Below are 72,089 nucleotides of genomic sequence, written 5' to 3'. Positions count from 1 at the left end.
ATTTGGGGAATATTCTGAGGCTGTAATAAAGCTATTTCTCTGTGCCCATTTACTTTATGGCCAATATCTCAAAAGATTTTGTTTCTAAATATAAGAAAAATAACTCTGGAGGATTATTTTCATTTTTAAATAAAAAGAATTTCAAAGCAAAATAATGACAAAATTGTGAATAATATACAGCTTAACAGTACTTATTATTTTATTAGGGGCAGTAATTAATTTTAAACACAGTGTAATTTTCAGAATATATTATAGTCATATATACATACATATATAATTGCATGAAATTTAAATTCTTAAAGTAATTAAACTGTGGATTGACCACACAGATGATATTCTTTAATATTTCCATTGTGACAGTAAAATCTGGTGAGTAGACAAGCATCGTGTTAGTAAACATAGCTAATTTATGTTTAAACTTTATTTTACCTATCATAGAATAATATAGATATATCTTTATTTTATTAATTTTAAATTCTCTCATCCTTTAGGATTTATTTGTTGCTAAACAGGTATTGATTTCGACAATGATAGTTAATTGCTTTTTGTTTGTTTGTTTGTTTTGTTTATTTGTTCTTGAGACAAATTTTCCCTAGGTAACGACTCTAGCTGTCCTGGAACGAGCTCTTGTACACCAGGCCTACCTCAGACTCATAGAGATCTGCCTGCTTCTGCCTCCCGAGTGAGGATTAAAGGCATGCACCACTACTGCCTGGCTGATACCTATGTTTTTATGAAATAAAATTTTATAATCTCAGGACATATGAACCATCTACATATTATATTACACAGGCTGCCTTCTAGTGGGCTGCAACTTTACATACAACATTCAAAGCCTAAGTATATAACATGTATGAACTGCATCTTAAGGAATTTTCCATATAATATAAACATGCTACATATATGTAAACATAAACAATGACAAAAGTAAATTAGCACCTACATTGTAAGAACAAATAAATTTTCATTTGTTTAAGTATAATTACAAAAGATGCATTTTTTATTTCAATGGTGAATTAAACAATTTAATATGAATGAAATGACTCCGGAAATCCCAGTGGGTTTTGTTTTGGTGTTTTTTTTTTCTCACTGTAGAGGGGTGAGGGTGGAGTAGGCATATACTTTTCCACATCTTCTCAGGCTGCAGTGTTCTTTCAAACGTGAAGAACACACACAACACACAAATCAGTCACATTATTAGCCAAGGAATTTCCTAATGCTTGAACTGCCCTAGAAATTAACCTATTGCCAATGTATACACATCAGCACAATCTAACTGAAATTTCCACCTCAGTAAGCTGATTAGTGCTCGTTAAATGAGACCATCCATTTCATTTGTGTTGGCAGGCATATCGTTCTGTATGCCTTGTGATTGACAGACTTGTTTGGTGCCACACGCATCAGTTAGTGCTCCTAGCATCTCTTTAACCAGAAGCATCTTGATCTTTCCTCTCCAAACAGTTTGTTTTTTTGTGGAGGGTTATGCCACTTTTCCAGAATGTCCCTCATGTTCACTGCAGTGCTGAACATGTTTAGAATCTTTCATGCACATTGAAGGAGATCACTAATGACTTATACACATTTTACTTTCAAGCACTGAATGGATTTTTTTTTTGTACTAAATTGTCATTAGTAAGGTAGCTCCACCTTTTCAGTTCCTGAAAAGGGCAGACATTGAAGTACTCTCAAGCATCACAGGACAGGGCCTAACAGCTAGCAAACAATTAGGAAATATGGTTAGAAATTGCAGGTCAATCAGGATAAAATTTAAAGTTTTGATATATTGAAGAATCCTAAGGGATAGGTTTCTTAAACACTAATGCTGCTTAAAAGTGACCCAGTACTAGATGATTCCAGCAGAAGACCAGAGTTTACACACAGTGCAAGGAGCAAAGCTGCAACAAGCAGCAGGCTTCCAAATCCCCATTAAGCTTGTGTGCCTGACTTGCCTTGTGATTGAGAGTTTGGAAACCTTGGTAGAGAAAGAAAAATGGTTCATGTAATTTCCATTGGCCTTACAATAACCACATAGGCTGCCATCTAAATCAACGTGTGGTTGGCAGTAGCTTAGACCAGCAACGGATTGCTTATATTCATACCCATGTGTCACACTATGGCAATGAAATTAAGGAACAATACAGGCCAGAAATCATAATAGGTTCTTACCCTCAAGTTAAAAAAAACAACAACAAACAACAACAACAAAACAAACCTCTGTTACATCCATGACACTATTTACAAATGATGTGAATTGGAGCAGATCATCCTTTGCACAGAATGCAACGCATGGTATTTCATCATGTCCTGTGGAATTTTACAGCCTTCAAAAGAGTTAATACCCTTTGGTTGATTGATTTTATGGTTTTGTTGGCCACCTCACATTTTTTTTAAGTCTAATAATTTTTAGGGGCAGTGGCTGAGATTTTCAAGCATTAAGTATTTTAAGATAGGAACAGAAAGATAAAGATCAGAAAAAACACTTTGCCAAAGACCATATATTGTGTGCGTGACAAGAGAAATAAAACAGGTGTGACACAGAGGGAAAATGTCCACGTGAGTGCTTTGTTCGGGACTTATATAATAATAATGTCGAATCCAACTCCCCTTTCCCTGATCTTGACATGCTTGTGACATTCCAGTCAATAAGTTATTGAAAGGCCATTTCATCACCTGGAAGTTGCCTCAAGTAGCAGACGACACTACCCTCTATTGAGAGAGGAACATGAGATAGATCCAAGGACATTAATTTGATGGTGAAACAGTCACCAAAGTTCTTCCAACAAAGTAAATAACACACTCTGTCATTACCTGTTGCCTCGGAAAGAGATAAAATGTCTTCAAAACGACCCTTCTTCTGCTTCAACATCCTAAGTCCCAACAAATTACACTGCTATAAAAGAGTGACTAATTATGCTTCCACTAGGAACTATAAAGTGTCCAATTATGGGTCTAATTAGAAGGGAAGGGCATAAAATAATGGGTCTTTATTTAGAAATGGTATTATTCTCAAGACAGCCTTTAAAATGGTTTCTGTGTATTGTTTTATGTATTACATCCATTCTACCTTTTTGCAACTTGCTCAGATTTATCTCAATAGGACAAACATCTGTCACATCTTGCATATTGCTTTAATTTGATTGTCCCTGACCCCTTAGGCAAATACAGACAGGTGGAAAACATACTGGCTATTTCACATAACATCTGTAGTCACTTTAGCCATTTTTTTTTTTTTACGACTTGTCACAGCATGGGAGAACTGCAAAACCAAACTGCTTCTCTCTCACTGTAGTGGGAGAGAAAACCAGGTGGAGTTCACCCTCTGTTTGCTTGAACAGCTCCATGCTGCTTAGCATTTACAAATGCAGGCTGGGGAGAACAGCTGTCAGGATACTGCTCTGGTGTTTGATATTTGGGGGAAAAGAGAGAATAAAAAGTCAACAATGGGCAGAGTTTAATTAAGTCATTGTCTCTGTTCTTTTACTCCAAAGGTGTTTCATAAATGACTACACACACACACACACACACACACACACACAAACACACCATCTACGTTCACATTGTCGTTAGCACCAATTTGATGTGATTAATGAGGATGCCCCAGCACATCTTGAGGGTAGCATATTAGTCACAGTTAATGACTCTTGCATAGCCTACTCAAAGAGCAATATATCCTTATTAAATATTTCTATCATCAAATTGGAAGAAAACAAAGTGACCATATTATCAACACTGGTTAAGTGATATGCTTAGATTTTTAAAAAGAAAATACTATTACTAATAACAACAAATGAAACACGTTTATAAACTCTCCAATTCTCTTATTGACAACTGTAACCTATAGTAATTTAATCCAATAATAAAAATACTTTATTAAAAATAAGTTTTTACACTACTTCAAGTCAGATTCTTTTGTGTATGTATTAGAAATGGAGAAACACTGCCTGGTTATACACTTACATACATAATAATTCACCTTCATAAATCATAAATAAAACTTAGTTTAAACTTACTATATTTTTCTAGTTGGTGTTAATATCCATCTTTTAAAGTGTTTTGCTGTTGTTGCTGCTTCTAATGCAAAAGGGGCTGACTCTATTACCCAAGACATTATTACTTAGACTTCCCTACAAGGTAAAAATTCTTGGGCACCTTCTACTCAGAATCACTTGAATTTGGGTCTTACATTGCATTTTAGCATAGGTGCCTACAAATTCTGTGCAGATAGATATTTAAGATATCCAGACATATCTTTGTTAAGCAGAGAATTTACATCCTTTCAGTATACTTTTCTCCCCCATGTATGTGTGCTTGTGTGCATATATGTGTGTGTGAGTGAACCTGGGTGTAGTTGTAAGCACAGTATGTTGATCAGAAGACTCACTGTGTGTTTTTCAAATGCCACACACCAGATTTTGGAGACAGATTCTTTCATTGGCTGGGATTTATGAAGTAGCTCTGCATCCCCCTGCTTCTACTACCCAAGCTCCGAGACGACAAGCATGAGTCTGCCACCACACAGACTTCCCTTTTTAATGTGGGTACTGAGGATTGAGTTCAGGTCCTCAGACTTGAATTCAATCACTTTACTCAATGAATTATGTCCCCAGCTCTCCACTCTACTTGTCTGTCTCATCATATAATCACACACATCTCAGTTTAACCAAAAATTTAAAATTTCCAATGTTATAAAGCCTCCAGCTTTTCCTCAACTGTCATCACATATTCTAAGTCTTCCATCCTTGTCTTAGCATATGCTATTAATTTGTTCATCAAGTGTCTCCTACTAGTCTCCCCTTTACACTAACCTGCAGAGAGCATGTTTTCAAATCTTCTGTTTTTCTCATTCTTTGCATTTTACCTTTACTGCTTCCAGTCATGCTTCTTCATTCCTCTCTACATCCTAGGTTCCTGTCCAGCCTCAGATCATATCCACTTTTACCATAAAGCCTTTTAAACTGGAATTTGATGATTGCTGAACTCATTGTCACATGGCCATTTTACTTCATATTTGTTTATATTTACTTGACAAAAAAGAAAATCAAACATTGACAGGATAGAACATGTTTTGATGGCAATATTACCTAATTTCTAAATTTATTTATTTATTTAATTATGAGCAAAGTTCCTACTTCTTTTGCATTTACCCAGTGGGTGACCTTTTCTTCAAACATTGTATCCTGGGTACATGTAAGAACACTCTGAGGAAATGTAAACCAAATTAGCCTCTGTTATTCATAGAGTAAAATTTTTATAATGCTGGTACAGAATATTTTGTTATAATTTTCAGTTTCTTTTTTATCATTTCCTGTTTGCTCAAGTACTTGGTGATTAAAACTGTTGCTATTTTCTTAAATATGCTTTAACCTAAAGCCCTAATGAGACATGATGTTGGATTCTCAATTATCGATCTTCATCTGTTCTCACCTTCTTTTTATTAATTGTTTCAGGTAATCAATGCCTCTTTAGAATGTTGGTTACCTGATTCATTCTTTACTCCTCCTTCTCCAACTTTCACACTTGCTAGTCTTCCTGCTTTCATCCTAGAATCTTCTGGGTTCATATAAAATTGAGTCCATTATTCCATTGTGTATCCTTTCTGTGTCATTTCCTTGTGGGACTTGATTTTTTTCTATTAATCCTATGAGAATTTGTTATTCAAATGATTTAAATGCTGTTTTAAGATTTTGGTCTTCCTTCAGTATTTCAGTCTTCCATTTTTTAAAACAGTAAATTCTATTATGTTTTTAAGAATTACACGAAGCCGGGCGGTGGTGGCACACGCCTTTAATCCCAGCACTCAGGAGGCAGAGACAGTTGGATCTCTGTGAGTTCGAGGCCAGCCTCGTCTACAAGAGCTAGTTCCAGGACAGGCTCCAAAAGCTACGGAGAAATCCTGTCTCGAAAAATCAAAAAAAAGGTCTGGTTTTATCCCATGCTTTTTCAGACCCAGGCCAGCTGGCCTTGATGGGTTCCCGATAGAACATCCCCATTGTCTCAGTGTGTGGGTGCAACCCTCCCGGTCCTGAGTTCCTTGCTTGTGCTCTCTCTCCTTCTGCTCCTGATTTGGACCTTGAGATTTCAGTCCGGTGCTCCAATGTGGGTCTCTGTCTCCTTTCATTGCCTGATGAAGGTTAATATTCAGGAGGATGCCTATATGTTTGTCTCTTGCTGAACATAGCGGACAATGAGGACTACTGAGAACTCAAGATCAATGGCAATGGGTTTTTGATCCTACCGCACGTACTGGCTTTGTGGGAGCCTAGGCAGTTTGGATGCTCACCTTACTAGACCTGGATGGAGGTGGGTGGTCCTTGGACTTCACACAGGTCAGGGAACCCTGATTGCTCTTCAGCTGATGAGGGAGGGGGACTTGATCGGGGGAGGGGGAGGGAAATGGGAGGCGGTGGTGGGGAGAAGGCAGAAATCTTTAATAAATAAATAAATTATAAAAAAAAAAGACTCACAGTTCCATCGCCAGCACCACGTCTGCCTCCAGGCCACCACATTGCACCGTGGTGATAATGGACTGAATCTCTGAAAATGTAAGCCACCTCAATTAAATGTGTTTCCTTTAAAAAAATAAAGGAATTACACGAGTACTGTATTTATATCTTTTCCCTCTCCAAATTTTCTGTGTCCCTCTTATTCAATTTTTAAAGTCATGACCTCTTTCTCATTATTATTGTTACATGTACACACACATACAAATACAATATATGAGTTCATTTAGTGTTACTCATATAAGGTATGTTGTTACATAAATTTTCTCTAGAGGCTTCCTAAAATTGACATTTTTAATGGATATCTCGCTTAAATATTTAAAGTATAGAAAATAAAATTATTCTTTATCACTCTATTTTCTTTAATTTCAGAAGTATAGTGAACAGAGATCATCAAGTTTTAGTTGCTCTACATATTTCAACAGAAGCACAGTCACACACACATACACTACACACACACACACATATATTGCAGCACTATAGTACTTTCCTGGCTTACCAAATAAGTTTAAACTTTTGAGGAAATTACAATAGATTTTTAAACACTTGATGATGAGCAATAAACCAGCATTTTATAGTTCAGTGACTTCTTTCTTGTTTGTTTGTTTATTGTTTGGATTGGCATCCTCGGTGGCAATAAATTCTATCTTACCTGCTAATGCATACACCTTTTCTTCTGCCTGATTTACTTTCTCAGAAACTGCTTTCTTCCTAATCATAGGACCTCAGCGATCTTCTTCAAATTTGCTTCTTCATCGGGATTTCTAGTGCAACTGGTCTCCTCCTTTCATTTTATCACTGAAACTTATATCTGACTCTTTTCTGCTCAAACACAGTTGTGTTCATTTCAACACCTGGTTTTTGTTTGCATTGCTTTCTCTGTTGGAATATCAACAAATATTTAAAGAGCAAATCATTAAGAATATGGCCTTTTGAATTCCAAAGGTAATAGGGTGAGCTCTCACCTTATTAGCTCAGAAAATTTTTGACCTTGCGTTGGTATCTCAATCACTGGAAAATTCCCTTTACTTAGAAATTTCTAAGAAATAATGTATTCTTCTCTGTGTACTTCTAGATAAAAGAATTAAGTGATGTGGTATATTTAAAAAAATTATTTACAGAATTTCTTTTAGAAATACGTTTAACTAGTTATTAGGTCTGTATTACTAGTAGGGACAATTTGATAGTAGTTATAGAGAAATCATAATATTGTTTATTGTAAAGCATTATGTTAGATGCAGGAAATATGATGGCAAAACACAGGAAAGACATATTTGCCACTCTGGGAATCTGCAATACAGAGAAAAATAAATTAACAGCCCTGAAGAAAATTAATTCAGTATTTAGAATAAAATTTGTGCTATACCATTACACAGGAAGGGAGTCTGAATGATATTAAATATCTTAAAAGGCTTTCATGACAGAATGACACAGATAAGGAAATATGATTAATAATCATGTTTATGTGGGGGGAAAAGAGAAATGGAGATACTTAGACAAAAGGCTGCATGTATGAGGGCCCAGAAGCAACTGAGAAATGGGGGAAAGTAACTGACTCTCGCCTCTGAAGTGTGACAAACTGTGAAACTGAAAGTTGCAAGAGATTAATTCTGAGTTAGGCAAGACTCGGCTTCCTTAGGCTTTCCAAAACAAAACAAGAAAAAATGAACTCAATTCTATGGAGATTATTAGAAAAGTATATTGAGTAGCTGAAGATCTTCAGTGAGATTTTTTTTTGCATGTTATGTCATATTCCTGGGAATACTCAACACCTAACTTAAAACTCAGAGGCCTAAAACAATGGGAATGTATTCTGACTGATTTGAGGGTAGAAGTATAAAATCAAGGTGTGATTGTCAATTTTGGAATTCTGTTGCTATTACAAATTCGTGGGATAAATACTTTAAAAGACTTATTTCAGAGGCTTAGAAAGTCCTATTCATAACTGGTAGAATGTTGTTTTTCGCGTCTGGTGGGCAATGATGGCTTGAATGATTGACATAGGAAAACAATTCTCCTTATGACTGGGAGTAAAGCAGGAAGAAAGGAGTTTGAGGTCTTATTATCCTCTTCAAGGATACGTTACAAATTATTAAAGAAAACCTCTTACTAGATGGCGACTTTCAATTGGACTACAGGATTGGAACAGACTTTTAAAACTTGAGCCTTATGGGACTCAAGATTCAAACACAACACTTTCTTCAAGCAGGTAGGTTTTATGATCTTGATGATGGCTCTATATGAGAACCAACCCTTTCTAGCTTCTTCTCTTGTGATGAGCAATCCTTCTCCATCATCTGTTTTGTAGATGTATCCCAACTCTGCCTACAACACATCAGTTTTACATTTGTCTTTACTCACTACTCACAGTGATGTGAGTCTTTGGGTTAGGACACACACTAAACCAATGTGGCTTCATATTAACCTCATTGTGTTCAAGTAAGCTCACATTCATGGATACTATGAATTGGCAACAGATGATATCATTTTTTGAGAGCTACAATTCAAAGCACAACTGTTAATCATGTGGTTCTAATTTGAAGAATTTATTCTAAGAGAATAGTGAGAAACAGAGGGAATAATTAGACTGATTTTGCAGTAGTACAAATGAATAATAACTCAGACCTGAACAAGCATTGTGATAATGTGGGAAAAGCACATAAGCTGACAAAATTGAATTCTGGAAATACATACAGCAGGGCTGTTTATCAATGACCATGCTGAGAAAGGTGGAAGGAGAGGAGTGGGACAGCAAATTGTAATTCCTTGCCAGGGACAAATGCCGTACTGAGAAGGGAAATAGTGAAGAGGTGTTGGTATAGATAGTTACAGGAACTTCTCTACTCTGTGTATAAAGTGCTCAGCTGAGCACACCACAGTGAGTGAGTCAGCCCCAGGTCAGCCCAGTGGAGCTTGTGGCCCCAGATGCTGATACAGAAGTTGCTCTTCCTTTAATAGAAACTTTATAAATATAAGATAAGATATCTTATAACTTTATAAGATAAAAACTAAATGCCTACTAGAATCATCACTATAAAATTCCTTCTGTTATTGTTATCTACTTTTATATCTTTTCAACCTATTGCTTTTCCTGAAAACCTTTTTTTAAAGAATAAGTAAAAGCATATGTATATACATTGATGTAGCAATTTCTATTTATAATTCGTTTGTTTATGAAATTACTTTTGTATTAATTTTTATTTATTTTTGTTTTTGAAATTATAATCTAATTATATCATTTCTTGCTTCACAACAATAGATGTGTAAATGAGGATTAAGGGAAGTCCACAAAGCCTCGACCCTACACCGAGAACTCCAGGGAACTAGGAAACACTGAGAGTGAAACCAACAGTCTCCCCACCAAAGCATATCAATCTGATATCCAATATCAAATTATCAGCCTTGAAAACACAAATACAAGTAACATTACACACACTGAGCAGGTTGTATTTATGTGTTCAGAAACACATACACAGCCAATGACAAAAGAGGCCATGAATTTGAGTGTGTATGTGGAAGGATTTTGAAAATCTGTTGAACTTCGTTATCCTTTGCAGCAACATTTTGTGTCTTTCCTCCCAATTAGCTGACTTGGGTAAACATCTCTTTGGCATGTGCATGTTGTCCAGTCTATTATTCACAACTACGTGATACTGTCCCTCCATTTGGTTTCTTGAGCATGTTTTAGTTTGTGTCATTATTCATTGTTTTAAAACACTAGATCGTGAGTTTGGGGATTTTTCACAGGTCTAATGTTTTTCTCAGCTTGTGTTTCCTCTCTCACTTGCCGGCCATTCTTCAGTATATATCAGTTCATTTGTTCATCCATTCAGTAAGCCGTGCACTGATTCTTTCATCAGACGTACACTAGGCTGCTGTTTCATTCCGATTATTCTGCAAGGTAACAGCTGACATAATGTAGTTCATGTTCTCAGTGGATTAGAATCAAAATACATGCAACTCTGTTGCATGCAAAAGAGCAGCAGGATTCTTAAAATTTAAAAGAATAAACAACAGAGAAGAGGCACATATTCTCAACTACTACATAGAAGAAGAAAGTCAGGAAAAGTTTACAATATCCAGAGATAAATAAGCTAAAGAATAAGGGACTCCAGAAAAATTTACCATTCAAATAGTGGGGCAGGTGACTGGAGGGTAAAGTAGGAAAGATAAATAATGATACCAGGGAAAGAAAGGGCACTATAGAGAAGATAGCAGGAAGAAATGGCAAGAGAAAGGACAAGCATGTTCATTATACAATTGCAGAAGTGTGTGCTCTGAAAAAGTAGTAGGAAGTCCAGGAGTGGTGCTTTGTGAATGCAATTACAGCAGTCAAGAAGTCAGGGCATGGAGATTGCCATGAACTGGAGACCAGAAGATAATAAATAGTAAATCTCTAGATCCTGACAAAAAAAACCAATAAACGAACAGGAAAAATTACACACAAAAGGAAAGGAAGAGAAGAAGAAGCAAATCCAGACAAATGCGTATCATCCAGATCAAGATTGTAATGTTTCAGAAAGAGAAATATCTTGCATGTTTTTCTTACATACAGAAAGTAAATTGAACACACACACATATGAATATCTGAGGTGAAACCAGAAGGAGAACTATATGTCAATAGGATGTGAGCAAAGTCACGAAACCAAGTCATAGAATTTCTATTCTCTCTTACTGTTCTATAACCCATGAATGTGGTTTCTTTCCTTGAAATGTCTAAAGATATCAACAATAGATCACAGGGATCTTAAATGTCATCTCTTATAGCAATGAGTCTGATTCTGTAGATGATTGTAACATAAGCTATGTTCTAAAGAAGTTTGAAAACTGTGACGACAGCTACAGAGTTAGCCATTAAATACATGCCACACTAAAATATTCACTAGTAAGTGATGTGGGATTTCCCTCTGTATGCTGTGATTACCATTGGTTAATAAAGAAACTGTCGTGGGCCTGCACAGGGAACAGAGCTAGGTGAGAAAAACCAAACTGAATGCTGGGAGGAAGAAAGTCTAAGAGAAGCCATGTAGCCCACCAGAGACAGACTTTGGGAACTTTAGCCGTTAGCCACAGCCATGTGGTGATACATAGATTGATAGAAAAGGGTTAAATTAATATGTAAAAGTTAGCCAATAAGAAGCTAAAGCTAATGGGCCAAGCAGTGATTTAATTAATACAGTTTCTGTGTGATTTTTTTTTCAAGGCTAAGCAGCCTGGAACAAACTAGCGGCCTCCTTTCTTCATGGAATGAAGTCAGAGCCCATAGTCCTGTGGAAAATCAGTGAGTGAAGGACTGGACGGTGGTGGAGCACAGTGAGCAATTGTTAAAACTTGGTCTGGAAACTCTCATCTCCCATGGCAACTTTTGAGGGCGGAGGCAGGGAGAGTCACCATGAGTTTCAAGAAGCTTGGGCTACAGAAAATGATCCTGTTTTAACAAAAACCTAACAAAATTTTCCCAAATCCATATGTTTTCATAGAGACCACTGGCACTTTGAGTGGTCTTTGTGTGTTTGAATTGATGACTTGGATAAATTACCTTGTTTGTCTGTTCTTAAAAATAGGAATTATAATTTCAAAGCATAATTATGTGAATACAATTAGTCAATGCAAGTAAAGATAATGATATTTTAATTATAATATTGATCAGTGGCAAAAGGTGAAGATCCTTGGTGGTAAAAGAATGATTCAGCAAAAGTGGATCCGATGATGTTGCTTCTACATAGTCAGAGTCCTTGTTATACTAACTGGCAAGTAAAATAACTGTTGGCCTTTCACATGTCTTACATCTATAGTGCTTCCACAATAAAGAACTCAAAACTTAGAGCACAGAGAAATGAATTATCACATTTCTGAAGGCTAGATGTTCAAAATAAAGATACCAACAGGTCACACTCTCTCTCTGGAAAAAAAAGAAAAGAAAAGCTTCATTGTTTTCCATGGTTCTGATACTTCCAGAGATGGCTCATTGCTCATAGCATAGAATCTAGTGCATATCTACATTTCTCCTTGTGGCTCATTATAGCCTGTGTCTTTGTCTATGTCAATGTATGTTACCACCTTCTTTTTTATGCTATCGTGCATGTGTGTGTGTGTGTGTGTGTGTATGAGAGAGAGAGAGAGACAGAGAGAGAGACAGAGAGTCAGAGAGAGAGAGACAGAGAGTCAGAGAGACAGAAAGAGAGAGAGATATGATGACAGATACAAAGACAGAGAAAGAATCACAGAGAGAAAGAGAAATGAAGACATATAGAGATAGGTGTTTGTACATGTATGTCTGTGCATGTGTCTGTGAGGAGGAGTGCAAGGAAAGAAGTCAGTTGCCTGGAGGCAGGCTCTTTTGCATATTTGCTATTATACTACATATGTGGGGCTAGCTGACTGATGAGCTCCTCTAGCTCTTCCTGTATTTGCCTCTCATCTTGTCTTAGGAATACTGGCATTGTGAACACATAATACATTGCGAAGTTTTATGTGGGTTCTTCGGATTTAAATTCAGGTTCTCATACTTGCAATGCAAGCTACTCTTTTCACTCAATCATTTCCCTGGCCCTAACTTTCCTTTTTTGTAAGGACATCCATCGTAAAAAGAAAGGATCTAAGATAATAATGACTCATTTTTATTTGATTCCAGTTTCAAAGATTCTGTTTTTAAGAAGGTCATCATTGCGTGAATTTGTTGAGATTTCAAATTTTATTACGGGGGATATAATTCAACCAAGAGGAAAATGTAAGAGATTTTTAAGTTATTAATAATTCTAAATTTTTTCCAATGAAGCTGAATTTTAGTGAATGATCAGTATCACCTAAACCCCAAATTAATAATATGCTTTCCGTTATGTTTTGAAAAGAATCTAAATTGCCAAACTCTTCCAAACAGTTTTGTGTCAGAAATTTAAAGAATTAATGATAATTGATGAACTCATTTTCTTTTATAAAGAAACTTAATCCACAGATCTGGAACTCAAATACAGGCCAAAACACAATTGTCTATAAAGTTTGTAAACATCAATTTGGTAAAAATTGAAAATAGCTTCTATTAAACTTTATGGTAGACCATAATAACTTGTGTTATGAGAGAATTAATATAATACCTGCTTTACCATGTAAAACATGTTTATAACAAAATACATTAGCAAAATTGAATAGGTCACTTTCATCATATTTCTTACACAAGAATAGTATAGTTTTATTTGAGCATCACCATCCAGCTCTGCTGATGAAAACTAGAGGAGGAAATCAGTGACTGGAGATTGAAAAAATGATTTAATAATACTATTTAAGACATTTTAATAATAAATTTAAAAAGTTTTTAATTTGGGAGAACAAGAAGAGAAGCAATTGCGCCTTAGATATTTATTTGGGAATTAAAATAATGAGTAATAGGGTTATTGAAAGACAATTTCAGAAATGGGAGTAGCAAGCACTGTAAGTTTAAATGAACTGAATGAATAGGATTTGGTTTCCCCCATATATTATAGTTATACTATATTGATTTTATTTTTACATATGGGACAAGGGTAGAAAAATTGAAAATATTAATGACAGTTTTATGAGATAAGAATCCAGTGTTAGTTCATATAAAATAACCAAAACAAGAAAGCAAGGAATGGTCAATAAGTAATCAGCAGAATGCATATAATCTGACAAGTTATTAAAACTCCTGTTGAGGATTATCTGAAGACTGATTGAGAAAAATATCCAAAAGTGTGATTTAAAGAATTGGTTATAAGACAGATGAAGAGAAGCTATTGGCCCTGCTCTTTCAAAAACAAAGTTTATGAGCAAAATATGCCATCATCATAACTTAAAGGAATTCTTTGATAACATCTTACATATTTGCTGCCAGCAAGCTGATTTGATACTATCAGAAAATAGTGTTGATAACAAATAAAAAGCAAAAAGTAGACAGTAACAAAAATGTCATAGTTATATAATAGTTATCTACTATATGAGGCATTGTATAACTTACCACACTGGCTCTTTATAAGAATTTTGAGAAGATAACATTATTCCCAATTAGTGCATAAGACAATGATGACAAAGAATCCACATACAGCTGACCTCAATCATATTATGAGTGATCAGGGAGCTGTAATCAAAATAATTTCTTAGTTTTCAAGCCTTTACAATAACATAAGGTATTATCATGGAATATTTTCTTTTCTAAAGCTTATAGTAATTTCACATTTTACATACAATTAAATTTATAAAACATTAGAGGATTTTTGACAACGATTCCCTAAGGCAACATTTATCTATCTATCTATCTATCTATCTATCTATCTATCTATCTATCTATCTATCTATCTATCTGTCTATCTGTCTATCTGTCTATCTGTCTATCTGTCTATCTGTCTATCTGTCTATCTGTCTATCTGTCTATCTGTCTATCTGTCTATCTGTCTATCTGTCTATCTATCTGTCTATCTGTCTATCTGTCTATCTGTCTATCTGTCTATCTGTCTATCTATCTATCTATCTATCTATCTATCTATCTATCTATCATCTATCTATCTATCTATCTATCTATCTATCTATCTATTTAAAAATGCTGTGGAATGCAATAGAGCAAATTAGCAGAAAAAAGGGGCATGGGATGTGACTCTTAGTAATGCTTTAAAAAAGTCAAACTGGGTCCTATCAGTATGGCGTCTTGACCATATATATCAGTGAAACATTTAAATACACAGACATCACCACAGCTTTCTAGACTGGACAAAAGGCATGACATCAATATTGATGATTGGTCCAGGAATGTTAGCAATACTTTAGAAAAAAATGCCCAGCATCAAAGTTGTGAAGAAGATTAGAATATATTAGATTTTCCTACTGCACTTAAGGCTAAGAATAACATGTGCAGTGCTGTTTCTGTGATTTTTATTGGCTAAAAATCTCTATAATTGTTTTGAGAAAAAACAATTTGCAAAATAGCTATTCTATCCTCATGAGGTTTACTTCTCTAAATACCACCATGGAAAAGCTCTTGTTCATTGATCTCAGCTGGTTAGGCTAAAACTAGAACCCACCTTTACTAGGAAAGGTAAAAGGACAATACTGTACAGCTTATACACATTGTGAGAAGCTGTGGGTATAGAGGGTTTGATTGGTCTGGTCCACCATGAAAATTAAATCTGTGTTCTTCAGATCTTCAAATTGTGCTCAGTTTCTAGAAGAGCTACAAAACAGAATGCTGAAAACATTCAAGTTCTGCAAACATCCTCCAGTTTCTCACTTTCTGAGGCTTCATCCACTCAACCCGCAAAATTTAGAATTTTCTCTAAGTTTCATTTCTGTATTTTTCCTCCCTCTTTTATCGTTGGATTTTCCATTTCAATCAGTAAAGTTAGTCAATGAACTTTGGCTAACACCAAAGCCTAAAGGAGATAATCTTCCAAGGGAAGTGACCTTTTTACATGAATGATTCTGACAACAAAAACATTCTATGGCTTCATTGTGTACGTATCAATATAAACTTGTTTGAATTAAATAAATGAGAGATGAAATGATACAAACTACAATTAGCACATTAACTCTGATTAAATTCATGATAATTAAATTCATATAATGAAACTGAATGTTCAAGAGATATCATTTAAGAAAATCTAACAAGAGCCTATGGACTATGGTGTCACTAATGTCAGATATAGCTCAAACAATTTAGTCACTTAGAAAATTGATTTGTACTGTCTGTAAGGTGTCTCCTTAAAAGCCCCTTTTTTCTGAGTGTTCATTTCTTGTTACTGCTTAAAGAAGTAAGAATTACAATGTTTCACTGTGTGCCTGTGAAATTGAGAGAAATTATTGTTCTGATTGTACTTTTGTAATCTGTTAGTTCCGTAGCTCACCTGCTCCACATGCATTTTTTATGAATAATCCATAATACCAAAAGCATTTCGGTGTGTTCGTGTATTGAGTAAAACAAAGTGACAGAATGTCCAGAGTTCCTTATCACTGGAAAAGTTTGCAGCATGTCCTTATTCTCTGGTTTGTAAATCTTTGACTGATGAAATGACTAATGACTAAATATTTCTGAAGCACAAAAATTATTTTAGAATTTTTAGTACTTAACAAGATCACATGAGAAATAAGTTTATTGCATCCTCTAATTTTTGCATCTATGTTTATTTGAGGGAAAACAATGTGAACTAGAAGCATTTGAAGGGTATTTAATTTTTGTAAAAGGATAATTGGATAAGCAACAATAGAGAATCCCTAGCATGGTTACTCCATGACATGTTTTTGAGGTGTTAGGTTCTTAATTGCATGAGGCAGATGCTCTATCTACAGCCAGGTAATGTATTTTACAAGAAATTTTTTTTTTCTTTACAGGTAAGTAATTCATATTTATCTTAAAAAATTATACATTGTTATTATAGATAACTTTTTTCTTTTATTTAATTATATATTTGAGCCAAATTTGAAGCAAGTTTTATTAAATACTAGCCAAAGATTGACAAGGACCAGGTTCACACTCAGGATTTCCTGAGAATGGCCACGGTGCTTACAAAGGCAAAATCCATTGTGCTATGTAATTCCTGCTTTAGTCTAATCGGGTATAAGCATACATAACTGGTGTACTTCCTGTATACCCCTGCAACGAGTTCCTATTCTCGTAGTCACTGTGTTCTGGTGTTACCATGTTGCTTTTTAGGTTGTTGGAGGAATTCTTGCATTGGCGCCTACCCATCTCTTCCTTCAAATGAGGCGGCAGTGTCTTTGTGTCTTGGTCCAATCCTTGCTGTGGCTGTCTGGGAGTTTGGGAGTTTTTCTTGGTCTGCTCTGTACTGTCAATGTCTGTCTCAGAAAGCCTCTGAGGTCTCTATTTGCCTGCTCTTTTGGTCTTCTCTCCTGGTTTGCTCTCTTGGTGCTCTCTCTTAATCCTCTCAGTGTTGTAGCAAGCTCTTGGTCCCACTTAAGTCCCCTCAGTATTGGAGCCAGCTCTTAAGTCTTCTCAGTATTGTAGTAAACTGTTTCAGAGTTCCACCGAGGATGCAGGGGAATAGGCGGGTCTAGGGGCAGGGCGTGGCTAGTAGTTTGGATGGCATCTGAATAGGTTTGGATTTCGGGGGAGCCTAGCCACAGGAAACTTCTGGCTGGGTGGCTAGAAGAGCCAAGGCAGTTGAGGAAGGGGCTTGGGGTTTTGTCATACTGGGGAGGTCATAGAGAATGGGGCATTGCTGTGTGGCTGTTTACTCACCTCTTAATTCCCCTCAGTATTGAACACTGAGGTTGCAGGAGCTCTCAATAGTAAAAGTGATGTCAGAAAGTGTTTTATGTTTGTTTGACCCAAATACTCACATGGAAACTATATTAATTACAATACTGTTTGGCCAATGGCTCAGGCATATTCCTAGCTGGCTCTCACCTCTTAAACTAACCCATTTCTACTAGTTTATGTATTACCACGAGGCTATGGCTAACCAGTAATGTCTGGTATCTTTCTCCTTTGGTGGCTACATGGCACCTCCTCCACTCCACCTACTCTCTCTCTTCATCTCTGTTTAGATTTCCTGCCTGGTTTTACTCTGCTAAGTCGTTGACTGAAACAGCTTTATTCATCAACCAATAAAAGCAACACACATATAGAAGGACATCCCACATCATTTACTTTTTCATTTGAAATAAATATTGCTATACTAGGACCTGGGGATGTAACCGAGCTGTGGTTGTTTAGCATGTGTGACACCATTGGTTCAATACCTAGAACCATAAAAAAAACTAGGAATCATGGTGCATGCCTTGAATCCTGGCAGTTTCAGTGTCTCTTGGTTATACTGGAAGTTTCCTGCCAGATCAAGTTACAAACTCTGTCTGAAAAACAAAACAAAACAAAACAACAAAAAAAGCAAGACTCAGTGTTACTATTATAGATTTCTGACTGTTTATACTAAAACAAAAATTTTATTGTGTATTTTAATAGAAATGCATTTCAAGCACAAATTAAGTTATCTAAAAAAGTTTTTTAAAAAGTGAAATTATATTTTAACTTTTTCCCCTAATATCCAGTCAACTGAATTTAAAGCAATTCAAACCCAAACAAAAGAACAATTAAGAATTCATTTTCAGAGTTACAGTTAATTAACGGTTTCAATAAGGAAGCAGTTTATTAGGTGTCTCAGTCAAGTGCTTTAGGCTTATACTGGAAATTGAAAAGCTGAATCATAGCTAAAGATGAACTTGATTTCAAAAAGTTCTGTTTAAGGCCTGGATCTGTTTTCCCGGAAACCCTCAAATTGTTACTTTGCAGTAAAATGAACCAAATGACATGCTTTGTCTTTCCCTGGTGGCTCTCAATAGCTTAATTAGCTGATTCAGGTCAACTACCTGGTTCATCAGTTTCGAACGTCTGAGGCTTGGTCTTAAATTCCCTTCTGAGAAATGAATTCCCATCACAAGCGCCTCGTGGGTGTGTATATGTGGGAAAATAATTTGGAGCAATTAGGAATTAATGATGACTTTGCGAGGGACAGAGGAGGACATAATCATTAAAGTTGAACATACATCACCCAGAATGAGTGATTCACCACTGTTAGCGTAATTGGCTACCATCGAAATAGAGATATCTAAAGTTATTAATATTTAGAAGGTTCTTGAGGAAATAGGGAGGTACTGGAAAGTGCAATCCAAGGCATTACACTTGAAATGTTTTCAGTAGTAACTTGGATTATATATAAATAAAATCTGTAGAGTGAGAAATTGGAAAAAAATTTCTAAGGAATCCAACAGAAAACATCATACTTCTAAGAAAAACTAATGCAGTTTATTTTGATGAACACATATAGTAAAGACTATAATTAAATGCATAGTCTATTCCTTATCTCTCTGTCTCAGTCTTTCTCTCTACAGTCTTCAATATTTCCCACACTAGCTTTGAACGAACAGTCTTCCTGCCCCACTCTGGAAGCCAAGATTACATGCTACTTATAGCATTGTATTTTTAAATAACATCAGAGTTAGGGTCACTGCTTTTCTATCTTTTAACTATGTTCTCTAGATGTGTATGTGGGGAGTGATTCTACAACAGATTATACAGAATGAATATGATCATATATTACTTATTTGATAAGCACTTTGCACAGAATAGTGCATTAACCAGAATACTTATGATACTTACTTATTATTGGTTAAGAAGCATGTCAGCTTTACTGGAGTGAGAACTTTGTTCTTTCTCTCTGCTATGAGTAAATTCTGAGTCCATCAGGGCAGTTCACATTTATGCTTCTTCTAGATCTACAGTCATATTGACAGGAACTGCTGCCATGTAAATGTTCAAGTGGCCAAATTTCCATGGTAGCTCACCCTCAAGCTTAGCTAGCAATGCTTAGATTGTGAGTTTATTCTTTTTTCTGCTGGAGAAAGATTAGTCCCATCATTTACAATATCCAAACAATACAATATGAAAGCCCTGTATTTGGTCTTCAACTTCCAAATAGTAACAGCCCAAATTGCATGCTCATTGGTGAGATTCTGGTCTTAGAATTCTCAGAGGCTAAGCTTTGTCCTCTGAGAAGTCTTCAGGGATAAATAAACTGGCCCAGTAAGAATCCCCAAAGCTTCTTACAATCTCAAATTGTATTTTTCAAAAAAAAGATATCACCAAGCCATGAAGTTTCCAAGGAAAGAGAATTCCCGTCTCTTTTTTATAGCAGTTTATTGGAGTTTTGACATGCAATATACTATATTTTGATCATATCCACTCCCCAATCTACCTCTCTAAAGTTGCCTTCCCAACAAACTTTATGTTCTGTTTCTCTGTCTTTTGGGCTCTGCCCCACCCTCGAACACAACAAGGTCTACTTGTACAACTCATAAATTCTGGAATGTGCCATATTTGACTAGAGAGGTTGACTTACCAGACTCACACTTAATGCAAACCAACACTCCCTCTCCCAGAAGCTATTATTTGTCAGCAGCATGTCCGCTAGGGGTAGGACTTGATGCTCACTACTCTCTCTACCCAGGGACGTTTCTGGTTTGAGTTTGCATAGCTCCTTTGATTACTGTTACAACTGCTGTGAGTTCATGTGTGCTGTGTCCAGTAGGAACTTTTCCCTCAGTCAACTGGGATATCTGGCTTTTAAACTCTTTATGCTTTTCTTCATCATCCTTGAGTGTGCAGGGAGTGTGATATAGATAGCCTATTTAGAGCTGAGTATTCTTTTGTCTCTTATTCTTTGCACAGTCTTCAGCTGTGGGTCCCTGTGTTAATTAGTATCTACTGAAATTAGAATCTTCTTTAATGAAGGTCAAGGTGTATAATAGAAACTATGTCTTGAAGCAAGGAACATCATATTTGTACAAGGAAAGGAAATTAAAACAGTTATTTAGAAACTATCCTCACCATTGCCTTGTGGGTTTCTTAAAATCAAGGGAGATAATTCCTATTAGTTACTCAGTAGAAGTACTGTCCTAAAAGTGCTTATGGAATAACTACTATTATATCCTAATTTGTTAATCTGGGAAGACGTTTAGGATACTATGGCTTAGTATTTGTAATACATCTGAGATTAAAATTTGTCTCCGTATTTTATCTTTACACTTCTAGGAACTTTATCTTGCAGAGCAGTATTAGAATAGGAATGGTTATTGCTTCTAGAGTTTTCAAAGATTAAAATACAATCTCATGGTAAATATTAATGAGTTTCATGTTATTGTCAGTGACAATGGGTCGTCTTCTCTTTTACCTAAAGGCATTTTGCATAAGTGGGTAGTTTAGCTTTAGCATCTCTACTTATTCAATAAACATGTGCCACCTGTAGTGTATTGTCTTGCATTTATCACAGATGAGTGCAGAACAAAAAAATATGAAAATAAATTGCTTTAATACAGAACCATTTCTACATACTTTACCACGAAGCATCATATTTTTGGAGGCATCTTAGCTAGTTTGTAACTTGGGATTCCAGGTTATGAAAGCTTTTTATAATCCTTAGTCATTTAACACTACCTACACCTTATTTGATGGCTTTTCAGTTCATGCCAAAAGCAATATAATTTTTCAATTAGGAGGCAAACAGGTTTTTTAAAATGAGATGCTGCTTTTGACATACAAATTTTGTTTATAGGCACCAATAATATTCCAGAAAACTGTTGAAATAGGAGCGGCAGGGCTGCTTCCCCGGTACGCCCGCCGCCTGCACGGCTAGCTTTAGCTTATGCCCCGAAATAATTACACGGAAACTGTATTCTTTTAAACACCGCTTGGCCCATTTCTATCTAGCCTCTTCTAGGCTAGCTCTCGCACCTGGACTAGCCCATTTCTAATAATCTGTGTAGCCCATGAGCTGGCTTACCGGGAATGATCTTAACCTGCATCTGCCTGGAGTAAAAGCATCATGGCGACTCTCTGACTTAGCTTCTTTCTCCCAGCCTTCCGTTCTGTTTACTCCACCCACCTAAGGGTGGGCCTATCAAATGGGCCTAGCAGTTTCTTTATTGCTTAACCAATGAAATCAACAGATTGATATATGACACTCCCCCATCAGAAAACCTCATGTGTAGAGACAGTTATGAAGGAAAAGAACTATAAAACTATCACCCAGTATACAACAGAGCAGTTTATTCTATTGTGATAAAGAAAAAGGAATACGGTCATTTACAAAAATATGTTTATTCTTTTGTGTGAGGTATTTGGAAAGAAGCTGAGATCACATTTTATTTAAGTGATTAAGTCCATAATGTCAAACTGAGTTGAGGGAGACTGTAGACCACAATATGTCTATGATATATTTCTAAATAGTTTATATTTTTATAATTTCCTAACTATATAGACCTTTAAGTTCGGGTTATAGGAATTTACTTTTGTGGGATTCCTTTTTATATTTATGCATGCATCTTTTGATGTCTTATTCCAAATAAGGCATTCATAACAAGGCAGAAAGCATATTGTCTTATCTTCTTTGAATTTTGTTTATATCTTTGTTTGGCCCGCATACGAATATGTGCACCATGTGCATGCAATACCTAGAAGACCAGAAGAGGGCCCTGGAGCTGGAGTTGCAGATGTCTGTGAGTGGCAGTGCTCTTAGCTACTGTACCATGTCTAAAGTCCCACATGGACATTTAGATCATATATAAAATACATAAATTGCATAGTGCTTTACGTACAAACCTTTTTGGACATTAGAACACATCCTGCATGCAGTACCCCAGAAGTTGTTAGCCAGAAATTCTTCAGTCTCTAATCACTCCCTTTCCAAACAGTCAACACCTGACTTTTCTTAGCATATAGTACATTTCCCTGTTGCTATATTTTATATGAATGGAATAAGATATCTTGGAGTCTTGTGTGTGTGTTTCTGTCTGTCTGTCTGTCTGTAGGTGTACATAGTAGCTATGGGGAGTCAAAGAACAGTTTTGGGGAGTGGTTCTTCCTAAATACATCATTTCTCTGGTTCAAATTTAGGTCTTCAGTCTTGGAGGCAAGTGCTTTTACCTGCTGAGCTGTCTTGAAGGCTTTGAAGACCTCTCACCAGTTTCTTTTGGTCATTTGTAATTGTAATATTTATTGAATTTATCTATATTGCTATTCGTTGTTTTACTATGGGAAAACATTGCAACTTACCTATTCCATTATGTTAGACACTTAGATTGTTAAGTTACTTTTATGGTAGCTTTCGTGAACAGTGCACCTATAAACATTTGTATGTCTTTAGAAAAATTTAGGAAACCATACAACAGTGGCAAAATTTTATTACATGATAGATATATGTTCAACTTTAATAGGCACTGACGTTTTTTCAAAATTCTTTAGAATTTTAGTGGTTTCTCATTGCCACACTCCTGGTATTTATTGCTTGTCATTTCAGTTGTTTATCTATGAGGTCAAGCCCCCTAACATATGTTTTATTGATTATTTGCTTAGCCTGATTTTTGAAGTGGGTTCCTGTGTGGAGTCTAAGATCTCTGCTCATGCAAACATATTTAGCTATTAAGGAAGGATATGTATATATTGTCTTTTATTATTTTGCTTGTTATTTTATGATGTTATTATTTTTTTTAATAATTTTCTTTTATAACTTTTTTCATGTTTAAAGAAACAATGGAAAAATTCCATTGTGCACCAAATATTTAACTCTCATTTAACAAATTCATGTTTATAAACTTTTGAGAAATAATCTTTGTTTTTCCTGTGAGGAGAATGTTGAGTCGATTGAGTTGATGAGGCAACATTTCAGATAAAAATCATTGTTACATTATTATACATCAATATTGACATATATCTGGCGGAGGACTTATTTAGAGGTCTGCTTCGAGGCCTTCTATTCTCTGTATCTTTTATCATAACAAACCTACTTTATCTTAAATGCATAAGTATATTTTCATTAAAATAACCTAGTTCCTTAAGGTTAAAGAATTTTAATTGCTTTTAGTAAAAACCATATATTGTAAGATAATTGTTAATAATTCTAATTCATTATACCATCTTCATTGGTTAGCTCTTTCCTTAGTGTAGGTAAATACATGACAAAACAACTTAAAGTAAGTAGGTTTCATTTGGAGTGTAGTATATGGGATGTATTCCATCACCATGGGATGGCAGTAGTAGGAGAAGAAGACTGGTTGGTTACTATTGTTTTCAAGAGATAGGCTGAAAACCTCAAGGCCCATCTACAATGACTCATTTTCTCCAGCATGGCTCTGCCTCCTAAAGATTCCAGAACCTATACAAACAACATAAGTTATTGAGGACCAGGTATTCAAAGAAGCCTCCAGGGAATATTTCCTCTTCAAAGCACAACACCATGTGATAACAATTTTCAGAAATTTTGGATTGAAACACAACACACAAATTTCTCTGCTTAAAGGAAGAATAACATTGCACTGAAACATTTATTTAATCTATTTTCCATAATTACAGTTTGTAAACACCAATAATAGGAACAGTAAATAAGACAACCTTTTTGTTTCCATCTTATCTACAGCAGGATAAACAAACACACCAGTTACAGTATGAGAAGATTTGCTATTTTTGTGAAAAAGAAAACATAAAGTATGTTGGATTTCTGTGGAGATGGTGACAGATGAGATGATTAAAATTTGGGTGAAATTCCAATGAAAGTTCTCAGGAGACTGTATGGTCAGGTACAGTCATACAATCTACATATGTCCGGGGCAACAAAATTATAAAACAAGAGAAGAAGATTGAAAGCACTGAAGAGTATATTATTTTAAAAGATGTTCAGCTGTCTCAACAAACATTCTTCAAGCAGAAGACTAAAATGAAACAGAGAACTCCCCCGTGAGAACAAAAAAGGTTTCAGCTGGACTTCAAGAGAGAGAGCAGGAAAGATAGGGGCCCGGAGCCTGAAGACTGAAGTTACTATAATGCACATTGTTTATAGATGTCTTGTCTATATTCTTAGCTCTGGAGTGGGGGGTGGGTTTCCGAACACTAGATCTCAGAGTCAATTGAAACCAGGAAAAGTAATTGACAGGACTGTGACTGTACATTCCAGAAAATGAAGAAATTCAGGAGCACACAGTCTACAAAGTGGAAGAAAATTAGATTCCTATTGCTGCTATCCTCAGTAATCGGAAGAGAAGAGGGAAGAAGGTAGTCTTACTACCAGGACTCTATCTTACTTCTAAAGTTGCTGAGTAACAGCTTGGAAGAGCTGTTGTGAAGCAAGAATGGTACTTTCTTCATCTAGCATTATCTGAGGATAATCTGTGATGGTGAATATTCTGGCCAGAGAGCTATGCAAGTGAAATCCTCCAGGAAAACCAGGTTTCTGAAGGTGATGGGAGAGTACTGAGAATGTAATGGGAGAATACTGAAAATGGGATGGGAGGGTGTTGAAAATGCCTGGTTTTCTTATGTGTTTATTAAAAGATTGGAGGAAATGCATAACTCAAGGAAGAAGGCGTAGTACGACATGCAGGGAGCACATAGGCAGAGCAAATAGAAGCCCATAAGGAGATTTGGAAAAGGCATGTGAAATTAGAAGACTTCAAAATAACTTGATACTGAAATCCCTTGCTAAATAGATGCTTGTGGATTGGTTGTCTTCTTTCAATAGTCAAAGGGTAGTGAACAGTATTTGGGATAGGAAAACACAGGAATCAATCCTGGAAGTTTTGGTTATAATATGTGGTGTGTACATACATATTACATTGGAGAATATATGGAATGGATGAAGGGAAATTGATAATAGTAGAAGTAAATTAAAATCACAAATGGCAAAATTTCAGAGTTCTGAATGCAGCATGGACCTCAGTGGGAAGTCCTTGCTTAACACTGTCCAGGTCTTTGAACTTGATTCTCAGCATTTGGTGTAATAATGTTAATGAGAGAAGACAGAGGTGAGGTTAATTAGAATTGGATGGGTCAGCTGGATATTGCTATTACAGAGGTAGATATGATCAGATTTATTCTTAAATGTGAAGGTGGGTGTGGATATGAGCAGTTAGAGAAAGCTAGAAATTCTCTTTGAGGTTTGCATAATTGACATCTACCTAGTTTCTAGATTACAAATCTGAGTGGAATCCTGTTGAGTAAAGACAGAAGATTGGGTAAACCGCCGGACACACTTAGGCTGGACACCGCGGTTAACTTTCCAATGCCTATCAAACATCCATCATGTTTATCTGATCACATTCTACCTTCCTTGTAGACAGACCTTGTCCTTTATGGAAACCCATTCTTTATGTATAGCCAATCCACTATAAGTGTCTAACACACCAGTACAGCCCTGGAGACTCTTAGCATATATTTGTATGTCTTGGTAGAGAGAATTTCTCTGGGTTTAGAGATTCTGTAACACGATAGTTTTGATGCTGCTAGTCATGGTAAAGAAGAGAGGCAAATGACTTTGGCTATGGAAAAGGCAGGAGGAAACGAGATGTTTTGAGATTTTGCATGAAATTGTTGCAGAAGCTCATAGCATCCAAGGAACTTCCTGGAAGCCCCCTCCCATCTTCTTATACATTTTCCTCCCTGCTCCCCTAGCTTTCCATTTTCTTCCCTACTCCTTCATTTCCTTTTCTCTCATTTTCTTCAATCTCCATCCTCTTCCCCCACCCCTTCTTCCCCCTTCTTTCCTGTCAGTTTAAAGTTGTCATTTTTTCTTCTGACTATGAATAACACAAATTTTTGACAAGTACAATTGAAGAAGAAGGTTGGATAGAATACTTTTATTAGAATATTAATACTTCAATTATTAGAAGTCTTTAGGCACTCAAATCTGGTAAAATAACTAGTGGGAAAATACAAACTGTCTGAAACTTAGAAGTCCATGTGTGAATAAAGAGTATACATGAAAACAAGTGATAAATAAATAAAATTGACTTAAAGTGAATCAATAGAACACAATTCAAGGATGGAGTTTTAGTCCAAAGAGAAGATCAGGAAAAACCCAAATTTTTGCAGTCTGGCCATCGAGCTGGTAAAGGAAAACGATTGAGGATAGTTAGAGACTGCCAATTAGACACTTTCTGAATGAAAACGATTGAGGATAGGTAGAGACTGCCAATTAGACACTTTCTGAATGTAACAATTGTGCATCTGAATGCCAGTTTTCAGAGGTATGTTCTCTAACATTTAGACCAATGCTACCCCAAGTGTCCTAGACGAATTGTAGAGTATCAAACAAGGAGCAATGCTAGACTGAAGCCAAACCTAAAACGTGTATGGTTTTGCTAGTTTTCATTTCCACCTTGCTGCTTGCAGATTTAGATGCTAGCTCAGGATTTTCTCTCAGACCCACTTAACAGTCTGCTGGTCAAATTGAGCAGTGGCTTCTGTACTAAACTCCCCAAGGTGGTGATTTTCCTGTAGTATAATCAGGTCAGTTCACATCACAGAACAGGGAGTGCAGACGGGTTTCACAGACAACTTTTGCATACTCTGAAAATAAGGAAGGAACTAGGCAGATGTAACTTACTTACTACCGTGTATATCTTAGCAACAATAGCATTTCTTTTGTAGTGCTGCTATCTTACAGCTTCCTTAGAGTTGTGTGTGAAATTAGGAAATGGTTGATGTCAGAGATAGAGTGCTAGTGGTTGGACGCCTTTACATTTTTTAAAAATTAAAATAGAATTAGATTATTTCCTGTCTTTATTTCCTCGCCCTAACCAGTTCTGTGTACTTCCCTCCCTTTGCTCTCTGTCAGATTCATGGTCTCCTTGTCTTTAATTATTGATATAAATATTTAAATACAACCTGCTCATTCTGAATACTGTTACTTGTGTGTATATGACGTCAGGGATGACTATCTGCTATTGCATAGCCAACTGGCTGGCTCTTACTGGAAAAGGCTATTTCTCTCACTCTTAGTGTTCCTTAGTTTCCTGTAGTTCTTTGTTTGATGTGAACTTTCCCCTTTTCTGTTAGAATGTCTATGGGTAGCTGATGAAGTTCTGAGTGAATGTGTATTGTTGCCATGAGTAGAGTCGTGTCAAGGATGCCAGTGCCTCAGACTCATGGGAATGGCACAGTCTTCCCTGCTCTGAGTACTGATGTTTGCAAATGGTTGACCTTTAGCTAAGACCAGTGTGTGCAGAAAGAATAAAGTACAACTTCTTCCTCTTGGATGACTGCAAATGAAGACTGTTCCTCTACAGAGACCTCTTACAGAGTTTACCTAATCTGCCTCCTTCCTTTGCTGTATATATGAATTATGTTGATTTTCCTAACTGTTCCAACAGAGTGCAAGGCACATAGAACCCAGCTTCTCTGTTTATGTGCCTGCCATTTTCTTCATTCCCCTTCACCTCAGTCCAGTCAAGTCCAAAGCTGTGTAGGTCACAGCATAAGTTTACAGTGTTTTCCATCTTGCTTCTTGTTATTCTTTAGTCTCAACAAGAACTCCAAAGTTCTATTATTCACAGTGGGAAAAAGGGCTGGAACTGACAGTGGAAACAACTAGCTTGGAATAGGGCATTGACTGTTACTGTGGCCTAATGTTGCTTGTAACTCTGTGACTTATTTGGCTCTGCAACCCAAAGAAATTCATGTAAGCTAACTTTGCTCAGCTTCATATTCTATGAAAGTAGGGGTAGCGATGGCCATTGCAGGAAAGTTGTGGAGATAAGCCATATCCTGAGACTTTTACAGTTTTTTAATGGACAGATGTCACAAGGATAGCTAACCTCCTGCTTGAAAGGGTCTTCTGGGTCCTTGTCACTGGCCAGTGGACTTCCGGGAAATACACACAAACATTGTTGCCTCGAGTTGGTGTTCAAGTTCACTTGATCCCTACACCTGATGCTCTCCAGGCATGTGGCTGCACAGATCCCTTGAGCTAATAATTTCCAGGAACAAGAATGGAGGCTGTGCACCATTTTCTACTGGTATTTTTACATGAGCAGAAATTTGCTTACATATGCAAAGTCTGGATGCTGAAAACTGCAGCACCACTGTCAGGCAACAGGGAACAAGTTAGGCCTCTGGGTTAAAAGTCTAACTTAGCAAATAAAGAGGGTCGGATTCTTTTAAAAATGGTGCTCAGAATTCCAGTTTCAGTTTTTTACCTAACATTTTTTTCTTAAGTGTTTCTCTTTTGCTGTGCCATTTTCTCAACCTCATTCTTTTCCCCTTTGTTTTTGTCACTGGAAAAACTGTAGCACCATTGGGAGAGGGGAGCTCAGTTGAGAAAAAGGCTTCTATCAATTGGCCTGTAGGCAAGACTGGAGCAGGAGAGCATTTTCTTGATAAATGGCTGATGTGGATAGCCCTGTTCACAGTAGGAGGTGCCAGCCCTGGGCTGGTCGTCCTAGGTTATACAAGAGAGTAGGATGTGTAGGCATAGTGTCCTTCATGGTCTCTGCTTCTGTTCATGTGTCTAGGTTCTTGTTTTGAGTTCCTGTTCAGGCGTACTTTAGTCAATGAACGTAAAGTATAAGCTGAAGTACACCTTTTGCACCACAAGTGACTTAATCATGGTGTTTTATCACAGCAGAAAACATACCACCACAGTGTCTTAGTTACTGTTCTGTTACTGCAAAGAGATACCATGACCAAGGCTAGTCTTAGGAAAGAAAACATTTAATTGGGAGAAGGGGGAAGGGGGAAAGTTTCCTTACAGTTTTAGAGGGTGAGCCCATAATCAAGGTGGGAAGCAGACACAATGGCATTGGAGCAGTAGCTGAGAACTTCATACAGATAGACAGGCAGAGAGAAACACTGGGCCTGGTGTGGTCTGTTGAAATCTCAAAAGGCCCACTGGCTGACTCCCCGTTACACACCTACTCCAACAAGGTCTTATCTCCCAGTCCTTCCTCAGCAGTCTACCAAATGATGACAAACAATTCAAACATGTTAACCTTCTAGGGCTGTTCTCATTCAAACTAGGACACCCAGGAAGACTGAAACTTCTGCTTTCATGTAACTGTGTAAAGTTTGGAAAACCTACCATTCTTATTTCCTTGCTTCTCATTGCATCTATTTAAACTTAAACTGTGTTACTTCATTTGTTTACTTTCCTCATTTTCTTTTCCCCAATTGAAACTATATCTCAGAGGGGAAGAAAAAAAAAGAGTTCAAAGTTCAAAAAATGAAGTCATAACAGTGCCAAGAAAATGCATAAGCCTCATCTTTTAAAGGCAATCTTCAAAAAACTGAAAAAAATACTCCAAGTAATGGCAGCACAGTAATAATTTGACGAAGCTACATCAATTGAACACTAACACAGCTCTTTAGAATCCACCCAGCTCCTTTATATCTTCGTGGCAATTCTCAGAATACCCCAATGAAAGAGAATTACTGTCGTTCCTAGCTTACTGAAGCTCTGAAGGATTAATAAATTTCTCAGAGCCAGACTGTTAGAAAATAAGGAGGTAGTGGTCACAACTATCTGCCTGCCTGACTTCTCACTCTTAGGAAGTCCAGTTTCCTCAAGGTCACAAATGTATCAGATGAGTTGAGAGTACTGCCAATCTTACATAGGCAGAAGGATAAAGTTTAGAAGGCAGCTGTGTATCATTTTGACCACATGGTAATTTTATGAGATAAAATAGAATAGGGAATGCATTTTTTTATTGATTTCTATACTCTGGGATACTCAACAGCAGAAGGCACTAGAGTACTCAACAGATTGCTCCCTAATCATCCAGAGCCAGACAATTTCTTATGAATAAAAGTTTGTAATGTTTTCAAACTATTTAGAGATTGGCAGCTGCATGTCTATCAATTCCTTTTGGAGCATGCCACTTAAGATGGGTCTTAATGCATGCAGCATTTTATTTTTAATTAAAATACTTAGTTCAGGGAGTATTTATTAATAATTTGAACAGCAACAGATGGTCTGCTTATGTGTTGTAACAATCTTTACCCCAAATCAGTCAAAATAATTAACAAAATGTAAATTATTAAGCACTTAAATATGTATTATGCATCATTACAATTCCCGTAACATATTTTAATCTTTTATGAGAGCAATATGATGGCTATACAGTAGTATATAGAATATTCCATGCCAAATGCTTTGAAAATTAGATTATCTTGCTTTGATACATTGGAAAAGTGGTTTGCAAATATTCTGGTAGTATTTTTAGAATGTTCTTGCTGCCTAGAAATGGAGAAAAGTCAAACTAAATGAATAAAATCATTCTTGGTAAGAGCATTACACAAATCAGGCCATCATTGTGTGCATAGTTAGTTCTATATGTAGCAATTTGGTGCAGCATTTGGGGTAATATCAATCTGTATGAGAATTACGGAAACTATTATTTTCACAGCACAAATCTTGAAAACCAAAATTTTCTGTGGAAACAATGTTTGTATCCACAGGGACTAAGTGACCTTGTTTCTCTTCAAGTTATATTTAAATCCAAGTTTTCAAATTTAATTCAATTGCCTGCAATACAGCTCAGCAGGTAAATATGTTCACTATTAAACATGATGACCTGAGCTCTAACCCACAGGGTGGAGGAAGAAAAGCAATTCCTGTATGTTGTCCCCAGCGTCCCCCAAATAAATAAATAAGTATAAAATGATAAAATAGTTTGATATTTCAATTTGTATTTTATTTAAAGGCAATTTTTCAATTCTAAAGCAAAAGCAGAATAGAGCTTAAAACATATTTCACTTATACAACTTTGAATTTTCTTATCCTAGTAATTTGTTTGAATTATTTTTTGCTGTAGTTTCAAACATGAGTAGGAAGGAGAGGACTGGCCTGATGTATTTTGTGTGTGACTTACGTGAGTTAATGAAAAGCCCAGTATTGTGAGTATATGTTAAAAGGCGATCTAATCCCCGTATTCGTTAAAAATCTAGTGTGAAATGCAGTTGTAGAAGCCCAAGTAATGATTACAAATCCAGATCAGAGAAATGTCACATAGATACCAGGTCCTAGTTCATTTAATTAATCCCTAACTAATTCTGAGAAAAAAGTATTTGTCTTGTATTCTCAGGCCATAATTTAACATATATAATCTCATTATGGTGTTTTGCATACATATGTTAAAATTTGACACCCTTCAATAATTATATATTTAAATTATTACAGTTTAAAAATTAAGTTTTTAAATGCATTTTAACTGACTTTTGTAAAAGACTTTTTTGTTCTCCTATAGAAAGAAATCCAGATTTTACAGCACCAAATGTTGGCATTTTTCTAAGTCTATTTTTTGCCTTCTTTGCCAAAAATTAAGTGGGTATAGCTTTGCTATTTTGTTCCCTGTTCCTCTGTTTATAACCAAACTTTTTTTTTTTGTTAGCACCAGGCTGTATTTTTCACTATAGCTCTATGTTATCATCTGAGGCTGGATATTGTAATAGCTCCAGCATCATTCATATTCTTTAGGATTGCTTTGGGTATTTGTTGTATTTTGTGGTTCATTATGATTTCTTGGTTTCATTTTTACCCCTAACCTTTGGAATATGACATGGGAATTTTGGTAGTTATTACATTAATTCTGTAAAGTATTTTTGGTAGTACAGACATTTTACAATTAAATTCTACATATTCAGAAACATGGATTATTTTTCATCATCTGGTCTTTTCTGTAATTTCCTTTTACAATAATCGTGTTAAGTAGTTACTCTGTGGCTTTTAATGCCTTCAGAATTTTGATAAACTAATAAAACAGACATTCTTGCAGTTTAACTAAAATGCATCAACCATCCAACCCAGGTGCAGTACTCTAGAAGTGATTTTGCTCATTCTTCTGGCATTGAAAACTATTGTTTTGCATCCCAGCCACTGCATTCTTTCAGAATGGCTGCTAATACTTTGCAATATCAATTGTCATGTTCTTTCATAGCTCCAAAAGCTGTGTATGCTTTTTAAGAACATTTAAACCTCTAGATATACCAAGTGACTCAATTAATTAGATTTTTAAGTTTTCTGTTATGTATGTATGTTATGTATGTTTGCATAATTATTTTTATATACTTGACTGCCATAAAATTTCTTTTCATTTGTGTTTTTAAAAAAGCCCCACATTTACTATGATATGATTTAGCCTCAGTGTTACTACAAGTTACTAAACTTGCTTAAAGATAAGGCATTATTAGTCATAATTCTTTCCAGGCTTTGAGCCACTGAAGACTAAATACTTACCCTAAAGATGTCAGTTTAGCACTAGTAATGCATTGCCAGTGTGCAGTGAGTTCTGCCCTTTCATTTCTTTCCCTTCCCCTAATAGAGACACCCGTAGTCCATTCAGAACTGTTCTGCTACCCTGATCATAATCAGTTTGTGCTTTTCAAACATCATCTTTGGAGAGCGTGAGACTGTGTGCTCCCTGTGGTGTTTGAAGTCAACCCTTCATCTGCATCTCCTTCTTAGGCCACCCAGGATGGTTGCTCATCTTTGTAAAGTGCACTCACAGTTGCCTTGGGGTTTCTTAGGCAGCATGTATCTAGAGAGATGCAGACATTAATTATCAACCTCTTTTGCTGCACATGGTGACAGGGTGGAGAATTGGGGATTAAGCATGCAACATAAACTTGAAGGGGGAAAATGTGTTGTGCTCTGTCTGCAAATTTAACATTCTGTCAGCCTCCTGGTCAACAGATCCCATGTAGAGCTGCCTAAAATGCCTAAGTAAAGCAAAGATGCAGATGCTTGGGGCTTGACTATGAAAATCTGGAAATATCTCTAGGGCAGGATCTTGGCTTCACTATCATCAAATGTCTATCCTTTTAAAATCTTTATATGGCTTGAAATTTTACATAAATAATGCAGTGACTCTTAGGACCCGAACTAAGGAGAGGGAAGGGGAGAGAGGGACACACACACACACACACACACACACACACACATATTCTGCATATATATATATATATATATATATATATATATATATATATATATATAGAGAGAGAGAGAGAGAGAGAGAGAGAGAGAGACAGACAGACAGACAGACAGACAGACAGACAGACAGAGACAGAGAGACAGAAATGGGGGGGAGACAGACAGAGAGAGTCAACCTTAAGGGTTTAACCCACTTGTGTGAACCTACTTGAACACCTCCCACTTCATCAAATTTTTTGAAAATAGTTTAAGGAATTGCAAATATTTTTCTTTTCAGCTGGTTTTTAGCAATGTAAAAATGTCCCTTACTATACTGAAGTTTACTGTAATTAGCTCAAGTTAATTTTGATGCCGTTGTTTAAATGCTCTTACCTGGGGCTGCAGAGATGGCTCAGTGATTAAGGTTAAGTTGTTGCTCTTGAAGAGGATTCCAGTGTGGTTTCAAGCACCAACATGGAAGCTTAAAAGCATGTGGAACTTTAGTTCTAAGGGAAGCCATGCCTTTTCGAGAGGCACCAGGCATGTATATGCTGCTATACACAAGCGGATCTTTTAAAAATGCTCATACTTACAGTCCACATAATCTAGTTTTTAAACATAATCACATCTGTTTCAATAATTCTTATGAGTAAATTTCCATCTTTAAATTTTTCTTTTTTGTTGAATCACTTTGTATTGTTTTCAGCTCCAATAGTTAGGTTGCCCATACTACCCTATGACTAACTCATTGTACTCAGTCAGGTCTACCTAGAATTTGTGGTCCTTCTTCTTCAGTCTCCCAGATGTTGGGATTATAGTCATGTGCCATAAATTCTAGCTTTCTTTGACTTTTAGCTAGATTTTTTGATTTTTGTGATTGAAGACATGTACCACCATAGCTGCCTTTTAAAATTTAATTTATTGGCATACATTCATTTGCACTAAAGCAATACTATAGGTCTCATGATGACATTTTTATATACGCATGTCATGTGCATTGCTCATACCCATTCCCTCATTCAAAATGTTGTTTTGTAAAGTTATTTACAAATATTAATAAATTCAATTTTTATTTTAATAATTACATTCTAAAAATACCTGTGTTTTCTAATACAAAATATATTGAGTTGTAGGGGAAAATTCTTTAACACTTGACTCCTTGGCTGGCAGCTAGATTTTCATATGTGCTTCTGTAATGTCTTTGATTAAAAATAAAAATCATAATCATATAATATCCATTTGCAAATAGAAAGAACTTTAAAATCCTCTGTACCTAGGCATGGTAGTTTCACCTTTAATCACAAAACATGGGAGGCACACACAGGAAGATCTTTGTGAGTGTGAGGCCAGCCTGCTTGACATAGTTCAAGGCAACTCAGAGCTACATGGTAAGACCCTACCTCAAATAAACAGACAAACAAAAACCTTTTCAGAATTTTTATTTTTGGCATTGCATTAAAGTGGAAGGTGTTTTTACATGAGTTATAATACTATTAAGAAAAATATATTATTAGTATTAATGAAATATTTATTCATGATAGCCAGATGCCAACATATCAATATTACATAGAAGGGGAGCACTTTTTCAAAACTAGCTTTCATTTGAAATTTAAAATATTCATGAAAAATATATTGTCTCTTCTTTTTTTTTTATTCACCATTAAAACCAAAAAACATTTTTTTTCCATTTATAAAAGTTTTAGGACACATAAAACAAGGCGACATTTATTCCTTCTTCTCGGCTTCTGGCATGGGGTCTGTGGGTGCTCCTCTACTGTGGCACTGTTGCTCTCTGAGCCAGTATTACTATCACTGGTCCCTTCGACCTCCGTGCTGTCAACCCCTCCTGCTCACTCTCCTTGTCCTCAGGAGTAGATGTGCCTTCTTCACCATTCTGCTGGCTCTCTGTCATTTCTTCCAGGTGTGTCTCCTCTGTCTCCATAGGGATGCTCTCTTCATCCTTTTTCTCCTCAGCTTTGTTCGTTGCTTGCTCTTCCTCAGGGGCAATACTGTCCTGACTGCGCTCGGCTTGCTCCACTGCTTCCTTCTCCCGCTCCTCCTGCCTTTTGCCGGCCTGCTCCTCTGCCTGTGCAATTTCAGCTGCGATTTTCTCCATGTCTACTTCCACCTTCAGACCGCATAACCTTTTAAGTTCATTGTTGCGTCCCCAACACCCCATCTGCCTGCTCGGCTAGCTTATGCCCCGAAATAATTACACGGACACTGTATTCTTTTAATCACTGCTGGGCCCTTTAGCTCTAGCCCTTACTGGCTAATTCTGATATCCCGATCAACCCATCTCTAATAATCTGTGAGCACCGGTCTTACCGGGAAGATTCTAGCCTAAATCCATCCTGGGTCGGAGCTGGGGCATGGCGTCTCTCTGAGGCGTCTGCTCTGGAGAGCAGAGCTGTGGAGTCTGACCTCACTTCCTCTTCCTCCCAGGGTTCTGTTCTGTTTACTCCACCTACCTATGCTCTAACCAATAAAATGGGCCAAGGCAGTTCCTTTATTAGCCAATGACCTTCCTCCATCAGAATCCGTGCTTTCCAGGAATTTCCTATTCTTTTCTTGGTGTCGCTCCTCTATCTGACCATGTTCGGCTTCCAGTTTTCGCTGATGAACCATTAAAGACTGGACCTGTGGCTTGAGGACCTGCATTCTGGCCGAGGGACCACGCTCTCACTGAGGATCTCACTGATGAGGCGGTGGTTTCTCTGGAAAGGGGCGGTAGCTGTATGCTTCATTGAAAAGCCATCATCATAATCATCTGGATCCTCAGCAGGCTGAATGCTCATATAAGGTTCTCCTTTCTCCATGCGAGACTGTCTCTGTCGACTTTCTTCCTCTACCGCAGCTTAGGCACGACTTTTTGCATTAATATATGCAAGGTATGCAGGGGAATTGTGATAGGCCTTCATAGACTCATTGTACTCTATCTTTTCGGCTTTGTAATCGTTTAAATATTCTTGTTTCTCTTCATCAGTGAGATCTCGCCACATGCCACCAATAATCTTGCCAATTCCCCACAACTTTAGGTCAGGGTTGGAAGCCTTTACTTGGTCCCAGACCTTTCTGCTGTACCTCATGTAGGGCATCAGCGGCTTATCTGGTGGCTTTGGAGGCTTTGGAATCGTGATACCAGATGACGCTGTGACCCGGCTGTTGGTGCCCGGGTTCCCTCCCAGCCTGTAGTTGTTGTAGATGACTGTATAGATTGTATCCCACAAACCCTGGTGTGCTGGGCATTTGTGTTGCAGGAGCTGGGGTGGGAGGTGGGGCATAAGATGGTCTTTTTGACATTTTGGAAGATTAAGTTCTCAGTTCCTGAGTAATGAATCTGAGACACCGCGGGCCGAAAAGGCGCCCGCAGCTCCGGCTTCTCTTCCCTTTGTCTGTCTCTTCTTTTTTATAATTACAACATTAATTTTTCTTTTTTAAACTTTGTGAATTTTGTCCAATGTGTTCTGATAAGACGGACCCTTATTCTCTCTCTTCCATATATTCCTTTGTTGTCCACCTCCCCAGGAGGGTAAGCAAGAACTGTGGCAGTAATCTGTGAAATTTGTGGGCCCACTCACTGATTTCTCCAAAAGAGGTAGTCTTTTATAGCATTGGGTTTTTTATCTGTTATATTGTGCTGTTTAATAAGGGCATTGTTGCCCCCATTATAAGGTAATTCCATTTAAACTTTCTTTTTTTTTTTTCTTTTTTTGGTTTGTTGAGACAGAGTTCCTCTGTGTAACAGCCCTGGCTGTGCTGGAACTGGCTCTTATAGACCATTCTGGCTTGGAGCTCACAGAGATCTACCTGCCTTTGCCTTCTGAGTGCTGAATTTAAAGGCATATGTTACCACTACCTGGCTCCATTTAAACTTTTTAATAAATGCCTGTATATGTTTTACAAAGCCTTTATAGTAGGAGGTTTCCATGTGACTTTTTCAAAGGACCTTAGTATGAGTTATTCTACTCCATATTCAAGATATAAAAATAGAATTTAATAAACAAATAATCCTGAAGAAACCTAAACTAAATTAAAACTTTCAATGGAGATTCAATAAGACAAATAAAAAAACTCATTGAAAAGCCTCATCCACAGAACAGACGGAGAGAAACAGAATATAAGGGCTTGAAAACAGGGTGGAGGAATCAGATTACTCAAGCAGGTGAAACCTTAAATCTAAAACAACAACAAAATCATATTTGGAAAATGTAAGAATTATGGAATACTATAAAAAGATGAGAATTATGAATAATAGATATAGAAACATGAGAAGAAACTTTCTTTGATATTGATTTACAGTATTTGATTTACAAATATTCTGTGTCAAATACATAGAAAATATTTTCAACAATATGTAGAAGAAAATCTCCCCAAACAGAGAAACAGGGTTCCCAATGCAAGAGGCATTCAGAACACCAAAGAGAAATGACAGGAAATGAAATTCCTCATAATATACAATTTTTCCTGCTTTTTAAAGTAAATATGAATCAGCATTTCTTTCACATGTGAATAAAATTAAATGTTACCTTAAGACTCATTGTTTACTTTCTTTATGCTTCCTAGACACTTTAAAAAGTCAAGGAAATGATTCCCGATATTCTGCTATTCTCATAGACCAAAGCCTAACGCAATCATCATCAGAGAGGCTTCATCTAGCAACTGATAGGAGCAGATGTAGACACCCACAGCCAAACATTATCAGAACTCAGAGGGGGAGGATTGATTGTTGAAGCCAGAGGGGCCAAGGGCATCACAAGAACGTGGCCCACAAATCAACTAAGCAGGACACATAGGGGTCACAGAGATTGAAGTGACAATCAGGGAGCCTGGATGAGTCAGAGCTAGGTCCTCTGCATATGTGTTACAGTTGTGTAACTTGGTGTTCTTGTGGGACTCATAACAGTGAGACTGGAGGTGGTTTCTAACTCTTGTCTGCTTTTGAGAATTGTTTTCTCTTACTGGGCTGCCTCATCCAGCCTTAATAAGGGTTTGTGCTTAGTGTTTGGTAACTTGTTAATGCCGTGGTTGGTTGATATCCCTGGGAGGTCTGCCCTTTCCCAAAGGGAAATAGAGGAACAGTGTATGTGCAGGAGAGTGGAGGTGTTGGGGAGGGACTGGCAGAAGAGGAGGGAGGGGAAACTGATATACGAGAGAAGAATAAACTAAAAAGAAAGTCACATAAGCATTTGTTCAACATAGCCAAACTTCAGTGTTGACCAATTGCCTTAATACTGCTTGAATAGTATCAAATTTTGGGTGTTTTCTTTACTTCACAGTATTTTTAAGAATTCTTCAGGCTGGTTCTAGCTACCTACAAATTCTGTAGGCCCAGAGTGAGATCTCTGGTATGTCTCTGATGCTAGTATTATTCTTTGAGTGAAACACTAGTGGGCACTAGTAATTCTATCTATTATTTGATCTCAAGCTAAGATGGAAGGATAGAGGCACCAAATCTCATTGTGTGTAAATCACTGAGTAGAGAAATAACTCACAGAATCAACTAACCTGGACTTACTGGGCTCATAGATTGAACCAGCAATCAGGGAGTTTGCATGGGAATGACCCAGGCATATATATTACAGTAGGGTAGTTTGGTCCTCTTGTCGGACTCCTAACGGTTGGAACAGGTCTGTCTCTGACTCTTTCACTGTGGTGCCTTGTTCAACCTTAGTATGTGGGGAAGGTGCTTAATCTCACTGCAATTTGATATGCCATGTGTTGTTGATACTCATAGGAGACCTGCTCCTTCCTAAAGAGAAAAGAAGGAGTAGATTGGGAGTGGAAGCAGAGGAGGGGTAAAGAGGTGGAGTTAGGAGGAGAGGAGGGGAAACTACACCCAAGATGTAAAATAAATAAATAAATACCTTTTCTTGAAGAAAAAAAAGCAGTTTAGTGTCTTTAAGGGAATGCTAAGGGGAGGGGAGAGGAAAAATAACTAAATAGCAAACAAGACTTAAAATACTAGCTGACTATTTAAGCTAATTAGAGAAAAGTTAGATTCTCTACTCTGGAGAAAGGATGGCCCAATAATTGAGATACAAGTACACTTTTCGGTGTGATGCTTTGAATTTTCCAAGCATGCCATTCTTTAGAGGTTCAGCTCCTTATTTTATGGATACAATCTCCTTGATTGTCTCATGGGTACTAACACACCAATGTAAGACTTAGCATCAGATTGATGATGTCTTACAACCCTGTAAGCTATATTTGCTTGAAGTAAGGAAAAAGAATCATTCTGTGTAAGGTAAAAAGTATGCCTTACAATAAATGCATTCACAAGAGTGTTTACTTGAATCTGAACTCAAATGTAAAAGTATTTGTCTGTACTGACGGACTATGCAAAAGTGGATTCAACACATCCAGACCTACAATGCTATGATCATGAACAAACCATACATATGGCATTTGATAGATAACTATAAAAAAGTAACAATTCACCATGAGTGATCCTTAACCCACAGATTATATGACACTGTTTTGATTTCTAGACTTCAGTCTGAATAGGCTGGCAGGTGCATGTTTCTTTCTTTTGCTTTCCCTTAAACAACAAATGAGAAGTCTGTTTACCTTGGGGAGTCTTAGTTACAATGATGCCCAAGTGAGTCATGAGGATAGGCCCAATGGAAATGGAGAGATGCCTACCAATCTCCCAGATTCAATCTTTTCTGGCTCTTTTTCTAAAAAAGAAAGTGCATATGAACATGTCTTCAAATAACTTCAGTTTTATTCATCATATGATTACTATCACATGAGTAACCTGTTTTCGAGACTCATACCTGTCAGAAACATGAGGAACAATAACCCATTTTAAATAACCAATTATGTTAGGATACTTTTAAATGTACCAGTATGACTAGCATAATATATGTGTGTATGCATATGTATATATATATATATATATGAACTCATATCAAATAAAACCGTATCATTCATAAGTCTACTAACACAAGTATGAGGAGCTGTTTGAGTATGTGGCAATGTCTTGAACATACTTCTACTCCATCTTTTTTTCCCCAAGTCCAGTGGATTTAGAAAGGGTTGTTCTGACTTTTACAATCTTCTCTCTCTAGTCCTGATCACTGATGCAGGCAGAAATGAGAACGCTGGTATAAAGACTTCCTTTTCCTATTCCAGAAAATTCTTGCCTTTGAGCAGAATTCAGTAGAAACCTGCAATATTTGAAGCAGTCACCTTGCAATTCTTTAACGTGGGTGACTATGCCCTGAAGTCTTATACAGAAGGAGATGGAGTGGGGTGTCAATTATTTCTGCACTCAGGGCTATGCACTAACAATACACTTGAGCGAGGCAGAGGTTACACATCAGCTGCAAACCCACAGGCAACTCGAACCTTCCATTAATGCAAAGGAACTAAGAGTTTCCAGAAGTCAGGATCTCCTTGGTTGTAAGTTCTCAGTGATGCAAACTTGGATAAGGATATATTAGTCCTTGCTACAATATGCCTGTACCTCAGCTAGAAATGAACAGAGAACGTATGGCAGCAACATTGCACAAAACTGTAGCTCAAACTCAGGCATACGTGCTGTCAGGCTTTATAGCTAAGACCTGTGTTAGTGACAGCCAAGGTTGTCTAAGAGCTCCTTCAGACATGGCTTTCTGAATATATCTTATTGGGATCCCATAAGAAGGCCATTTTTTACAATGTTTAAACTGCAAAATTATAGCATAAGGCCATCTAATGAGATGTATTAGTATCAAACTTTGACATGGTATAGGACGATCTGTAATAAGTACACACAGAGACTATTTGTATACACACACATATGTAGTGCACTGTAAAAATGTCAGTTGTACCTCTTCAATATGAACTCATCATAGCAGATTGCTAATTTAACAATTTTTGCAGTTGAATCAGTTCCAGATCAAGACACGCCAAAATAATCTGAAGGCTCTTGCCATTTCTAGTAACTCCATTTCATTTCTTTAACCCATCACTCATAGACCATTGTAAAGAAGGCCTTATCCTCCTTACTATAGGGTAATGAAACTCTGTTCTGTTAGCTAGCGCTTTAATTCTGATTCTTCTCAAGTCTGATGAAGAAAGGCTCTGTCACACTTAATACTTCTAGTTCTTCAGATGCATGGATAGACCTGACTAATGAATAACAGGTCCTTTTCTTTTCAAATCTACGGACTATTTGTCACGTTTCTTTTGAGACACAACTCAGTGGACTAGCTTGCGTGTCACTCATGGCCCCACCAAGGATCTGAAAATCAAATTTCTCCTGTCCTTTTCTCTTTTCTGCCTTTCCCTCACATCCTGAAAACAAATTTTAATTCATTTTAGAGTTTGCCAGCAGGTGGTAGGAATCCTCCCCTGAATAATATTCCTTTAAGCCTTGCCTTCTGAAATCCACAGAGTTAAGCTTTTGGAGCTTCTACTCAAGGCAATGGGCGTCTCTGAGATTCCTGAAAATAAAGAAAGGGGCAGGAAATGAAGTTCATGATGAATAAAAATGGACTTTTTAGCTGGGCACTCGTGGCGAATGCCATATATACTATTGTTTCTCTTCAGATCGTATACATCTTTCACCTTTTAATCCTAGCACTTGAAGAGCAGAGGCAGGCGATCTCTGTGAGTTCGAGGCCCACCTGATCTACAAGAGCTAGTTTCAGGACAGGCTCCAAAGCTACAGAGAAACCTTGTCTAGAAAAACCAAAGCGGGGGAAAAAGCACTATTTAATATTACTTTTCTCCTTCCTCAATTACAGAGACACCACTTCACCACTTTAGATTCAGAGATTTTTGTTTTTCCACTACACCCTTACTTTTCCTTAATGTCTAGATCTTCCTTTAGGTAAGGGCCCTAGCACACTCAACTACAGAGGGCTGACTTTGTCTTTGCTATCAGTGTAGGAAATGAACGCAGTGAACTATATATTTGTATGTGTGAGCCTGTCGTGATTAATTTCATGCACCCTCTAGGCTAGGTTAAAGTCCAGTCTGCAGCTATTTAATCAGATGTTGATCAAGATAATGTTGCATTTTGCTGCCATGACTGAAGTCCATAATCAGTTCACCTCAAATGAGGGAGGTGATCATAGTTGATGGCCATGATTTCGTCAGGTGAGATGTCTTAAGAGCAGAATCAAAGATACTTTTACAATGACATCACACTTGTAGGAAACAGTTTCTGTTTGAGCACTGGGTCTCTAACCTGCCAGTTCTTTAGTCCACCCTTTCTGAAAACTGGCAGACAAGCCTATCCAGCAACTTGCAGATACTCAGGACAACCCCTTTCAAGAGATCTGTTACTGTCTATATCTTAGTAGGTTGATGTCTCTAGGCAAATGCTGGTCAATACTGATACAAGAACTGATGGCTGAAAGTAGTTTTGTATTTTGTGTCCCTATGAACAACTTTTGCTTTTTGTGTCCCGTGAGCTTCAGTTGTGGCCTTATGGTTTGGGCACTGTTCAATTCTCTGCACCAATAATATATTTTATTTCTTAAATATACCACTGAGGCTTATCATTATGGTGGGTTTGGTTTCAATGTTCTCCCTTGGAATACTGAAAATGTGGCAATTTGAGTCTTTTTTTTTTTAATTTTTGAAACAGCGTTTCTCTGTAGTTTTTGGTGCCTGACCTGGAACTAGCTCTTGTAGACCAGGTTGGCCTCGAACTCACAGAGATCTGCCTGCCTCTGCCTCCAAAGTGCTGGGATTAAAGGCTGCACCACCAGGCAGCAATTTGAGTCTTAATATTAGGCATCAGCTCTTGTAGGCTGAAGACATTGGCTGACAACTTACACATCAAAGGACTCCATAGTCACTCAGATTGAAGGGGATGATTGAATCCACTATTGGACAAACTGCAGAGGATACAGGCTAAGCCTTGCTTCTAGGGAACTACTACCATCTAGTAGTTAAATAGTCCTGTTCAAAACCCTTTCTCACCCTTCAGATGGATGAATATCTTAGTGTTTGGAACTAGTTTTGCTTTAAAATTCATTGTCCCCCTCCCTTGGTTTCTTCTTTCCTTTTTCTTTTCTTTTTGTTTTTTCCTGAGGATACAAGGTCTCACTGTGCAGCCCAGTAAAGGGGTTAAATCAGCTCCCTTTAGAGGGCGGGGTTTGCCTCAGGCAAATCCCTGCCAATAAAGAGTGCGCGGAGAGGCGGCTCGGCCCTTTTGTTCCTCGCTACCTGTGCTACGCTGGAACTTTGGTTCAGTAAGTTTAACAATAAACTGGTAAATATTCTTTGATATCTGCATTGCCTTTATTCTGTGCCGGTACATCTGGCGCCTCCCCCGTGGGGCTTTGCCGAGAACCGGCCCCGAATTGGAGTCTCTTGCACCCCGAGCCGCTGCAGCGGTCTCTCTGGGCGCACGCTGAAACGGCTGAGATTCTGAGCGGCCAGATTTCCTGTGCGCAACCGCCTGCCAGCGCGCGCGCTGCCTGTGTCTGCTCCCCCTCCCACCCCCACCGCCGCCAGCGCTCAGGTCACGTGACAGCGGCCTGAGAGCCCAGGCAAAAAATACTTATCAGCTTGGTGTCTGTTTCAATTTTGTTTTTGAGTCCTTTTATTTCAGATTTAGGACACGTGGATTCAACTGGGCTCTTTCGCCACCACTGGCAGGAACCAGTTATTACAGGTAAGAGAACTTTTTCTTTTCTAAATAATGTCTGACAACGTGACCTCAGCCTATTTCAATAGTTCTTTTGAATGCACCATTTGGGAGATCTTACAAGAGGTGTCTACCACACCACATATATGGATATTCCTGGGATTCTTAATTTTCCTTAGCACTATTTGGTTTGATAATAGGAAAATGATCAAATCTCTTAAGGCAGAGGTTGAACGTTTAAAAACTATTGAGAATGACAACAATCTTCTCAAGAATCAGTTTGAAGTTCTCCAGGAAGAAAACAAATCTTTGTTTAACATGACTCGGTTAACTGAGCAAAATCTAAAAAAAGTACAGGTTGATGTTAAGGAGAAATTCATTACTATGGAAGAAGGAACAGCTGAATTGGATCGTAAGTTTCAGCAGTCCCTTTCTGATGTTAAGGAGAAATTCATTACTATGGAAGAAGGAACAGCTGAATTAGATCGTAAGTTTCAGCAGTCCCTTTCTGTAGGAACTGAAACGTTAACTGAGAGAATCAAAACTGCTGAATGTGACAATCAAATTTTGTCTAAAGCGTATGACAGATTGGCGGAAAGATTGTCAATACAAGAAGGCACGGTTTATGCCATAAAAATTATGTCCAAAGATGACAAGTTATCTCTACTGGACAAATTTCATACTCTAGAATCCTCAATGAAGGCTTTAGAACATAATTCTGGGCAGGAGATTCAGACATTACAAAAAGCAATGGTGAATAGAATTGAAAAGATTGAGGAATTTCTAAATTCTGAAGAAGAAGAGCAAAGGGTAGAAAGGCAAATTTTAACTACATCTGTGGATAAATCCCTCCGGGACAATTTTCACAAAGCTCTACCTACAGCTCTACATGCCTTTCCTGTAATAACAACAGAAAAGGTGGTTGGTTCCAGAAACCCTAGGGTCATCAAGGAAGATACATGGGAGCCTGTCCGTATGAATGATCTCAAAGAAATTAAACAGGCCATCATGTCTTTTGGGATGCACTCCCCTTTTGTTAAAGAGATGCTAAAATCTTGGGCCACAACAAGCAAAGCAACCCCCTTGGACTGGCTCCAGCTGAGCTCCGTGGTCCTTGAGAGTGGACCGCACTTAAAATGGAAATGCTTATTCAGGCAAGAGGCTAGACTTTTAGAACAGCAGGAAAAGGCGAAGGGAATTGACGTTTCCCTAGATAAAATTCTAGGTGAAGGGCTCTTTTCAGACCCTCAGGAACAAGCTAATTTGGATGAAAACATACTTTCTATGTGTACTACAGCAGCCTTAAGGGCTTGGGACAGAGTACAAGACCCAGGACAGAGAATGGAATCATTTGTCACAGTTAAACAGGGTCAGAGAGAACCCTTCAGTGACTTTTTACAAAGATTAACTAAAGCTGTACAAATGGGGATACCTGACCCAGAAGCAAGACGTATAATAATTGAGTCTTTGGCCTATGAAAATGCTAATGTGGAATGCAAAAGGATCTTGAGGCCTTTAATGTTCAGATCAGCGTCCTTGGAAGAATGGGTCTTGCATACACTAGATGTTGACACATTTGACTATGGCACTGAAGCATGGGTAGAAGAAGCAATTTCCAATGGTAAAAGGAGACACCAGAATACCAAATGTTTTAATTGTGGCAAAATGGGTCATATGAAAAGGAATTGTAAACAACGGGTTTTCAGAAATAATAATAATGCGTCTTCTAGAAATAACAGGAATAGAAGGAATCAGCCTTCAGGTTTATGTAGAAGATGTGGGAAGGGCAGACATTGGACGAATGAATGCAGGTCTACAAGAGATAGACAAGGCAACCTGATACAGACGGGAAACGTGAGAGGGGGGGCCTCTCAGGCCCCCATGGCAAACATGGTTCAGACATTCCCAGTTTCTGCAGAGAACATGCCTCGTCAGGACAATTAGAAAGCCACATGCCTACTGTTACAAGCAATAGTAATCAGAAAGATGAGTTACGTGTGTTTTGGCAAACTTCTATAAATGATCAAAGACCTAAGCTGAGAGTATGTGTAAATGGCATTTTTATTACTGGCCTACTGGACACAGGTGCTGATGTAAGTATCATTACCCCAGAATCTTGGCATCCATATTGGCCTCTTCAGAATGTAAATGTTCAGCTCCTGGGAATTGGAACCCTATCTCGAGTAAGGCAGAGCACGAGATGGGTTGAATGTATAGGGCCTGAGGGACAAATAGGAAAATTAAGGCCTTATGTAGCCAATATTGCAATAAATTTATGGGGTCGTGACCTATTACAACAATGGAATACTCAAATTAACATTCCTGCTACTTCTAGAGCCCATATTTCTGAAAGGAATATTAAAAGTTATTACAAAAGGAAAAAACCGGCCATTAGGGCTGTGCAGGAACAAGCAATTGATGTCCCTTCAGAAATACCAACAGCCTTGCCTCTAAAATGGTTGACTGAGAAACCAATATGGACAAAGCAATGGCCTTTAGCTGAGGAAAAGCTACAGGCTTTAGAACAGCTGGTACAAGAGCAACTAGATGCTGGACATATAGAAGAATCTACCAGCCCTTGGAATTCTCCTGTATTTGTGGTTAAGAAAAAATCAGGTAAATGGAGAATGGTGACAGATCTCAGGGCCATCAACAAGGTTATTCAACCTATGGGCCCTCTGCAATCTGGAATTCCGTTGCCCTCTTTATTACCAAAAGGATGGCCTCTCATAGTTATTGATTTGAAGGATTGTTTTTTCACTATACCTTTGCAAAAAGAAGATAGAGAAAAATTTGCCTTCACAGTGCCTACTTATAACAATTCTCAACCTTCGAGGAGGTACCACTGGACCGTCCTCCCCCAGGGTATGTTAAATAGCCCCTCCCTGTGCCAATATTTTGTGAACCAACCATTGCAAATAATACGCAAGAAATTTCCCAAATCTATTGTATACCATTACATGGACGACATATTGTTATCTGATTCAAACATAGATACCTTGAACAGGCTGTTTGAAGAAATACAGATACTGTTACCTAAATGGGGATTGCAAATTGCTCCTGAAAAGATTCAGAAGGGAGATTCTGTTAATTATTTAGGTTATAGAATAGGTTTGCAAAAAATTAAGACACAGAAGGCACAAATTCGGAGGGATCGCTTACGGACTCTTAATGACTTTCAAAGACTGTTAGGAGACATTTCCAGTTTACGACCAACTATTGGGATAACACCTGATCTAATAATTCATTTTAACAAGACCTTGGATGGTGATAAAGATTTAAACAGTCCCAGAGAATTAACAGCTGAAGCAGAAAAGGAACTGACAATGATTGAGGAGAAATTACAACAGGCACATGTGGACAGAGTGAATCCAGAGCTCGATTGTATTCTCGTCATATTACCATCGAAAATTTCTCCTACAGGAATTTTAATGCAGAGAGATGATATTATCTTGGAATGGATCTTTTTACCACATAAACCAAGTAAGAAACTGAAAACTTATGTGGAAAAAGTCTCTGAGTTAATTATAAAAGGCAAGCTGAGACTTCGTCAACTAGCAGGCATAGACCCAGCAGAAATTATAGTGCCTTTCACTGCTGATGAACTAAAGAAATTATGGGAAGATAATGAACCATGGCAAAGAGCTTGTGCTAATTTTTTGGGAGACATTAATAACAACTATCCAAAAAGCAAGCGGCTCAACTTCATAAAGAGAACTTCTTGGATCCTTCCTCGAATAGTCCGTGATGCTCCAATAACTGGAGCCCGTACATTCTATACTGATGCCAATAAATCAGGGAAGGCAGGTTACAAATCAGAAGACTTGGGTAAGGTGGAACAAAGTCCTTATGATTCTGTCCAGAAGGCAGAATTATATGCCATTCTTATGGTACTAAGAGATTTTAAAGAACCTATTAATATAGTTACTGATTCACAATATGCAGAAAGAGTTATTTTACATATTGAAACTGCTGAATTTATACCTGATGATACAGAACTAACCTCATTGTTTATCCAGGTTCAAGATTTGATCAGGAACAGGCTTTGCCCTATGTACATAACACACATCCGATCCCATACGGGTCTGCCAGGTCCTCTAGCACAAGGTAATGCAGAAATTGATCAATTATTGATTGGTAGTGTGCTTCAAGCCTCTGAATTTCATAAAAAACATCATGTTAATAGCAAAGGTTTGAAGAAAGAGTTTTCTATTACATGGCAACAGGCTAAGGAGATTGTGAAGAAATGCCCTACCTGCTCTTTCTATAACCAAACGCCACTGCCAGCAGGAGTTAATCCAAAGGGCACTCATAGAAATGAAATCTGGCAGATGGATGTGTTCCACTTTCCAGAATTTGGCAAATTGAAGTATGTTCATCACACCATCGACACTTATTCAGGCTTTCAATGGGCAACTGCTTTAAGTTCAGAAAAAGCTGATTCAGTAATCACTCATTTATTAGAAGTCATGGCTATCATGGGTATACCTACACAAATAAAGACAGATAATGGTCCTGCTTATGTCTCTAGGAAGATGAAACGGTTTTTTGATCATTACAATATCAAGCATGTTACAGGTATACCATACAATCCTACAGGTCAAGCAGTCATAGAAAGATCAAATCGAACTATAAAGGATATGTTGAACAAACAGAAAGGGGTGGAAAACACCCCTAGAAATAGGTTACATAATGCTTTGTTAACCTTGAATTTTCTCAACGCTAACGAGAAGGGAACGACGGCTGCAGAAAGACATTGGATAATGGAAAAGTCTGCTGAACTAAATCAACCAGTTTATTTCAAGGATGTACTAACCTCACAATGGAAGCCAGGAGATATGCTGCGTTGGGGAAGGGGTTTTGCTCTTATCTCCACAGGTGAGGAAAAATTATGGATACCGTCAAAATTAATAAAGGTTCGGTTTGAGGAAGAGAAGTCACTTGGAAAAGATAAATAACAATTCATTCACAAGGATGACCGACATACAGATGGTAAGGATTACTAATAGGATGGGGGCAGGGTTCTTTTCTTATCTCCGCAGGAAAATATTCATCTCCAAAGAATTTGAGGGACCCTGAATATTTAATTACTGATGGATGGAAAATAGATACGACCCATTAAACATCAACAATAAAATTCTATACGTATAGTAAGTATTGGTTTTATATATATTTATGTATATTTATATGTTTTATTGAACACTTCTTTATAAATGTGTAGAACTGGTTTTGGAGTTGGACTATGGCTCAGTCCTTCTTCAATTCCAAGCCTGTTGATAAGAGATATTTCAAAGTTTCTGTCTCAGGTCAGGAGCCATGAAATGGGACAGAATAAGAATAATTTTATACTTGATAAACTTTCTTTGCCTTCCCTCACATCTGTGTCTTTCTTTATATGTCAGTATAAGTCCTTGTTGTTAATGTTTAAATTTCCCATAACAAGCAACATATTTTCCTACAGTAATTTTTGAAGTTTCCAGGATGAAGATGGGGCCCCACAACATCAACTCAATCTGGTTTTTATGACGTCATGAATTTTTTTTTTTAAGCACTAATTTTGGATCTGTTTTTTGGTACCAATTGCAAGAGACAATTTCATATGATGCACATTTTTGACAACACTCTGGCCGGACCTTCTCGAAACACACAGAGACTAGTTATAGTCTTCTTAAGTCAAAGGTTAATTTGGGAATTTTACCATCGTTTGCTTTCACAGGGGCCCCTAAGAAGAACGTCGCCCCCATGTCAGCTAGAAGCAATCTAAGAGGACGACGTCCCCTCTCCCAACAGAGTTTGCCCACAGGGTTAGGGACATCTTTTATTGGTTGGTTTAGGGGTGAGGGGATGGGGAGATATTGTATGGAATTAGGGATATATATATAAAAAAAAAAAGAGGGGGATTAACTGGGTTGATGGGATGATTGGTATTTGTGACTTACTGTTTTTAGAAAATTATGTTGGTACTGTTTCTTGTATATTGATATATTGAATATTGAATGTGAGTGTTCCTACCTCTATTTTGGTATAAGAGTATGCTTATATTGTATGGATACATCTATCATATCACAATGTACATTTCTACCTCTGGTCCTATTTATGTAATAACATTGTTTACATTTGATAAGTAATGACATTGTTTACAAGTGAAGATCATTGTCTTCATACATTGCACAATTGTTTATTCCCTTAGTTTTCAAATTAGATAGGTATTGAGAATTACATGTTTGTCATATTATTTTTAGGTTAATCAGGTTTTTTAGATACATAGAGATTATTTTCAGTATAGATAGTATAATCTTCAGCCTCTTTGAAGAGCTGTAGAAAATGGCCTTTAATCTAACCTAAAATTATGTGCCATTGAGACACAATTTACTCCTGGAAACACCACTCTACTCCCGAGAGAACGTTGAGCACCAAAGACACTCCACTGGGAGCTTGTCTTCCTGGCAGAACTGGCCTTTGGGTTAAGAAAAACCCATACCTCAACTACTGACTAAGATATAAACAGGATTGTCTTATCTTGCCAAGACAGGGTAGGATAATCCTAAGAAAGTTCCTTGCATTTGAGAATGGTATGTCAGTTATGTTAGGCCTTAGCCAAAGTTGGTTGACTCAACATTGCAAACGAGATTTTGGGTGATTGCCCAGGCAGTCAGTTGTCTCTGTCATTTGTTGCACATTTTGGATATCTCTTTTTTGTTAAGTAATATTTACTCCCTTCTCAGATCTTTGATGGAGTTGAAGATTATTTAATTGTAGTTACTCTTTAGCAAAACTTTTGCTCTCAATATTGTTTGTTATATTTATCATTTGTTATTATTGTTATAGTTATATTTGGTTTAGTTGTGTCTTATTTAGACAAAAGGGGGAGATAAAGGGGTTAAATCAGCTCCCTTTAGAGGGCGGGGTTTGCCTCAGGCAAATCCCTGCCAATAAAGAGTGCGCGGAGAGGCGGCTCGGCCCTTTTGTTCCTCGCTACCTGTGCTACGCTGGAACTTTGGTTCAGTAAGTTTAACAATAAACTGGTAAATATTCTTTGATATCTGCATTGCCTTTATTCTGTGCCGGTACAGCCCAGGTAGGTCTGGAACTAATGTTATAGTCCTCAGTATTGGGATCATAAGCAAGAGGCATCACGCCTGGCTAGAACTGGATTTCTAATACTTGTATTGCAGACCGTGATGTCATGCTGCTTTGAAAGTTCAGTAGTCTAATTCCTATTTTAACTAGTTCCAAGGAGAATTGTTCTTTCTGAAACCTCTCTGGGTTTACTCTACGAGGTGACATATCATATTTACTAAGAAAACAAGCATGTATTTTCTGTTTTTATGTCTTGCTTTCTGTAGTAATAGGAGCGGCGGCGGGGCTACATCCCCAAAACCCCAGCCGCCTGCCCGGCTAGCTTATGCCCCGAAATAATTACACAGACACTGTATTCTTTTAAACACTGCTTTGGCCCATTCCTATCTAGCCCCTTCTAGGCTAATTCTCACATATTAATTTAGCCCATTTCTAATCATCTGTGTAGCGCCCCTAGGTGCGCTTACCGGGAAGATTCTAGCCTAAGTCCATCCTGGGTTGGAGCTTCATAGCGTGCGTCTTCCCTGGAGCAGGTAGCATGGCGTCTCTCCTGCGTCTGCTCCCGAGAGGAGAGCTGTGGAGTCTGACCTCACTTCCTCTTCCTCCCGGCATTCTGTTCTGTTTACTCCACCCACCTAAGGGTGGGCCTATCCAATGGGCCTAGCAGTTTCTTTATTGCTTAGCCAATGAAATCAACAGATTGATATATGACACTCCCACATCAGCTTTCTGTATGTATTCCTTTCTAATCTTAGTTAGCTATGTTTAGATTATTCAGCATGGAATTAAAAATTCTGCTGAATTGTTTTCTAATGACTTTTAAAATGAATGATTTCAATTTATTTGTATGGTTGTTTTGACTGCATGTATGGTGTGTGTGCCTGGTGCCTGCAGAGATCAGAAAAGAGGGTTAGATACTTGGGGACTGATGTTCCAGATGGGTATGAGCCACCTTATAGGTGCTGAGAATTGAACTCAGGTCTCTGGTAGAGTAACCAGTGTTGTTAACAACTGTCTCTGCAGCCTCTGCTGATTTATTCTTATAAAAATGAGAACAGTATAAACTTGTGAAAGAGTAAATAAAGGAGAGAATGTTTGTTTTTCCAGTAATTGTTCATACCTCAGGCTTTTCTTTATAAAGTCTCAGAAAGAAATTATGGTTAATATGCTTTAATGAGCATACCTACCATACTGTCTGCAAGCACTGAATTCGCCACAATAATTTCACGAACATCTCCAGCCTTTAACTTCTATCTAGCAACCGTCAGTATTGCAATGCCAGATCAGCCAGTAACACATGTGTGCCCCTGTGGAATGCTGTCTGTTCTAAAAGCTTGTACTGTTTCTCAATGCCCAGTCCTTTCCTCCATCTGCTTGCTGACCCATGGGGCTGTTTTAACATCCGCCTCGTGGAGGCCTCCCACCTGCCTGGCCAGCAGAAAGTAACACGATGACAGCAGTTGCTAAGGGACTGAAGAGGAAACCTCGGATGCCCTGTCTTTTCTTTTTGGACAGCTAAAATTAAGATAGGAAAAGTCATGCCCTGGAATTTTCAATCAGTGTGCATCAGCTTAGAGAGTGGATAAATAAATGGGCAATCTATTTCAGGGAAGTTTCCCTTCTGGAAGAAGGGGCAATTTGTTTTAGGGTCATATGCTGGGCAACTATCTGCATAAGAAACCCCACGAAGAGATTCGCCAGAGGACCTTGTGATGCTTTGCTCAGGAAGGTTAGTTTGCAATGAATGCGAGCCTGTCAACGCACTCATCAGGATTGTGTTCACCCCAGTAGTCACGACAGTGTGTTTGGGGTGGTAATTGCTTCCTTTGAGAATATTCAAGCTTATGTACAGTTTAATTTTCATCTGGATTTCTTCCACATTTCCCAACATGACATTTAACAGTGAAATTTCTTCAAATGATCATCTAGATACTGAAGAGAACAAAATGTTTGTTTATCAAATTATCCCTCAAAGCAAAAAAAAAGTTTAAAGTGGCAGCAGAGTGCAGCAGCTTTGGTTTGTTCCCCGAGACACCCGGATGACTTCATATTTCACATTAAATGGAAATAATTAATCATTGAGAAAAAGAGGATCATCTTTTGATAATCAAATTGGACTTAGTAAGGCTAATTAATGAATATATAGAATCTTACAAATCTCATCTGTGGAATACCCCTAAAAACTTAAATGCATGATCTTTGAAAACATTCAAATAAATGCTACATAAGTTAACTGATGACTGTGGGCCTTGTGAAATAACATTAAAGCCACTGCATATTTTCCTAAAGATTCTTATCCTTAGAATTTCTTTGTTTTAAGTTTTACAAACAAAAACTGACAGTAAAGGTCTTATGCCTGGTAAAAAAAAAAAAAATTTATATTGATCTCTGTGAGCTGAAGAAGCCGACCCTCACGTAGCTCAGAGATGTCACGGGAGAAGGCTTTTGTAGGATCCAGCTGTGTACTAATGACATCTGCTGTGGTTCCTTTGGCTCCTCGGCTCCCTTCATTCACATAACTGTGTCTGGTGGCTTCCACATCTCCTCAGATAACTCAGATCTGTCTGACGTAGTATCTATGAAAGCACCATTCTATCTAAAAGAAAATGCTTACTGAGTTTGCTCAGAGTATCAGCTAATGTCAGATGTTTCTGTCTGCCAAAACAAAAGCAGGCCTAAGGAAAAAGAAGATAACCCATCCGTATCTGTGCTTCCAAAAACTGCAAAAACATTTGTTCACTGATGACTCAAAGATCATCCCGAAAACAGGGAATTGGTCTAAGTCAATCAAGGACACCTCATTATTTTGGAGAATTCAAACTGTGAGGCAGCTGACTACTCAGCTCAATAATAGCAATCTCTTTCATCACAGCAAGATCAATATTGAAATATTTACTGTGGATGCTTCCAGAATGATTTGAAGCCAACTCTTTGGAAAGCCCTGATAATCTTTGGGTAATCTGAGCTATCCTTATATGAGATATCAATTGCTGCACAGAACAATGCCTCTGATACAGATCTATGGGTCATAAATAATAAAATGCTATTAAAGTGGATTTGTAGCCCCAGTATAAAATAACCTCTGACTAAAGCTATAGCATGGCAGTTCTCAGTGGGAAGGAGGAGGAGAAATGTGAGGTTTTAGAATAACACCAGTAAGGATTAGAGCATAGTAATAGTTCCATTGCATGAAAGTTGAAGTACCTATGAAAGTGTTAATGGTATTATTTTTGAAAAGTAACCTGAAAGTTTTTTTCTACCTTTTCTTTTTTTTTTGTTTTTTTGTATTTCTATTATTATGTAATGCTGGAACATTTGCTCTGTCTTTTGTTAACTAACAATGTTGTGATTCTTCCCTTCATAGTAAAAGAGGGTTTCATTCCTTCCAAGGAAGAAATTGCTGTATTTTTTTATATTTTTTAAATTTCATTTTGTGAATGCACAATAATTAAATGTCTAGAAAGATACATTGCTGAAAACAAGTGATGGGCCAGTTATGGCTGCAACGCTGCATCAATTATTGATGTATATCTTCAGAATTCATGCTTAATAGTCTGTTAGGAGCATGATTTGAATGAAAAGACAAAAACAGTCCCTCACAGAAATTGTCTAGCAGCATTTCACAGACAATTGCACAAATTACCCCAAAGCAGCCATGACATGAGCTTCATTCCATTTTGTAATATGACACAGGAGATAGGGCCCACTGCTTGCAGGACCATATCTCAATTATTATAAATAGAAAACTTTAACAAATGCATTCAATTACAGCCTAGTTTTAATCAATTGCAACCTCGCTTAGGCAATGTCACATCTTAAAGAGGCAAAAACCTTCCTTTAAATAATTATAGGACTTGAAAGAAGTGGTCATAGGAGTAAGGTATAATTCTAAAAGGTTGAGATCCTAATGCAAAAATACTCAATGGCATACTGCCATGTTCTGCACATTACTGTCAAGAAAAAATTTGCTTAGGTTATGTGTATAATTACCTCTGGATCATTTAGGAAAGTCTTACTTGGCTATAAATACAGATCAGTGCTAGAGCATTGACAACCTAGTGCAAAGAGCTAGGTTAAATCTTATAAAAAGAGGAATAAAGATCTTACCAATATGTTTACAAACTTTAAAATTTAAACACTGAAGCAGGTCAGTGGTGGGGCACATCTTTAATCCCAGTACTCAGGAGACAGAGGGAGGCAGATCGTAGTTAAGTTCGAGGCCAGCCTGCTCTACATGAGCTAGTTCCTGGACAGCCAGGGCGACCCAGAGAAACCCTGTCTCAAAAAAACATATATATATATATATATATATATATATATATATATATATATATATATATATATATAAAATAAAATGAGGTGGACAAATTATTGAAAAGAAATCCTTTGTAGGTTTTGTGATCGAGATCAAAAGGATGCATGTAGTAAATCAGAAAATCAGAAAGATAGAGTATATCATGGAATTTCAAGTAATTAATTAAGGCTTTGAAATAATTAACAGTTTTGAAGATAGTATGTTCATTTCAACTTAATTTCTTATACTTAAAATATAAACTCATTACAAATACCTTGTAGGATTTTAAAGACCCATAGTTTACATTATTAAATGCATTAGCTCAACTAATAATTTCAGAATATAGAAGCATCTTGCTAAAATCAAAGACGCATTCTCCAAATATGCACAAACTCATGTCTAACAATGCAAGCTGTGACCCAATCCTTTTAGGTGCTTTCACTGAATTCCTTCTTGAGATCAGATTGAATTACAATGTACATGTCACATAATAGTTACATAATGCTGAACAAGTTGTATATATAATGACATATGTATCTCCATCTCTCTTGTGCTAAGATCAATTTCTACACTCTTAAACAGTTCAGAATACCTTGTCTAGGGAAGAGTGTCATTCACGATGGGCATATTTTCTCACCACTATTAATATAGTCAAGAAAATCCCCACAGACATGCCCACAGGCCAACTTAGTCTAAACAATCTCTCATTGAGATGCTCTTCATAGGTGATTCTAAATTGTGCTGAGTTATATAAATGATAGGGATGATTGCCCTGTTGTGGGTAGTGAAGCAAGTGAATGCCTAAATTCCAGCCATTCTTATATCCATTCCCATTCTTATTCCTATTTGGAAACCGGTCATCCTAAAGCTTTGTCTCAGCAAGGTGACTGCCACACATGGGTGAGTGAATATATGATCTCTCAAAGCCTTTATTGGCCATTCCATCAGAGGCTATGAGAGTTGTGTTCAGATGCTCTGGGCTTAGCTTCTGTTGAAAGAGCTAAGAGAAGCTTCTTGGCCTCAAGAACATTTTCTGAAGATTTTTCCAGGTACAAAGAAACCTTCTATTTCAACAAGTATGTATTATCCATAATTTCCTAGTACCTTTGGCAGCTATATAATCTTTGACTATATTTCTAGCATTTCTAACTTCTGGCTATCATAGTGTGGATATTAATTGGTTTCAACTCTTTTCTTTCCGAGCTAGAAAGCTATTTGTCTTATCCTGCTATATTTAAATTTATTTGGAATTTATAATGCTTTGATCAGAAATCATATAAACAGTGAAATTTGTTCATGCATACCTCAGATTTGGAAGAAATAATGCTTGACCTTGTTTTACAGAATGCTATTAATATTTTAAGTGTAGTTCAGTATTAGACCACTTGTATAGCATAAGTGAGGCATTGACTTTAACAGATTTCTAGATCAAGGAAAATGTTGATTTGATGTCTATTATAATAATCACGTTAGTGATACTAGTAGTATCACTACTAGTTCAAAACAGGTTGTGGCAACTAGTTATAATTGATAAGTTGATACAATTTAGAATCACCTAGGAAGATCATCTTTATGGGGGATTGCTTAGACAGTTGGCCCCTATGCATGTCTGTAGAAATTTTTTTTTGATTATAGTAGTTGAGGTTAGAAAACATGTCCATCATGGGTATCACTATTCCCTAGGCAGGGAATCATAAAAACGATATAAGAGTATAGAAAGTGTTCTTAGCACAAGCAGTGTGTGAATTATTTTCTCTCTTCCTGACTATGGTCCAAGGCAGCTAACTCCCTCAAGCTTCTGTCCCTATGATCTCCTCACTTCGAGGAACCTGGGACTGAGGGACAAAATAAACTTTTTTCCCATTAAATTTCATTGTCAAGATATTTTGTCACAGCATCAGAAACACAGTCAAGACACAGGTGGAATGTGATTTGCCAGGGCCCACAGATGTGAGTCTTGTTCCACCTTGACTAAAAGTCAAGAGAGTTTGACTTTATTCTTCCTCTTTCAAAATTGTTGACAACAGGTGTGGCTACAAGTAGGAGGTTCTGACCTAGGATGTGGTTAATTAGTATTTTTAGTTTGGAGGTGGATCCTCTCCACCTTGACCAACGGTCAGTGATGCTCAGTTTATTCCTTATGTTAATGAGATCCATTGCCTCCTTTTTTCCCTTTTGGAGTGGAGTATATAGGCACGTGGAATATAAATGTAGGCAATTTCAGTATTCCCTAAATTTCCCTTCTGGTGCAGTTCTGTGATTTTGTCTTCATTTCTCTCATATCTCTGATGCTTTTGTTTAATACCTCTAATCCTCACACTCCTACCCTGGAATGTGCAAACACTGTCAAGGCTGGAATCTGTCTGACAGATGTTACCCCAACATGTGGCTACAATAATGAATGGCTTTCCCCCAAAATTTACCATTTATGTTCTATTTTGAAAAATAAAAGAAAAAAGGTTGAGAAACAATTCTATTTTGATTAGGAGAACAGAGTTGATTCAGTATGTACTAGAGGCCCTCAATTCCATCTCTCAGCTTTTATCAAATTATAAATTGATTTTTTTAGAGTTCAACTGTTACTCTAAAATAATCTTCTTCATTGCAAAATTGCAGGTGTTAACAGGTTAATTATATTATAAAAATTAAAATTTTGAAATTCTCACAATTGTTCAATGTTTTATAAAATTATATTTCTGATGAATAGTATAGAAAACTATCTTCTACCTGATACACACACAGTTTGTGCTTCTTAAGAAATTTATTTCAAAATATTCCCCACTGAATATAACTTAGTGAAACTTTTTTTTCCTCTTTTTATTTATTCACCTCCTCCAAATAACTTTCTGGATTGACACTGAGTATTAGAAAATCAAAGAGAATATGGTGAAGTTTCATAGCCAGTATTTGATTTGCTATTCCTTTAAATGTAAATTATGGCCCAGCTGGATCCCTTAAAAAGGCCTGACTTTATCCCAAGTTGCCTTCTGGTGAACTGCTCTGTGAACTGACTTCAGAAATCTCTGGGAATACAGAGGCAGGTGCATGAATGGTTTAGAGATTGAGGTGGGGACTGGGATCAAAATTTTCTTCCACTAAAAGCAAGGATAAATGGCATTTCCATAGCAATTAAATCTTCCACACATGGGGTAGGGGTTTAATAAGTTGTCATTTCAACACATGTGGAATTTCTCTAATTAGGTACTTGCTTAGAGAGGAATCCCTACCTTCTGAATAGAAAATAGGATATCTGTCAATTCATTTGCCAACAACAGGTCTCCAAAGCTATAACTTCTTGAAAAGCTAATTTAGATTGTGACTGCTATGTAACACATTTGTGTTAGACCAAGGTTCAGAATAATGAAAAACTCAAGAAATCACCTCTAACTGGTTTTAGAAACAATCATGTACCCAAACAATTGCCATCAGCCTTAGGAGATGATAGTCTTATTTGCTGGGATCCCCTACCTGTCTTGCTCTCTCCAGAGATCTCCATAAAATTCTATTTTCTTGTAAAGCTTACAGCAGAGTTTCACTTCTGAGAGTCACACAGAGATTTTATGTATTTGCAATTCTGTAAAATTCGCTTCTGTGTTGCACTCCGAAGTCTAAAATTTGGAGCTAGGGAAAGTTAAAATGTTACCCATCAGCATCTTTAGGAACATAGAGGCGACTCTGAGGGGTTAAAGCCTATCAAGAAGACCATGGCTGCTGCCAATAATCCTACACCTGGACAGACTTCAATTGAATTTTTGCCATCCTATGGACATGCTCAGCTCTAGAGGGAAGATTTTCCCTGCTCTTTGATATGGAGGCTGCAGGTAAAGACTGTGTCTGAAATGGAATCCATTGCATCAATAGCTTGTGTGCTGATTGAATTTAAAATTGGTCTTTCTATTTCTCTGACTTTTGCTTCAGAGGCGTGTGAAGGCGGAGGCAGGTGTCTTGTAAATAAAAAATGTGACTCAGCTGTAAAACATGGACTGGGGGAATAAAGGGCTTCTTTGTTCATGTTTACAAAGGAGACAATAGGAGAATGTATAACATGAACAATCTTGGCAGTTACCAGAAATTAGCTTTTGCACAACATACTGAAATATCATGAGGTTTCACTGCATATAGTATCACTAAAATTTGGTGAGAGGTTGAAATATCTTTATTTAAGAAAAGACATTACTGGCTTCTTTGTAACTCATTTTCCAGTGTTATCCAAAACTTCATTAATAATAACTTTCAAAGAGTATCTGTGAGACAATAATATCTTCTAGAAAAATTGTTTGTTTAAAAAAAGATAAATTTGTAACAGGGCATTTTACAAATGTTTAGCAAGTGAGTGCTCAACCTATTGTGTCCTATTTGATTTGCAACAGATAATCCATATAACAATTTTAAAGCATTTAAATTTATTTTCTCAAATCACATTATTTTAGAGAGAAAAAAATTAAAGCAACTATCCTCAGTACAAAGAAGCAACTTTTTCTATGATGGCAGATCCAAACACATACATTTCTGTATGTATTAGAGTTTTTACCCTTCTGTTTTCCCATAAAAATCATACAATAAAATCTGATATTCTCCTTTCAAATAAATTAAATTCCCTGTTGTATGAAAAGAGTCGTTCTTGGCCACCTTGAATTTAAAGAAGAAAACTCCAACAGCAGTCAACAAATAAGAAATATACTAGTTACTTAACAATTCTCTCTTGGGTATTGCCCAAGAGTCCAGGGATCCTAAGAAATACAGTATTCTGAAAGAAACAACAACATTAAAAAAAATGCTTCAAAGAAAGAGCTGTCGAATTTCTTCCTGAATGTTTTTATCTCTATGCTTTGTTAACTAAGGAGCAGATATTTTAACAGCCTATATAGTGTCTTATATCATCTTCTCATGTTGAATATTGGCTGTACAGTCATTAAACAATATTGAATATTGAAGCTATTCTTCTGATTGTAGTAAAATGAGGCTATGGGAAACAAAAGTTGAGGGCTGGTGGAGTGAACTCCTCCAACTACTGTTTCACCTCCTCACCTCCTCTTTCTTCTTCTTTCCTCCTCCTAATTTTTCATTTGAGGCAGAGTTTCTTATAACCTAGCATGGCTGAAATTGCAGGCATGCACTACCACACCCAGCTGTCAGATGAAGCAAATCTTGCTTAGAAATTAAGTGTGCTCCAAGAGATTCATTAGAAAGAATTCATGTCCAAAGACAATCGCTGTGCAATCACTATAGATTGCATAATTTATTTCATTGTAATAACATGTTCCTAGTTTGAACTATATATGTTCTGTTAGTATTGAAGAACATTAAAATAGGTTGTTTTTCAGAAGAATATACATGCATTTAATAGAGATAAGAATTAGAAACAATCCTGAAAAAATATCCAGGTCATCTAATATATTAATAACAACAACAGAAAGAATGAGGAAAGAGATCTCTAGTAGTTAAAAAAGCTAATTATTCCTGATAACTTTTTTAGTTTACACACGTATTCATTATAGAAATTTAGTCACAGAAAACAAAAAGTAAGATTTAGATACATTTGCATAGTCAATTGAGAGACTACTCAATTTACGAGATTTTATTTTGCTCTTACTTCTGTGTGTCTGTATGAATAAAATGTTGGGAGATTGCCTGCTGCCTTGTCCTCTCATCACGCTCGCGGCTTCCTTCATTGCTGAGGTAGCTGAGTTACTTTTTAATACCTCTAACCCAAATGTAAAGTTATATACAGCCTAAAAATACCATGTTAACTGAAGTGCAAAATGAATTTTGAAATGTATTATAATCCAGAGAACAAAGCTTGTATTTGCAAATCCTAGCCTTTATTGAGAGAAAATAAGATTCCTAGGTTTCAAGAAGCCTGAGCCTGGAAGACTTAAAAGCAAGAGTTTATAACGCAAGTGAAACTTACTCTCTTAAGATTTCATTCCTTCCAAAATTATAGAGTACAATCGGTTGGTAGAAGATGAAATATCACAATGCATTACAGTAGTAAAAATAGCATTATTGCTGCTGACTTCCATCAGCAGAAGTGAAGAGATGAGGTGTGAGAGCAGTAAACCCCTGAGCTAGGGGCTTTGACAGTTTTTACACGCAGAAGTCCAATACTTCAGCACTATATGAACTTTGCTAAGAGAAGCATCTGTGCAGAACGTATTCCAAAATCCAATATGGTCCTTAAATTTTCCAAGAAATAGGCACTGAGGCTACCTGTACCTTGAATAAAAAAGGAATCAAAATATGCTAAGATAACCAACCAGTATTTATAAGACTGAAACTGTGTTAGAGTCACAGTACAAAGGTTTTCGTATCAGATGCCTAGAATCATCAGGAGATGCAGGTTTAGGCCATATGAAGATGTTTGTAAACTAAAAAAATAGTCTCAAATACTAAGACCCACTATAATCATGAGTAAGTCAAATTTGTTTCTGATGGCGAAGCTTTGTTAACCAATTATCTTCAAAAGGTGGGACCAAGTCAGGGTGTGGCTTTCTGGGACCCGGAGAAAAAATGGTACATGCCCAGGTGCGCTCTCTCTCTCTCTCTCTCTCTCTCTCTCTCTCTCTCTCTCTCTCTCTCTCTCTCTCTCTCTCTCTCTTTGTGGTTCCCATGCAGATTCCTTTATCTTTTAGCTGTCCTGTTTATTTTCCAAATTGAACCAACTTGTACACATTTCATTTGTAAGTGAGAACTGGTTAAACATTTTTGCAAAACCATTGGAATTTTCTTAGTATGTAGGGGAGAATACAGGGGCTGGAACATGGAAGAAACACTCAAGTAAAATAAATTCATGTGAATACTCTAATTCTTTTGATGAGTGGCAATCACTTTGATGACTTCAAATCATACTATGTAAATAACATAATGATGTCACTGGAATTTTTGTACATTAGATTAAAATGTCAGGAAGCACAAATTACAACAATTAAAATTTTAAAACGATTAACGGATTAATAAGAGTATATAAAAACTTTGTAGGAAAACATAAACATGAATCTGTGAAGTTATCTGAGGCAGGGGTATAAAATATTCTCATGATGAATAAGCCAAGCTAGTAAATCTCTTCTATAGTTTTCAAAAAAAAAAAAGACTTAGGCAAACTAATTATTTAGGAGTGGTCTATCCATTCTCAGATACTGTTCATTTTCCAAAAAATATATAATGTTCATTATCCAATGTAGGCCCATATTTCTATATGGCACGAGAACCATTAGCCCGGTCTGAACTGATCTTGCAGACTAGCTGTCTCTGCCTAACAATAGCTAGGATGTACTGCTCCTAGTTTCTTTTGTTATAATGTAGATCTCCTGAGGAGACGTGTTGACTGAAACTGGTCAGGATTCCTTTGTAATTTGGAGGATGTCTTATAGAGATGCTAATTCATGGCCTATCTGACTGCTAGATGTGGACTTGAATTGAGCCCAGGCACCTGGTTGCCTAGGAGACAGCCTAATGTGTTTTCCTGCTTAATTGATGATATATAAGGTGTTTTGGAGAATAAAAGAGAGATCTTTGGAGAGAGATCTTGCCCTTCCATGATGACTGTGTAAGCTGCTTCGGTTTATTCCTCACGACTCCATTCCAGTCCAGTGAGGAAATCTGTGTTGGACCCACACGGGCTCCGACAATCCAAGAAATAAACAGACACCCTAATGAGATCACCATCAAGTAATTTTTGGAACACCGGACAGAAATCTCAAGGTCCAAATCAGGAGCAGAAGGAGAGGGAGCACGAGCAAGGAACTCAGGACCGCCAGGGGTGCACCCACACACTGAGACAATGGAGATGTTCTATCGGGAACTCACCAAGGCCATCTGGCCTGGGTCTGAAAAAGCCTGGGATAAAACCCGACTCGCTGAACATAGCAGACAATGAGGACTACTGAGAACTCAAGAACAATAGCAATGGGTTTCTGATCCTACTGCACATACTGGCTTTGGGGGAGCCTAGGCAGTTTGGATACTCACCTTACTAAACCTGGATGGAGGTGGGTGGTCCTTGGACTTCCCACAGGTCAGGGAATCCTGATTGCTCTTCGAGCAGATGAGGGAAGGTGACTTGATGAGGGAGGGGGAGGGAAATGGGAGGCGGTGGCAGGGAGGAGGCAGAAATCCTTAAATAAATTAATTAATTAAAAAAAATTAAAATCACAACAACAACAAAAAGTAATTTTTGGAGTGATTCATGACATAATTACAAATGGGCTCTTAAGTCTAAATAGAACTAATCTTTTAAATTTAATTTTTTCTGTAAAACATAATGAAAAACCTTGAATTTTGATCGGCGTAAAAGTGATCTTAACTACTATGCTACATTAGCATTATGCTAAATAGTTTATAAGAAAAATTAACAACCTTAATAATTGTACAGCTATAATGTGCACATAATCTTCATATAGGGTAACTTTAAACAAGACATGACTATTAAAATAGGCAACTGTAGCAACTTTTTAAACTTGAAATATAAAAGACAAAACTAGAAATGTCCTTGTACAACTTCAAGATCTGTTTGACTTTCAGGTGAAATCAAAGACTTTCTATAGTTTATTCCCATTTTTATATTGAGTCTGTTTTAGCCTCAGTAGATCTATGATACAGCGTTCTCAGTGGAATAAGAAACAAGTAGCATGGCTGGCTTAATAGGGAATTTGACTTTGAATTTATTTCCTATTTAAGCTCCAAGAAATTTTCACAAAGACTGAGATGTTTTGGACTATTTTTAAAAGAACAAACAGAATTCTCCCAGCTCATACACTATCTACAGGCGAAAAAGCACTCTGACAGCTAAGAAGAAAAAATCCCTTTGAGATGGCAAAATGGAACCCCAAGTACAGTACTTCCTCCAGTGTAATGTCATTGAACAGTTCTCAGTCCTTTGTTCTTCCTAAACCCACTTTGAAAATGGAAAAGTTAAAGATGCGCATATGATATAATGGGATTCTTTGTGTCTGCCTTTATAAGAATAGGATATTTTATGATGGAAAGAATCCACGAACCTTTGCTGTTTTAGGTCTGTTTTTCCCTGAGTCTAAAAAAGTAACGAGGTTACTAGTTTTTGTTCTCCTACAGATTTACAAATCCACTAGCTGTTTTCATTGTGATGTGCTTTTCTGCTTCCATCTAGATGGAAGGAAGTTATGGTTATTAAACATACATGGTGACCTACTTTATTACAAGATGAAATAGATCATGTAGGATTTCATTATAAAATAAGCTCACATTTTAGTAAGTAGCATCTGATCAACTGTATTAACAGTTGTTAATTCTTGGATGATATAATATCACAGTTAAGGATTTTATGAAATAGATTTTTATGTTATACTTTTACTACAAATGATGGCGTTTTCACAGGCAAATTTATAAATCAATAAATTTCTGATTATTCTCAACAATAAGATTTAGCTGACAGTGCAGAGTATAAGAAGGCACCTTCAAATAAGAACACTATTTTCACAATAGTTGCAGGTCAACATTCAAAATCCAAGCAAAAGTGCAATATAAAATGTTTTCTTGAGGGAATCCTTATAATTATTTATTTAATTCAAATAAGAAATTACTTTATAAGAACTGAACATAGTAAAACTTATTATATCATTTTCTTCTTTGAAGGATTTTATTTACTTTTTATTGAGTAGACTTAATTTTTCAAAGGCATAAAAACAAGTAAAAGAAAACCTTACCAGCTCTTTTAAATTTGATTTTATAGTTTAAGCCCCTAGAAGAAAAAATAATTGCTACACAAGAGAATTTTTCTATTGAAGTTTGGGATATCTAAGAAGTGATCTATTTTGAATTTAAAATTGTTTTATTTGTTCTTTGAGAGCTTTGAGTTTTGTACATATTTTGATCATAGTCACCTCCTCCCTCAACTCTTCCAAGAACACATGCTTGCATAACTATAGACTATTGTGTTATTTAAATTACTTTCTCCTGACCTCCCTTCCTTCCTTTATTCTGATATTTTTTTTTCAAAATTTCTTCAAAAACAGTTACTGTCCCATACCTATTCTTAAATGTGTGAGCTCCCACTAAAAAATAATCAGCTTATCAGTTGATGCACACTTAGACAAAATTCTCTCTCTTTCTCCCAAAAGTTAATATCCACCATTGACTTTCTGACTAGGGATAGAACTGTGTTCAAATTCCTCTCTGTACTGGGAATTGGTCTAGCTTTTTGTTATATGCTGTCTGGAACATTCTGGTACATTCTTCCCCCATCTCTTATTCTGATGATCCTTAACCTTAGAAGAGGTGTGGAGTGTATATGTTTTCTTTATGACAAATTATTATACCTTTTTTTAGTCTCTGCCCTTTGGCTAGTTGTGAGTCTTTGTTAATTACCATCTACTTGATATAAAAACATCCAAGATGAGGTTAAGAATTGCATTAACATGTGAATATAATGATAAGGCATCAGAAGTCAATATAGTATTATATCCATTTAACATCATGATTGTAATGGGTTTCCACACTTGGCCCATGTGTTTCTAATTAGCCACAGATTTCAGGTCTGAAAAGGGTGTAAAGTTTGTCTTTCATATTGTGGAGTTGGGATGAAATCACTCAGAAAGTGAGTGATTACTCCAATGATATTTATGCTATTATTGCACCAGTGGGCATGCCTTGCCAGGCCAGTCATTATTATATCTCAGAGAGTCCACATATGCTTATGATTGATGACAAGTTTGCTCTTCCTGTAGCTTGCTTGGCACCATTGAATGCTATGAAATGTAGTCAGTAGAGATAAAATTTCCATTTCAGTACCATCTTGATTATATCCTGTTTTGATTCACATATGTGGTGTCTTCAGTAACAGAGTCTTACTGAAAAGCTCTGGAGAGTAACCAAGAATAATGACAATAGCTCACAATATTAGGGAATGATCTATGGGACTTTATTGGCCAACAACTGCAAAATCTATTCCTGTGTCACTAGTCTTTTTTTATTTGTTAGCCTTTTATATCTAGTAGGGATATTGTTGCTGTTATATGGAAATTCCATATATATATATGACATGTTTTTCTTGTCTAATAGCCAGTACATTTGAACAGTGTCTACAAACACTAATATATCAAACAGTAATAGATGTATGCTATGTGTTATATTACTTGGATCACTTATAGTATTAATTTTGTTTTTGAAGCTTAAATGAGAAACAAAAATGATTTGTTGTTTATGACTTAGCAGCATGCCTCTGTTATCATCCTAAATAGTGAATATTATAATAGTAGGAAGAGAGATAACAGTTTTCTTAAGGACACAGTGCCAGTATTTAAATTTTCCATAGAATAGTATATACATAAACAGTAGCATAGTGTAATTAAGACCCTATTGTTATAGGTATTAGACAAGAATAACTATAATAAAAGAAATAAACATCTTCTGGATTAACAATATTTTAGGACATTACAAAAATTGGTGGAAACTTCATACAGTTTAGGGGCAGCAGGGTAGTGTAATATTAAATGTTGTTTGTTGGCCAAGTTCATTATAGATTGTGTTACCTTTAATTTTACTTATGCTTATAAATCATATCATAGAAGATATTAGTTTTGTGGCTAAAGATTTCTTTTTATGCCCCATCATCTTCTAGTCTTTTGGAAACCTTTCTGGATGTCATCAATCTCAGTTCCCAAAGACTTGTGAAATTAATGTCCGTATTTGATCTTAATAAAACTGACTATAGGTTAAATAAAGCTGAGTTTTGCATAGCTTCATTCTCAATAAATTGGCACTGAAAATGGAAAAGTTGTCTTATGTTTAAATCTTTATAAATTCTCTGAAGATCTTCTACTTAGTTTATCATGACCATCTACTTAATACTTAAGAACACACATTGTGGCTGTAGAGGATTTTCATGTTGCAGGTTAACTAAATAGAAAATTTCTAATAATTAATCTGGGAGAGCATATTTTAAAACAGTTTATCTATCTGTACATTGTTGCTGTTCAGTGTGGTTACAGCATAAATCACAGCTGCATGAGAACATTCTTGGAATTATAGGTATACCTTGATTAATACATTGGAAATGCTAGCATCTATAATTCAACTCTTGGTTGATAGCATTAAATTACTTTTAATGAGTGATTTAAAACTTAATTGACTACTTTTATAACAGTAACAAATGAGAAAAGACATTGCATTCCCCAAGCGTTTCTCAAAAAATTAACGAGGCAATAAGAACTGTGTTAAGCAGGTAATCACTTGTTAATCGATAGGTTATTAGGATCATATTAAACTAGTAGCAATATATTTGCTTCCAAATTACTCTGAAGCAAACAAGGTGGTCAAACTCTCCATAAAATAACTCTAGTCAGTTTCTTAGGAACTCTTTTTTGTTATTTGTTATGAAAAGAAGAGTGGTTGGTAGATCATTAGTGAAACAAATCCATGATCTCTCTGAAATCATCTCTATTAACATGTACTAAACTATCTTGTTATATAAGAATACATCACAACCCTCCACAGGAGTACGTCTAAAATATTTGATGAGAAGACTGTTGTTCTGGGAGATAAAATGCAAAGGAAAAATTACCACTCTGTGAGAATTAATTCACTTTGATTTTATTTGAAAACTTCTAGATATGTTCAGCAGTATTCCTTAGTGTAATCCTCTTGTGAGTTTAGTAGCAGAATGAATGGAATAATTCACCTTTCAATGTTACTTTGTTGTCATTCTTCAAACATTACAAACTATTAGGATCCATTATTATGCTTTCCCCCCTCTTCCCACTCCACCTCCATGTTTTATTCCCACTTGCTTCTTAGAACAGGAATTCTTTTCAGATTTTGCATTTACCATAACGTTATTCTCATCTACTCACTATTACTTTTGTTTCCCTTAATATAATTTATGTAATTTAAAGTCTTTTTCCTCAGCCCTTCACTTGAAACATGAAGTACCTTTTTGAGATTTGTCTGTCATAGATTTTGCAAAGGTATTTTCCCTGTGACTTTCAAACAGAACAAAACCCTACTTAGTGATTCATATTAAAGTCTGAAATATCGGTAAGATTTGACCTGTCCAAATCAGGCATGCTGCCTTCTTTCACCCTAACAAACAAGAGCATATTAATCATGTAATGAACCAATAAAGATGAATGCCTGATTAACTCCAAGGCCAGAATTAATTACAAGAGAAGCACTGGTTCTTACAACTGTAATTAGTACTTCTAAATGATATGGGTAGTCAATGAATCACTCAGTTCTGATAGGGTGTTCAAATATTTATGTTAACAAAGTCTTGTTCATACAAAAAGTTTTGCTTTCCAATGATCATAAAATTTAAATCTGTATTAAACTATATTTGCATTATTCATTTTTGTATGATTGTATCTGATTTTGTGTACGGTATATTATGCATGTGTCTATGTAAGTGATATACATGTATGTATGTATGCTAAACATGTATGTATGCATGTATGTATGTATGTATGTATGTATGTATCTATCTATCTATCTATCTATCTATCTATCTATCTATCTATCTATCTATGCTAAACTACTCATTCTGGATGTGGTTATGAGTCACACACATACATGGTATATATGCTTGTTTGTGAGTTGTATGTGTATGTGATTTATGTATATGTGTATGTATGTAAGTGTGTGTGTATTCTATGTTTGCTCAGAAGATAAAAGAAGTAATTGGGTGCTATCAATCATGCTCCACTCTTTCATCTTCAGGCAGTCTTTTGGAGAACTTGGAACTTACGGGGCTTTCTAGATTGGTAATCAGCAAACTCCAGCAACCCTTTCTCTGTGTACCTTAATGCTGGAGTTAAAACTGTACCTACAACCACACCTGCTTTTATCTGGTTACTAAGATCTGAACTCCACTTCTTATGTTTACATAGTGCTCTTAACTGTGCGCCATCTCTCCAGCCCCTAAACGACTCCTTGGAATTCCATCCCAGTCCTCAAACCATTCTTATTAAAGCCACTAGTGTTTCCTTACCTGTAAAAATTAATGATCTTATTTTGTTCCAATAGATCTTACTACTATGTTACAATTGGTGGCATTCAACTTGTTTCCCCCCTCTGCTCTGGATTCATTGTCTCCCATACATCAGAATTTCTTATAGTGTCTATGAATTTGTTTCTTTCAATTCATTTCTTGTAATTTTCATTTTCATTCACTTCTTTTGGCTTTCAAGTATACTCTCTGAATTTGTATCTAAACAGACATATGAACTTTTTCCTGTCTTTCACTCAGCATGACTCCTGATAATTTCCAAGAGTGTTCTAGCATCATAAACTAGCATGTCAAAATGTTAATTTATCACCTATTTATGCCTTCTCTTGAAGTCCATTTGCTGGAAAAAACAGAAAAATTAATCAATTATGCAGGTCTGATCCTTTGGAATTATGCCTATTCGCCTTCTCTCATTTTTTCCCCAGAAGTCCAAGTAAGCCTCTCTCTCTCAATTATTTTGATAATTTCTTGAATTGGCTATACCATTCCTGTATCATTAAAACATATTCCAAGTTTGCTCAAAATAAATAATTGCTTTTGTAGAAAAACACTTTATTCATTATTAGTAGCTCTGGAATTTCATCACACAGTCCATAATAATTAACTCAGTTGTGTGAATTTCATAATTTAGTCTGAGAATTCATTTCAGAATTACTCAAAGGCTGCAAATCTACATACCTCTGCCTTCTTGATTTTTGAGATAAATATTTGAATTATATTCTCTGTCATTTGTTCACCTTATATTATTTAATTTCCAAAATAAGCAACATTGTCTTACACAGCAGCAATGCAACTATTAACACACAATAGCAATACCATCTGTATTAGTTTCCCATCATTATTATATATATTAAGCACATTACAGCTCTGGAAATTAAAAATCCTAATATATTTCACTAGAAATAAAAAGACATTGGCAAGGCTGAATTTGTTTTAGAGACTCTTAAGGAGGGCTTAATTTGCTTGATTTCCCAGCTTCTACCTCCTACCTATGAATTTTTCTTTGCTGGTATCCCTTGTGCATTTATCGTCTATCAGTGTAACAGTTTCCAGACAGTTATGAAGACATTAGTTTCTAATTATTAGAACTACAATGTCTTAACATGACTAAATGGATACTTCAGATGTAGACTTCTTATGTCTACATCTTTAATTTAATCACCCATCCAAAATGATTTTTATTTATAAAACAATAGTCTCAGGCAGGGGGTTAGTACATGCAATCTTCTAGGACCACCCTTCTGCCTACCATACACTCTGCTCTATAACTGCACTGGATGTTTTGTCATTGTTGCCAACAATACTATGCGTTACAACAAAATGTTAAATGTTAAATTAGGTATTGTCTTTTGCATGGCTAACATATCCTCAGAGTTCTGTTTTTCACATTTTTTATATTATCTACAAATGACAGTCCTGAATTTCACAGTCATTCTGGTTCAGACACATTCTATAATCTCTTCCAGCACTGTGCTCCATATGAGTTATCCTGAACAGCTATGAGTTCAGATAATTTTTTGAAGAATCTCATCACCTATAGATATCATATATCTTTGGGAATGTGATTTAAATCAGTTAATTATTGATCCTTGTTATAATTTTAATCTTATTTTATTCATTCTCTACTTTCATAAATTTTTGATATAACTATACATTATCACTTATTTTTCATTTTGTCTCCAGCACACATTGAAGCAGCTCTACTCTGCAATTTCTAACCCTGCTGCTGCTTCTAAATTTGGGAGCTTATTTCAACCGTCTTTGACAGTTGAAATCCTGGATGTGCTATGTGTTCATTATCCTGACAGGTTTTGTAAGAGATCACAATTAGACTGAATCCCCCATCATCCATCCCCACAGTGACTAGAGGATTTGCATCACTTATGATAACAGAGCTATATCTTGCAGAATATTTTCTATGTCTGTCTCTGTCTCTCTGTCTATCAAGTGAACTCTAGAAAAAGGTTGCTAGCTTTTGTTTCCAAAGTATTTTTGGAAAATGTATGTATAACACTTGATAGATTACTTTAAAAGGAAGCTAAGTATGTTTTCTTAATTCCTTAAAATTTTTGTGGATGATTTATGATCACCGCCACACTTCCAATTTTCTAAAGAGATCTTGTCTATTTCCTCTTCTCAGGGGTATCTATATATGTTTCTCTTAGGGTTCTTCTTGTTACTTAGCTTCTTTGGGGTCATGGATTGTAGGCTCTTTATCCTTTGTTTTATAGCTAGTATTAACCTAGGAGTATATACCATGCTCATATTTCTGGGTCACTTTGTTTTTTACTAGTTCCATACATTTCTATGTAAATATCAAGATGTCATTTTTTTCCACTGAGTAGTACTTCATTGTGTAAAGGTACCACATTTTCTTTATCCATTCTTTTGTTGAGGGGCATCTAGGTTGTTCCCGTGTGCTGGCTATTACCATGCTGCTATGAAGTACACATGTCCTTGT

General features: G+C 36.7%; 1 pseudogene; it reads right to left on the bottom strand.

The window, feature by feature from the left end:
- Positions 1-35,413: 35,413 nt before the first annotated feature.
- LOC142838232 (SWI/SNF-related matrix-associated actin-dependent regulator of chromatin subfamily E member 1-like) lies at positions 35,414-37,065 on the bottom strand (annotated as a pseudogene).
- Between the last annotated feature and the right edge of the window lie 35,024 nt (positions 37,066-72,089).

Source organism: Microtus pennsylvanicus, chromosome 1, assembly GCF_037038515.1.
Source record: "Microtus pennsylvanicus isolate mMicPen1 chromosome 1, mMicPen1.hap1, whole genome shotgun sequence".
NCBI classification, from domain to species: Eukaryota; Metazoa; Chordata; class Mammalia; order Rodentia; family Cricetidae; genus Microtus; species Microtus pennsylvanicus.
The sequence above is the reverse complement of the archived record's forward strand: the minus strand, read 5'-3'. Positions and strand labels throughout refer to the sequence as shown.